The following is a 72,089-nucleotide window of genomic DNA, read 5'->3' on the forward strand; positions in this document are numbered from 1 at the left end:
TGATCCTTTGATCGTGACAAGAAAAGCAAGACTGACTTTTCACGATCACATCTGAACACAGGTGAAACAGGAATACCGCCCACGTCATAAAAAAGACACGACAGCCCCTGATCCTTGCTAATCGTAGCTGCTTCTCTACAATGCCCACAGCTTTAGCCTCCCTCCACTCTTCCTCCCATGTAGGTAAGAATGTTAAGATGCCTGCCCAAAGATTCATCCCTGCTTCCTCTCAGCACTTGGTTCCGGGCAAAGCCTCCAGACTTACTGTGACCAAGCACAAGCACATATCCTCTGACAACTTCACACCAAGACAGCCCAAAAGCTACCCACAGCAAGCTACCCTTCATGCAGTGGGAGAACTCACAAGCCCCTTTCCTGAGTTGTGCCTGCGGTGGCCATTGTGCCTACTTCATATAAAGAATTCAGAGGGGAGGCACACAGAAAAGCAGAGAAACAGTAGTTGTTAAGGGTCACTTCTGGGACAGACTAGACAAGGGACACTCCCACTAGATTACATGCAACGTTCTAGTCTTTCTTCCAAAGAAACCTCAACAACACAGAAACAGAATTAGCCGTGAGCACACAGGCGCACATACAAACAACCATTCACTAACTTCAGGCGTTTAACAAATTACTAGTAATGCATTGTAATAGATACAATCAAGGGACATGTTAGGCAAAACCCTACAACTGCCCAGAAGTAAAAGCAAGGTCAGGTACCAGAGAAGTCTGCTCTGCTTCCCAGAGCGTAACCTGAACAAGGGACATGAACTGAGCCTCACTTTCTCACTCTGAAAATTAAGGTACTCCAAACAGAGCTGTGGATGATGGAAAAGTCCCAGAACCTGCCTGACAACAGGACACGTTCAAACACAACACCCTGCTTTCCTTCCTTGCTGAGCTCTAGCTGAAGCCAAAACTGAGCCAATTCTACCCAAGTCCCCATGATTTTCCTTCCATGCCTCCCAGAAAAGTAGCAGCTTGCCTTGACTAAAAAGCCTGAAAAGCCTGAAGATGACTCAGGGTTTAAACAGTATGCGCTGTTCTTGCAGAGGACCCAAGTTCGGTTCCCAACACCTACATCAGGCAGCTCACAACTACCTGAAACTCCAGGGCACAGTTTCCAACACCCATTTCTTACCTCAGTGGGCACCTACATGTGTGTGCACATACTCATACACAGAAACACACATAAAAACACAAATTTTTGTTTTGTTTTGTTCTTTTTTTGACAAGGTCTTACTATGAAGCTCTGGTTGTCCTGAAACTCACTATACAGACCAGGGCTCAAACTCAGAGATCTGCCTGCCTCTGCCTCCCAAGTGCTGGGATTAAAGGTGTGTGCTACCATGCCTAGCTACAGAAATATAGCTTAAATATATATTAAAAATATTTCTAAGCCAAACTCCAACTTGTCCTAGATACTCAAGGTAGAGCACAAGATACTAACAGAAAGTGGCTCAGCTCATTAATCACTTATAAGATCATAGTTAATTAATTTAGTGGAAGATCTTTCAATTAAAATTGAATTTTTCATCAAAATTTATCTCTAGGTGTCTTATAGTGCCTACCAGGTGTTTTGATTTTCTCTAACAGAAGAAAAACCTCACATTAACATTCAAAAAACAAAACAAAAAACTCTAGTTTTGTCTCAAGTGCCAAAGCCTGTGAAACCAAAAGGAAATTTACATGTGGCGTGGAGCAAACAGGTGTTCCTGGAACCTAACTAATCTTGTTTATCTTTAGCTAAACTCCACACCAAACAGCATGGGTTGTTTTGAAAATTTACTCTATAAAATTTCTTGGCTCATTCTGCACAAAGGTTATCAACAAACCAGTTAAAATAAGTGCATTCCTAACACCAACAGCCTAACAGCAGCTGAGGCAACTATTTCTAGAGAGCACATTCAGAATGAAAAATAAAATTAAGCGAAAAAAGAAAATTAACCAAAAAAGAGAAAATGCCCTTTTGTGGTTTTGCTTGTTTGTTGAGACAGAGTTCCCCTGTGTAGTCCTGGCTATTCTGGAACTCACTCTGGAGACCAGGCTAACCCAGAACGAAGGACCCACATGCCTCTGCCTCTGCCTTTGCCGTGATTATAGGCATGCACCACCACTCTGGGCTGGAAATGTCCAGTTAAGGCTCAGTCCTGGTTAACTTTTATTCTGAGATTTGATTCAGCAAGAATTTGGACACCAACACCAACATAGCGTTGAAACTTCAGAGCAGAGGGTAAGAGATGCCTGCTAAGTATACCGAGCTAGCATGAGGGGAGCCAGGGCTCACTGCACAGGGCTGTCCAACAGAATGGACCTGTGAGGCCCTTCTACAGAGATCACTGAGCTGGCCAAGACCCACCTTTCTCTATGAAGCTTTTTCTAGGCAGTCTGCTGCTTACAAGGCAGTTTTTTTTTCTAAACACTAGACTAAGGGAAACGAGAAAATTCCAGTCTCTTTTACTGTTTATCCATGACAGCAGCTGGGAGTAAGCAAACACGTGCTCAGCTATGCTGCCCTCTGACAGAGAACCAACACTGTGCAGCAAAGGCCTCCGGAACACACAGATCCTTAATAAAGGAGATGATAATCTGTCAGAAACACTCTTATCTGATAGAACTAGGTAAACAAAATTGATTCCCAGTCATGGTGGCACACGCCTTTAATCCCAGCACTCAGGGAGGCAGAGGCAGGTGGATCTCCGTGAGTTCAAGGCCAGCCTGGTCTACAAAGTGAGAACAGGAAAGTGCTACACAAAGAAACCCTGTCTCGAAACACCCCCCTCAAAAAGAGAAAATTTGCTTCTGTAGTGAGGACAAAGGATTGAAATGGCATGACAATGTTTATTCCAACCTTCAAACAGCACAAAGAAGTGACAGCTTCTGATGCCAAATCATACAAGTGTTACTAGAGAAACAAAGCAATGATAACAGAGAAAAATCGCTCAAATAACAAGTGCTTCACATCTCACAGGCGCTTTCCCCCAGGTGCTTCCAACAGCAGGACCCAAGCAAAGACAGGGTCCTAGCGAGGGTGCATTCTCACCTGGGAGTTTTGACCCAAGTCACTACAGACCCCACTGCTCCCCCCAAGACCTCTGTAAACCTCATCTTAAAATGTAGAATTTGGGAGTAGTAACAATGAAAACAACCTCAAAACAGAACAGAGTGTGGCAAGAAAATAAACAGTAAACAAGGTTTCCCATAAGGCATCAGGAGACCTGCTGGTTGGCCCCTCACTGCACCAGCTTAGGGAAATGTCACATCATCATTTCTCAGCAAATCCAAAACTTCAGAAGATTATCCAACAGGTCAAGTCAAAGCTTTCGGAGACAGTCCTCATCTCCTATTTTTATTTATACATTTTTTTTTGTTTTTGGTAAATGTTTCATATAAAACATAAAATCAAGTTCTATTTTATAAAAAAAACTGAATATTTAATAGTAAAAATATATATTTAAATTTCTTTTTAAAAAGACACACAGCAATACTTCATAAGACTGGATTTGACTGCTACCCACCCACCCATGGCCAGCTGTCCACTCTGGCACTGTGGACAACTACATGAAGGTACATTAAGGCAAAGGCTCCCAAAGAGGCATGTCCACTGTGCCTGGGCTGGAGACTCAAGGTGAGCAATCGGCTCCTCACAGGATCAGAAGGGTCTCTCCCTCACATTCACCGAGCCATCCTGCATCCCGAAGTAGACTCTCTCTGCCATATTGATGAAGAGGCCTGTGTCCACCACGCCTGCAGAACAAAGAATAGGAGCATTAGGGTCCCTGGGAACAAACAGCACGAAACAAAACACAAACCTAAAGCCTTGCTCTCTCAAACAGAAACAAACTTGGTTATCTTTGTTCCCTCCTGGAACCTCTTCCTTCCACTACATCACAGCTTGCTCTGTATACCCAAACGTGTCAGCTCATCCGACTTCGGAGCCTCACGCTGTTCCCCTTGCCTGACTGGTCATGCTTACCAGCGTCACAGTTGGCTATTCCTCTTCATCCTCCCATGCACCTTCTACAGATAGACACCAAGGCTATGTTAGGTGGCTCCCTCTCCTCCCGGGTACTCTCAGTCACACTACCAGCCTTAAGAGTATTCCTCAGAGTAAGAGACATTCACAGAGCACACACCTGACAAGTCACATCAGAATACAATTCCTCAAGCCACTAAGTAAGAGACAATCCAACAGAAAAATGAGTAGAAGACCAAACAAGCACTTCTTAAAAGAAGCAATCCCACAAAGCCAGTGTTTTAAAAAGGCATTCAAGCTCACCAGTGCCAGGGCATGAACTACTCCGTCACCAGGATGAGCAACAGCAGTGGATCAGAATGCAAAGGCACAGAAAGGAGCATGATGGGGGCTTGCTGGCCACCATTCAGCTCCTGATTCAATGAGACCCTGACTCAAAGGGAGACAGGACATACAACATACCCCTCTAGCTTCTACATATATACATGGGTGTACAGACATGTGCTTACATGCACTCACACACAAACTCAACACACGCACACAGCAGCAGGACTATATCAGCATGCTTATCTGTGCACACATAATGAAAGTGAAATACTACTCAGCAATTAGAATTAACTAACTACACATTTTTGCCTTTAGCAAAAATGTTTATATGCAGACATATCAGTGAGATAACACCGGCCAACTATCAAAGAAAAGGGGAGTGAACCTAATGTGTAGGGAGACAGGGACCTGCACTGGTAAACTGGCACTCTTATACGGGGGCCAATTTAATGTCATCTTGTAAAATGAGGCTAATCTTTTGATCTAGTATTCCATGCTAACACAGGATTAGAAATGCAAATGATCACTAGCAAGGATCTGGTTAAGCAAATTATGTTACATAGCCACAAAATTGGAATAACACCATTACTTTTTTAAAAAGTAAGGTCAGATGAACTCGGCTGCCAGCTCTTTGCTCACTTCCCCCTGCTGAGGTGGCTTTGCCAGCCCACAGAGGAAGAGGATGCAGGCAGTCCTGATGAGACTTGATAAGCTAGGGTCAGATGGCAGGGGAGGAGGGTTCCCCCTTTTAGTGAACTAGAGGAGAGGGATACGGGTGAAAAAGGGGGAAGGGTGGGACTGAGAGGAGAGGAGGGAGGAGGCTACAATCGGGATATAAAGTGAATAAATTGTAAAAAATAAAACAGCCACTGTTTACTCATAATTCTGAACAAGTTAATTTCCAACAGACAAGTAAAATTAAATCATCTCTGGACAGCCCTTAATACACAAGAAAATGGAGTTGTGTCACTGACATATGAGGTCCCAGCACAAACCGCCTACGCAACCAGAGATTCCTGGTGATAAACAAAGCTCAACATTCACCCTGGTTAGAACTTTTGTAGCACAACCAAGAAGCTTTAATCTGGCCCCAAAATCAAACCTCCTCCAAAAGCTATAACGAAATGGCAATGCAGCAGTCTAAGGCATGATTCTGGAGCCTCAAGTCAATAAAGTGCTAGGGGTGACTGATCCCCTCACCCCAAATAAAACCCACAGGAAAAGACAGCGCATGCCGAATGTGGGCTGAGAACAGACCCAGTGAAACACACATAGGGACTTTTGCTGAGCGTCTCACTCGTGCAAATGAACCAGGGACAGAACCAGGAAAGCCGGCCCGGTTCCTGCTCCCTGGACATTTGTTTAATCTAATACACAAAAGGAGAGCCATGACACGGCATGGATGGAGTGGCAACATTCCACTTTCCGCATTCTAAATTGTAACTCAACTCTCCAGGATGTAGATTCTTCATTCTTAACAAAAAGCAAGATGGACAAAACTTACTCACATTCCCCGCATACATGTCAAAGTCACAGAGGCCAAAAAGGCCTCAGGAAGAGCAAGAGAGGCCCCCAGTGGGCACAGGAGGAACTGCCTTCCCATTCCACCCTAATCAGTCTGAACAAGTGGTGCGCTCTGCCCTCCTGCCTTCTTGGCCTTTTAGTTACAGAGTAATTCATCTGTTTCACTTAGTGAATGAAGAAGAGTGTCAGACGACTAAAGACTGTCAGAGACTGGACTTGGAAGAATTAGCTGCCTTATTATACAGCATATATTCACATTGGTTTCACTCCGGCTAGCACAAGTAATTTAGAACCTACCAACAATAACAACAAAAAAGCCAAGCAGTGGTGGTGCACGACTTTAATCCCAGCAGAGGCAGGCAACTGTGAGCAAGGCCAGCCTAGTCTACAGAGTGCATTCCTAGACAGCCAGGACTACAGGGAGAAGCCTAGTCTACAGAGTACAGTCCTAGACAGCCAGGACTACAGGGAGAAGCCTAGTCTACAGAGTGCATTCCTAGACAGCCAGGACTACAGGGAGAAACCTAGTCTCAAAAAACCAAAAAGAAAAAATAAAAGGGGATAGAGGGTCAGTTGGCACTGAGACAAGATCTCATGTAGCCCAAGCTGGCCTCAGATTCATTATGTTGCCAGGGAAGTCCTTGACCTCTGATCATCCTGCCTCGACCTCCCAAGTTTGAGGATTACAGCCCTGAGACCCTATAGGAACAATCTAATAGTTAATTAATGGTGACAATACTGTATCCTTTCTCCTGGGGACTTTATTCATTCAACATTGTTTCAGGAAAGAATCTCATTCATTTAATATTCACAATGACCCTATAGATTGAAGTAGATACTAACATTGGCCTTTTTTACAGAGGAGAAACAGACACATAGCTGTTAGCTAGGGGCTCCAAGTTCATATTGCATCTACTCAGCCACTACACTCTGATAAACCAATTTTACCTACCTCACTATCCAGATATAATTTAGATTATTCTCAGAATTGCAAGAATGATGCCTTTCAAATCACCTCCTCCTGTAAATCTCCTCCTATAAGCTCTGATCTGCCAGACTTAAGCCTGAACACCAATTCATCTCCCAATCTTCACCTGGGTAGTTCCTTGCCTGATTATCCCTTGGCATAAAGTTTATGCTTACATCATACAGCCTCACTTCAGCATGGCACTTGAGCAAGTGAGCACTCAAGTTCAGGGTCAAGGGGCTGGAGAGATGGTTCAGTGCTTAAGAGAACACACTGCCCTTGTAGAGACTCAAGTTCAGTTCTGAGCACCCATGTCAGAAGGCTCACAACCAGCTGTAAATACAGCTCAGGGGATCAGATGCCCTCTTCTGGTTTCTACGGGCACCTGCACTTAAAAGCACATACTCACACACAGACACATACTTAAAAATAACACAAATCTTAAAGTTCAAGGTCAACAGGCTCAAACCTTCATGCTGCAGTTGTTAGACAAACCACTTAGCTTAGCTCTAGACCTGAGCTGTTCTAAGTAACTACCTAATCCAAGTGGGAATCCAATGAAACTTTTAAGAATGCTAAGTATCTAGAAGATGCAATGGTAACACACAGATCAATGCCACTTCTATGAAACTGCCCCATACCTTACAAAGAAAGCAATCTCTGTGAACTAGACTTCTGCTATTTTTCCAGCAGAATCAGCACTTCCAGTATTTGTAAGCATGGGTCCACATACCATGGGTTCACCCCAGGTTTACATCAGCACATAGGACCAACTCCATGAATTATACAGGCACAGCATCTTGCCTATGATATGTAACCAATGAGTATGGGTAAACTGAGTCACTTTCCCCTACAAAAGTCAAAGACACTGCAGTCAAGCTCTTAGAAAAGGGGAAGGTTGGTCTCTCCCAGGGATGGTGACCTTATTCCAAAGCAAGCACCCTCTGACTTTTCATCAGCTCTGAGGCCACTCCAGTTCAAACAGACTATATAAAATACATACACATCAGCACTGTTACATAAGCCAAGGGGAGGGAGGTCACTCAAATTAAAAACCTCACACATGGCATAAGTGAGCTCTTCCCAAGCACGTCCTACAAAGCACATGTCCACCCTGCCTTCTGAGGAGCAGTTATGAAGGAATGGCGACCATGTCCAGTGAATACCACTCAGGTTACCTGGAGTCATTTTGATAGCTGTGTTCACCTCACTCCACTTGTGGACCCGGTCAAACTTCCAGTCCAGGATAAAGTTCCCATTATCTGTCACCACAGGCCCCTAGAAGAAAATTTTCCACAGTGAACAAGGATGAAAACACAGGTAGGCAAAAGGAAAGTAAAAATGACAACCAGACAGGTTTCCCCGCCCTGTTCTTCCAGAAGGTGGTGCCCTAAAGCAGTAGTGAGCAGGTACTTTGGAGTACTAGAGACTTGGATTAAGTCTTAATGCCATACAGGGATAGAATTAAAAAGAGCCATTGACGTCTCTGAAATTCATTGTTTCTCAAGTGGCAAAAGGGGGACAGAGATGCAAACAGAAAAGGCTCAATGTAGTTAAATTTTCAACTTTGCAGAGTGAAAACCTCCCAACAGAATTGACTGCCAACATCACTACATCTCAAGGCTTAGCATAAGCATCACCAGGAGAATAACTTCCCGCATCATACCTTCCCCATCAGCAAGTCTCATTAAAAGAACGAGGAGTAAACTGGTACAACCACTCTGGAAATCAATCTGGCGCTTTCTCAGACAACTAGGAATAGCGCTTCCTCAAGATCCAGCCATATCACTCCTAGGCATATACCCAAAAGAGGCGCAAGTACACAACAAGGACATTTGTTCAACCATGTTTGTAGCAGCTTTATTTGTAATAGCCAGAAGCTGGAAACAACCCAGATGCCCCTCAACTGAAGAATGGATGCAGAAACTGTGGTACATCTATACAATGGAGTATTACTCAGCAATGAAAAATAAGGAAATCATGAAATTTGCAGGTAAATGGTGGGACCTGGAAAGGATCATCCTGTGGCCAAGGCTGATAGGGTCACAGTTTAAAACCTACAGGACCATTTAAAATCTACAGGACCATTCCCAGGATAGTGAGTCAGATGATTCTATTCTCCATTCCACTAAAGCTGATGGAATTGTCTCAAAGAACTTTTGATCAGAAGAGAGCGGGAATATTTTTCATAACAAAAAGTGAGAAAGTGAAAGAAAGAGAGGAAAGAAAAAAGAGAAAAAGAAAGAAAGAAAGGAAAGAAAGAAAGAAAGAAAGAAAGAAAGAAAGAAAGAAAGAAAGAATTATTCCAGGGCTGGGCAGTGGTGTGGCACATGCTCCTAATCCCAGGAGAGGACGAGGCAGCAGGATGTCTGTTCCAGGCCAGCCTAGTCTACAGAGCTAGTTCCAGGACAGCCACAGCTACACAGAGAAACCCTGTCTTGGGGGGAGAGGGTAGGGGAATATGCTACCAGATAGCACTGAGGCCTAGAGCTCTAAGACCTGTCTACCCGGTGTTTCCAATATATTTGAAAAGTGTCATTTGTGACCTTTGTTTTGTCTCTGTACAAATTAAAATTGCTACCTAACTGGAATGCAGAATTTGGAATAACCTAAATCTGTGTTCCCAGGCCATAGTTATTCCTACTTGACTCTAAAGTAAATTATCTCTTAGTTGTACTCTTAGACTGACAGCCTCAAGAAGGATGAGAGAAAAAAGGAAAATATTACATCACAGAACCTGAGAAACTTTCTGCCCCACAGAGATTCCCAAAAGACAGTGTTTAGAGAACGCTCACTGGGCAGTCCAGACTTCCAAGTATCACTGGAAATGTCAGTGAAGAGCCACACCCTTCTATGGGGCTCTGGGGATGGCACAAGACACAGACACAGACACAGACAGACACACACACACACACACAAGGACAAGGGCAGCACACGGAGCCAGGGTGCTCAGAAATCTCCCTAGCCACTTACTGCCTTATTGACAGCCATTCGAAGTTCCACCTCACCCCCAAACTTTTGGGTTACAGCTCGGCTCACTGGGACATATGCCATTGGGATGACCTCAATAGGAATCCCTTTGTGCCACCGATCCCCAAGGTTCTTTGAATCTTTCCTGAAAAGAACGTCAATCAAATTAAATAAGTTCAATATACAAAACCAAATTCAAGCTAGAGGCTAAGTAGACAGCTGGAGGGGAAACATGGGCTGCTGAAAAGAAACTTGAATAAGTGGCCAAAATGTTAAAACCTGTTCCGATGTGCCACTAACCTAGGTGGTCCTTGCAGCTAGAGTATTTCCTGAGTAAATACAAATACAAGTACCTCTTCTAAGAATCTCAGCATAAGTGCCTCCTCTCTCAGGCTACTTGAAAGAAAATCAGCCCTGGTCAAAGACACAGTCACGTGTGGCAAAGCCTGACCCCAGAGGAAGCAGAACATGCTGAGTCACAGCCTTGGCCAGGGCTTGCCCTGCTCCCGCTCCCTGAGGTTCCCTGTGAAAACCTAATGAGTAATACCTGCAGATGATCACTGCCAACAGGTGACACTGTTTCCTCCCCACCCCAACATGAAGTCCCAGCTCCATGCAGGAGTCACTGCCTGGAATCCTTGAGAGCAGGCAGTCAGTCCTTCCTGTATTCCTCCACAGGCTTCCTCCTCTGACCAGGGACAAGACTTGGGAACCCATATACCTTCTCAACTGAAGCGCAGGCTCCTGGAACAATACCTGAAATCAGCAATCACAATGAAGCGATTTGCATAACCCGCTACAATCTTTTCCTGGGTCAGGCAGCCTCTGCCGAAAAATGAAAGAAGTCGCCTTTAGAATAAAATAATCTTAATTTGGGGACCAGCATCAGACATGGGAGTCCCAAAAGTGTTCAATCCTGATACATAAAAAGGGAAATTTGAGCCAGATGTGGAGACACATGCCTGTAATCCCAGCACGGGAGGCAGAGGCCAGCCTGGTCTACAAAGTGAGTCTAGGACAGCCAAGGCAACACAGAGAAACCCTTTCTCAAAAAAAAAAGGAAGGAAGAAAGAGAGAGAAAGAAAGAAAAGAAAAAAGAAAAAAGAAATTTGGCTCCATTTCTAAAGAGCCATCCTCAATCCTACCATGCTACTTTCTAGAAACATTAGTCTGTGTCTGTGGAAACCTCGAAAGTAGACCCGTTCTACTCAGGCCAAGCACATCCCCTCCAAGGGCCATCTAAGAAGGGCAGTGTTAGGCAGACATCTCTGGACATGTCCTGGAAAGACGACCAGTTTGGAACACCTGCCCTGTGGACTATGTGACATCACAGCCCAGAATATTGAATCATCTGTCCTATTACTACTGCTCCCTAGCTAAATTACTTCTCACCTGCAACGAGGATTACATAACACATTAAAAATAAAAATCATGATGAACACCATGTTACTCTAATAAATGTTCCCAAATAAAGGAAGAGCACCCCCAAGGGATTACAAAGTTCACAGCTTTAACACAAATGCCACAGACCTAACAGTCTAACCCAGGAATTGGCTGTGTGTGCACGGAGATAAGCCATCTCACTGAACAGGCCCAGGCTGCCTGATCAGAAATGCCAGGCTGTTACCAGGCCACAGCTGAAGACAATACAGCCAGTCCTGAGGAGACCTGATAGGAAAGAGTCAGACGGAAGGGGAGGAGGGACTCCCCTATCAGTGGACTGGGAGAAGGGCATGGGAGGAGATGAGAGAGGGAGGGGACTACATCTGGGATACAAAGTGAATAAACTGTAATTAAGAAATAAATAAATTAATTTTAAAAAAAAAAGGAAATGCCAGGTTGGCTCAAAGGCATATGCTATCAGTGTGCCGATACACAAGTTAAGAAGACAAACGCTTGCAAATCAGGATCCATTGTTTACCCTGTACTCCATTTTGCTTTGCTAAGGATTAGCTGACAACAAAGACCCACAACACTTACCCTCCACCCTTGATGAGATTGAGCTCAGCATCCACTTCATCAGCACCATCGATGGCAAGGTCAATCTGTGGAGGAGCAAAAAGCCTCATGAGCTGTGCCACAACTGATCAAGTTCTCAGCTGCTCAATTAACTAGGCCTAGTACTTCCACTCAACCACCCAAAAGGCTAAAAGAGTAACGTACTTTACTGAGGCTACAAAAGAAGGAAGCTGAGGGCCTGAGACATATACACTGCCCTGCTCTAAGCCAGGACATTTGCTTCCTTTACTCTCCATAGACAACATGGAACTGTTATCATGCATTCCCAAGATAGGCACTATAGTTCCCAAAGAAGTTACAATGCTGGCTCTGGGGTAGCAGCTAAAGGGGAAACATTTAAGAGATTGCAGTCTGGAGCACTCCAAAAGACCATAAGCAGTCATACAACAGCACTGGAGCATTAAATTCCAAGGGAAGAGAAAAGATCAATAAAAAGGCAGAGTAAAACTGATTTCAAAGTGGAACTAACATGGACAAATACAATCTATTTCAAATTAACAAGAAGATTAAATGATGACATCTCTAAAGATGACAAACATTGACCCTGGCATGGTGGCACACACCTGTAATCCCAGCACTCAGGAAGGCAAAGGCAGGAGGATCTCTGTGAGTTTAAAGGCAGCCTGGTCTACAAAGTCCAGGAGAGCCAAGGCTACACAGAGAAACCCTGTCTCAAAAATAAACAAAAACATGGCATTCAGTACAGTCTTGAATTGGAAACTATTTTGGCCCACAGAAATCCCCCAGAAGGTCCTTCCCAAGGTTTCACCAGGTACTCCATGGCATGAGTGCTAGATCCCATCAAACCCTCATACCATGCCCATTCTACTATGCCTAAATCACTCTATGCAACAGTCACATATGTCCACACATACATAGCTACTACCTCCCCTCCAAAAATCCTCTCTTGACCCTGCCATGGAGCTTGGGCAGCTAAGCACAAACTTAGCCTCTTACTGTTACACTGCTCTAGAACCTTAAGTGCACATGTTACAGTTCTGCTTCTGTCACTTAAGCAAATAACAGACCCTTTCCACATCTATCCACTGGGACAATTACAATACCTACTGCCAAGATTAAATTTAGCCCACACCTAATGACGGCTCAGGCGCCTGGGGTAACAAGTGATGCTGCCCATTCCACAGCTTCAGTCTCTTCTGGATGACTATCCTTAATTTTAACAGCCTTTGCAAAATATTAACTTTAGTTTTCAGGTGGCCACAGCTCCCTCAGATATAACTTTTTCCTCCACTTAAGTGTGAGCTCCACGGGCTGGCATGAGAAGAGAACTTCAGGAAATCGTGGACCAGCCCTCGGGTTGTCCACATCCCCTTTACTAAGCCTGTACTGCTCCCTGGAAGTTAAATCTCAGGGAAGCTAACATGTACTGACTACATTGTAATTAACCACCTAGCGCTTGAGCATTTGGTCAAAATTAACGCTCAAAGTCCCAGAACAAACGTGAATATAATTGACTAATGTTTCCTGATTTGCCGAGGAAGCTAGAGCCTATGAACAACTAGGAACCACAAAAAAAAAAAAAAAAAAAAAAAAAAAATGGAGAATGACATAGTCAATTAGTCTCTGTCTCTCTCTTACCTCTGGGTGTTGATCCAGGTCACTGAGGGTTAAGCCATACTGCAAGATAAGCTGCCTGGCCTGGGAAAGGCAGGAAAAAGAAACCATAATCATTTATTCTGAAAATGTGGCAAGGGAAAATTCTTTTGATGTGTCAAACCCTAAAGACTGACCTAGGTTGTCTCTCATATAAAAAACTCACCTACCAACAGGCGGGAGATCTAGCCCTATGAAGAGCAACGCTGACTGCCACTTCTTTCTAGGAGCTGGAAGCATGTTCCACACAGGGGAGGCAGTTCCCAAGCTCAGCTAAGAGCTGCCCTTCCCTGACTGGGAAGCAATGCCAGGGCGAGATGCACAGCCAACTCAAGTTAGCCTGAGCTGTACTGGTGATGCTCTGTCTCCAAAGACCAAGGACTAGGAATGAGCTCAGTGGTACAGCATTTTCCTAGCATGCCAAAAGCCGCTGGTTAGATACCCAGCAGGGGCAGGAGAGCTAAAATAAGACCCAAATCCACAAAATACAAGATCCGAGAGACTGAGGCAGGACCTTCAAGATTGGAAAAGTAGACTCCCAGGGAACTAAGCAGATCCTCTCCTACAACTTCCTTCTGAAACTCAGAAAGAATCACTTAAAAGTTAAAAGAATAATAATTTTTAAAAAGTCTACCAAGGGAGGGAAAGAAAAACAGCACCAGATTATTTTAGAGCAAAATTCTACAAGTCTTTCAAAGGACAATTAACATCAATACTCCACAAATCATTCCACAAAATAAGAAACAAAAGGGAAAATTGCCCAGTTCATTCTACAAGGCCATCCTGATGTCCAAACCATATAAAGATCCAAAGATAATTCAGATCAATTCCCCATATGATCATAGGTGTAAAAATTGTCAATGAAATACTTGCAAACCAAATCCAAAAACATTGCATATGGATCATCCACCTTGATCAACTAGGCTTGCGATGCAGGGATAGCCCAATATACACAAACAGTACCTGCAACCCATCAAAGAAAAAAACAACATGGTCCTCTTATTAGATACACAAAAAGCCTTTGAAAAACTCCAACACCCCTTCATGATAAGTCTTGTAGAGACTAGGGATACAAGGAACATACCTCAACATAACAAAGGCAATTATAAAACCCACACCAGCATCAACTCAAATGGATAGAAACTCAAAACAATTCTACTAAACAAGACAAGGTTGTCTTCAATTTCTTTACTCTGTGGCTTGAAGTTTTTATCACAGAAGTCTTTCACTTGGTTGGTTAAAGTTACAAGATTTTATATTATTTAAGACCACTGTGAAAGGTGTTGCTTCCCTGATTTCTTTCTCAGTCTGTTTTGTATATAGGATACTGATTTGTATATAAGGCTACTGATTTATGTATATTGATTTTTTATTCTGCTACTTTTCTGAAAGTGTTTATCAGAATTTTCAGGTCATTTATGTATTACTATGATCCTCTGCAAATAAAGATACTTCGACTTCTTTTCCAATTTGTATTCCTTTGAATCTCCTTCAGTTTGTCCTATTACTCTAAGACTTCAAGTACTATGTTGAATAAATATGAAGAGATATCAGAGATGGTATCACCACAGAGCTGTAGCAATAAAAACAGTATGGTTTGGGTATAAAAACAGACAAACATGTTCATCAATGGAATTTGACTGAATGCCCAGACATAAGTCCACATACCTATGGAGACCTGATTTTTAATGAAGCCAGAAATACACACTGGAAAAAAGACAGCATTTTCAACAAATGGTGCTGGTCAAACTAGATGGCTGCAAATAGATCCATACTTAACACCCCGTACAAAACTCAACTCCAAATGGATCAAAGACCTCAATATAAGGCCATGTTCTTATAGGAGAACATGGGGAATAGCCTTGAATGGCATCGGTAAAGGAGACAACTTTCTGAACAAAACACCAACAGCTCAGGCACTAAAATCAACAATAAGATGGACTTATGAAACTGAGAACTTCTGTATGACAAAGGACACCATCCAAACAAAGCAGCAACCTACAGAAAGGGATAAGATTTTTAGCAACTATACATCCAATAGAGGACTAATATCTAAAATATATTTTTAAAAAACTCAAAAAAATGGACATCAAGAGAACAAATTCAACAATGTTAAAATGGGGTATATATCTAAATAGAATATTCTCAAAAGAGGAAACACAAATGGCTAAGAAACACTTAAAGAATGAACGTTCAACATCCTAAGTCATCAGGGAAATGCAAATCAAACAACTGTGAGATTCCATCTTACAACTATCAAATTGGCTATAGTCAATAACACAAGTGAAAGCTCCTGCCAGCGAGGATGTGGAACAAGGAGAACACTCTTTCCTGGTAGGGATGCAAACTTGACAGCCACTATGGAAATCAGTGTGGGGTTCCTCAGAAAGATGGGAATTGATCTGCCTCAACATCTGGCTACAGCACTCATGGGCAAACACCCAAAGGATGGTTCATCCTACCACAAAACACTGTTCAACCATGTTCATTACTGTTCTATTCATAATAGCCAGAAAGTGGATGAAGGAACCAACAGATGAAGGGATAAAGAAAATGTGGTACATTTATACAAAGGAATATTACTCAGCTGTTAAAAAATGAAATTCACAGGTAAATGAATGAAGCTAGAAAAAAGATCCATCCTGTTAATATAGTTTCTGGAATAACGTATTTTATTCTTGATTTTTTTTTCCCCTATATAACAATTTTACTGATTCTCTGATTTTCACATCATGTACCCCAATCACGATCCTGTCCCAGTTCCTTCCATGTTCTTCCCCTCTTGTGACCTACCTTAAAAACATCAGGAAAAAATCATCCTGAATAAGGGAAACTCAGACCCAAAAAGACAAATATGTTTGTATTCACTTATATGTGGATGTTAATTGCTAAGTCTTTGTTAAGCAGATTATAATATATACAGCCAGAGTTTTAGGTATAGAGTAAGAGACTGGGGATAGACTGGATCACCCTTAAGAGAGGCAATAACACAGTTATGAATGGATGACAGGGTAACAGTCCTCGAGGCTGAAGACCACAGTCGTCTCTGCAATCACCACAGTGCCTAACTCATGAACAACTATCACTGAAGTAAATGGACACAAAATTACACTGCAAGCTGGGCATGCTTTTAATCTCAGCACTCAGGAAGCAGAGGCAAGGTCTCTGAGTTCATGGCTAAACTGCTCTATATAACAAGTTCCAGGTCAGCGAAGGCTACACAGTGAGATCCTGTCTCAAAAAAATTACACTACCAATGAGCAATGCGTGGTCAGCTCCTTTCCTGAGCCTGGCTCCTCAGGGAAAGCAATCCTGGTGACAACATTCTCAGGAACCCAGAAGAGCCAGCAGCAGCAGCTAAGACACAGAAGGGGACACAGGACAGGACGTACCTGGAAGGATGTGGGGATGCAGATGAGGTGCAGGTTCTCTTGCTTCACTCTTTCCGCTGTGGAGACAAGAGTCACACTGGTAGCGCTGCATTCCCCACACTTGATTCTTCTCAAATCCTACCAAAGGGAAAAGGCCAATCTCCCACTGACAGCTGCCTCTGCGTTCCCATCTTTGGTGAAAAAGCCAGTGACCTCACTTCACACCTCAGAAGGCAGGAACACTAGAGGGCCTGGGAAGCAAGTAATGACTATGGAAAAAGTCATTTCAGTGGTACTGCTGCTGCGCGTCTGCAATTTGCTGTGTATACATGAACCTTTTTAACCCTGACAGCTCAAGAGATAAGTTATGACTATCACACCTTTACAAGAGGAAACTAAGTCACTGAGAAGTAAATTACCTTGGTAGTCACACAGCTACCAGTGGCTAGAATTTGGTTTTTGATCGTCTCTCTTCCCTTTCCTTTTGTGGGGGCATAGAGGGAGAGAACAATGGGCTGGAGGCTCAAGACAAGGTTTCTCTGTGTCACTGTCTTGGAACTTAGACCAGGCTGGCTTTGAACTCAAGAGATCCACCTGCCTCTGCTAGGTGTGGACCACCACTGCCCCTCTGGCAGCCTATTTTCTTTTTTTATATTTTGTTTTTATTTTTGTTTTTCAAGACAGGGTTTCTCTGTTGCAGGCTTGACTGTCCCAGACTCGCTTTGGAGACCAGGCTGGCCTCAAACTCACAGAGCTCTGCCTGCCTCTGCCTCCCCAAGTGCTGGGATTACAGGTATGTGCCACCTCACAGCCTGGCACCTACTTTTAGTCTCAGCTACATTCCTACATTGCCTTTTCAGGAAAACATCAGAACTTCACTTTGCATTTGATAAGAAATAAAAGGATCTATAGGCTCCAGAGGATAAAGATTGAGAGAGATATCTATTAATTTTAAAATTGTTTATTGATTTTAAACTTTTAGGAAATCTTAATTTTAATGAGTCTTAAACTGTCAGCTGAGCATGGGGCGTACATCTTTGGTCCCAGAACTCAAGGAGGCAGAGGTAGGCAGAGCGCTGTGAGTTTGAGGCCAGCCTGGTCTACAAAGTGAGTCCAACACAGCCAGGACACTTATACAAAGAAACACTGGGGAGAGGGGAAAGGGGCTGTATTCTTAAAATATCAAGTCTTTTTAAGTTAGTCTCTTGGAAGGTTTAAATGTCACTCCTGTGAATCCACAGTAATTCCTGTACCCTAAAATTCTCCATACACAGGGTTAAGATAGATATGTACTTGACACTCCCATCAGCCATCACCCCTGTAATACAGCTACTTCCTGATCACAACAGGAACCTGAGTTTTGCCTCCTGGGCCCTGACCCTTGGCACCTGCCAAAGATAGACATTTGGGCAAGCCTTTCCCAGGCTTTGTTTTTACCAACAAAGAGCAGGGCAGTAGAACCTGTTGAGCAGCCGGGGGAGCTGATAAAGTTTGAGCCTTTCCTAAGCACAGACAGTGAACTCAGTACCTACAAAACCAGCCAGGGATTGCAGGAGCCTCATCCTTGCCAGGTTCATAGACAGGACACTGTAACCTCAATTTGTTTGTCTGAGAAACACACAGGCTTCAGAGGAAACCCTAGACCACACACAGCAAACCTGATGGGTGTGCATCATCAAATTCTGCTGAAGCCTCACCTAATCAGTTCCTCCCCTCTAGCTACACACAGTAAACAAAGGCATGGGCTCCTTAACCGCAGATAAAAGCACCAAGAATTCCTCTTTCCTAAGAAAAACAGAAACACTCTACTAACCTCAGATGAAGAGTCTTTTCTTCCCAGCTCTGCAAGGCTGAGTGGGAACTAAGACAAACACCAAACCTGTGCTCATTCCCTCTCCTCCCTCCACCTCCTACTCCCATGAACACACAGAAACATCCAGGACACAATCGGAGAACATACCTATTCGCTGCACAGCATGGACAATTGTAGAACCACTTCCAATTCCCAGCACTTGGTTATTCTGCCAAAAACAGGGATGGAAAACAAAAGTCATTACTACAGGAGTTTTACTCGCTGGGTCTAGACTTCTACAGCACTGAAATAATTATGAAGAGCAGTTCATTAGCACAAGTGCAAAACAGGTACTTATGCCTACTTTACAGACATGTAATCACTGACCCTCAAAGCTGTACTTTATCCTGTTATCCAGAAAACAGAGCCCTCCTCTTTCATTTCCAACACTAATACCATCCCCATTTCACCATTCCTCCTTACACACACCCCATATGAATAAGTGGCTCAAGTATTTACACCATACAGCAACTCCTCATTAAATGAAGCCAGCCTCACAATGGCCTGCAAACAACAGTGAACAATTTCTGGTCAATCTAGGGGAGGAAATGAGAAAGAAAGGAAAAAAAAAGAAGTGGGGCGGGGTAGGGGGAAAAGAGCCTGGGTAAGGGTAGAAAACTGGGCTTTCTGGCTACCTTTTCACACAGCTCAACTCCTAGAAGGCAGGGGACTACCATCTTCACATCAGAAACTCAAGAAAATTCAGGGGCATACATCATGGTTTCCATCCATAACTCTGCCATAACAGCAAAAGGAGAGGGGGTAAAAGTGAGTAAATCTTCAATCCAGCTAACACCAAGGGGCCCTACTTTGCATGCATGGGAAGAGAATGAAAGCTTAGGAAGTCTTCACATGCAGAGCATTTCTACAGCCAGAATCGGAGCTGGAGGTCTGACACTGTGAGGACTAGCATGTTAGGTCCAGCCTTGCCCCAAGGAATGCACACTTAATGGTGAAAAGGCAAGAAAGCGTTTATTCAACATAGCTACACTGAGAAGACCCAAAGCAGGCATTTCAGCCATCTTCAGGGCACTGATGGGAGCTTTGACTTTAACTAGAGAAGGGAGGGGGTAAGAGAGAGACATGACTAAGCAATGCTGGTCAAACTCTTGTCTGATCACTGTCACAGTTAAGACGCTACGAGTTACTTCAAAACCATCCTATTGCTGGAGGACACAACCATGAAATGACTGCTCCTACTTGGGTGACTTCACACAGCATTATGTCCCTAGCTTCCATCAGTCCTGAAATAGGCTTACAAAATGACTGGAGCCTTTGAGGGTCTGGAATAGCACATTGGAAGAGCTGATGACAGAAGTTGCTGTTACTTCCAACCTTGAAGCAGGATGAGACAGACAGCACTGGTTTTTAGACCAACACTCCTTAAATGATTAACATGCCCATGTACAGAATTAAGCAAGTATTTAACTCAAAGCAAAGCATACAGATTCAGATGGAAACAGAAGATGCCAGGCTTTTATCCTGCCTCTAGTCACCTTGTAGGTCCTTAGCAAGTAGTCTCTTAAGTATCTGCTCTGCCTCCCCAAACACAAAGGACAGGAAACGTGTCACAACACTAAGCCTGACATTGTAAAAAAAAAAAAAAAAAAAAGAGAGAGAGAAGATACCTATGACAAAATAGTAAGACCACAAAGAAAAAAAAATTGGAACACTAACTATCAAAACCAGTGCAGAGCTTGGTTTCCAAGCAATTTCCTGGGAACACCCTCCTTCAGGCTATGACAAAACCACCAATACCAGAGCCACTGCCAACACTGAACACTGCTTATGGATGGTGGTGCTCAACCTGTGGGTCTGGACCCCTTGGGGGTTACATGACCCTTTCGCAAGGGTCATATATTAGACAGCCTGCATATAAGATATTTACATTACAATTCATAAGAGTAGCAAAGTTAGTTATAAAATAGCAATAAAAATTATTTTATGGATGGGGTCCCCACAACATGAGGAACTGTATTAAAGAGTTACAGCAATAGGAAGGTTGAAGACCACTGCTGAGAATACCTACACTTGCTTTCCACCAAGGAGTGACACCAAGAAGACCTGCATATATAAAGCCAAATTTCACAAGCAAACCTCTGACCTAGTGACCTACCAGCCCACTTGACAGATTCATGAAACACTCCAAGAAAAAAACTTAAACACTTTGAAATAAGCCAAAGATTAATTGATTCCTTCAATAGAATTCTAGTGCCTGCCTGCATTATTCGGGCCTACAAGAATGTGTACAATTTGATAGTTCTGTACAGGCTGACTTCAACCTGCAGAAATCTGTTAGCAAATCCTATCCATAAAATCCACTTCACCGTGCTCCATAAGATGCAACTGCTTATTATCCTACATGTATTATACAATAAATTCTGGTCTTTAAAAATTCATTTCATTTCATTCATGTCCCATTAATTTAATGAGTTGAATAAAATATTGACATAAGAACAGTTAATGTCCTTATTACATTACCTTACAAAGAAAACCATCTTTTAACCCTATCAGCCACACACAAAACTTCACTGTAAGGAATTCAAGAAGGGGGCTGGAGAGATGGCCCAGTGGTTAAGAGCATTGACTGCTCTTCCAGAGGACCTGGGTTCAATTTCAGCACCTACATGGCAGCTCACAACCATCTGTAACTTCAAGATCTGACACGCTCACACAGATAAGACAGACAGACATTCAGGCAAAACACCAATGTAATAAAATAAAAATAAATTAAATTTTTAAAAAAATTCAGTTGGATTGCTGAAAGAGCATTCACTGTATATCAAATTTCTTGGAGTGGGACAACTATTAGCAATTCATTTGGCAAAAGAAAGGCCATTGTGAAACTTCCTCTTAGGAGGAAACGCAGCATGCCCACAGCACAAAAGCCACAGTAATGTTCTGGGGTAGGCCCACAGCTCTAGGGCTCCATGGTCCTTCTCAAAATTAGACTACATCTAAACGTAAAAGACAGAAAGAGTGATCAACAAGTACAAAGAATTTAGAAAAACAAATCAAATCCTATGGCAATCACACACTTAAGTAACACACTCAAAATGTTTCTAGTTGGACCTCTCCTACATTAGACTTTATCCATTATTTTCTGAGGGCTTCTTTGGGGAGGCAAGCGGCTCTCTTCAGATTATTGCATAAGGAAGTTCACAAGTCAAAGTTAAAAGCACCTCAAATATTAACACTGTAAAACTGTGGGGCTTCTAAACATGGGGACAGATAGAAATTCTATCTACTATGCAAGGAAATCCTCACTTAAACTTTAGAAAGTCCCAGGCACTTAAATCCAGGAACTTGAGGCAGTCATCCTTGGCGAACCCAGTCTGTCAAGAATGGGCCTGTGTTCTTACATGCTCCCCCTGTGGCTGAGTTGTCCTCAAATGCTAGATGCCTTACAGCGGCACTGTAGGCAGATTTCTTGCCTGCCTTCACTATTTTATAATGACCATCAGCAACCTCTGGGACAGCAGAGTAAGGGTGTTCCTGAAGCTCCCTGTTCAATTCTTGAAGACAGAAAATCCTCAATACTGACAGGAAGCGGGCCATCACCCTTACTTGCACCCACAAAGGGGTAGAAGATGGGGTTCTGGATACAGGACACACAGCAGGATTCCTTTCCTGAGTAGAAACAGCCTGCGAAAGGTAGTCGCAGGAGGAGGGGAGTGAGCATTAGAATTGAGGGGGAGACTTAATTTCTGTGCGTTGTTTGCTTGCTTGTTTTTTGAGACAGAGTCCCTTTAGGTAGCCCTGGCTGCCCTGGAACTATGCAGACCAGGCTGGCCTCAAACTCAGGGATCTGCCTGCCTCTGCTATCAAGTGCTAAGATTAAAGGTGTACACCATCATACCCAGCAATTTCTGTGTTTTTAATCAGACAGAAGTTGAGGTTGACATACTGTTCTAAACTTGTCCAATACACCAAGAGGCTCAGCCCACCACAGCCATTCTTAAAGATTCCACCTGCCAGGATGCCCTCAAGACAGCAGTGTACCTAATAAAGTCATCAGCTGCCCTCACAAACACAAAATGCAAGGGACTAGTACAAGTAAAGGAACCTAACAGAACATTTAAAATGGCTAAATATCTCAAGATGTAAAGTATGCAAATAATGGTGAACATATCCATTTCTTTAAAGCCTAGGTAAACTTGACCTGACCTTCACATTTAACCTGAGGCTGTGAATCTGATGGCCAGATTCCTCATTAGCTCATATCGCTCCCAGCACTCAAGTGGCACACAGACAACTTAGTTCATCAGACAGGCTCTATGAACTGCAGGAGCCTGCCAGATCCTGCCACCTTAAAATAAAATGACAAACCCAGGAGTCAGTGCCCTAGCCAAAGCCAACTAGAAGTGGCCAAAGGCTGCCTGCAAACTGGCCCATCAGCTGATAGCCCTTTTAATTGGGCAATGCTAAACAGTATATCATTTCCAATGGGGTAATCTTAAAAATCTATGAGATTGTCTTTGGTGTACTTGGTTGAGTTTGGAATAGTATGTTCATAAAACAAGCTTCTAACATTATTAAAAACTCAGAAATTACTGTGTGGGGGTACATGCCTTTAATTTCTATCACTAGAGAGGGAGAGGCAGGCAGATCTCTGTGAGTTTGAAGCCAGTCCAGTCTACATAGTGAGCTCCAGGGCAGCCAGGAATACCTAGTGAGACTCTGTCTCAAAAAACAAACAAAATACTAATATCAATAATAATAATAATAATAACAATAACAATAATAATATTAATACTACTGTCTGCCCACTAGTTTCCTCAGGCCAAGCCAATCTCAAAACAAAGCCCAGGCTCCACGGAGAGCAAAGGATGAAGCAACAGACTATTAGGATAGCATAGACAAGCACTGTAACCCATCCCAGGTAACTACACTTTTAGAATCAGGCAGCTCTGGACCTAGTGACAAAGATTCAACTGAGAATTCTGAGTTCTCCATCTACCCTGAAGTAATAGTGGGGGGGGGGGGGGGGGCTGGAAACCACAAACTCAGAGAGCCTAGGAAAAGGACCACCATACCCACAACCTCCATATCACACCCTATACAACTCCCTGAACATTGCCTAAGCAGGTCTCACTGTACCCAATGCTGAATGTGTAGATAACAGTAACTCTCCTCCCAGAGCTCATAAGGAGTTAGGCAAGAAAAGCCACAGCGACTAGAACATAGGTCACATAAAGTGTGGGAGTCATAATCAGGAAGCTGAGTATGGTGCCATACCTATAATGGGAGCAGAATCGGGAGGATCAAGCCTTATGGTGCACACCTTTAAACCCAGTGCTCAAGAGACAGAGGCAGGCAGATTTCAAGGCCAGCATGGTCCACAGATCAAGTTCCTGGCCAGCTGCATGGTAAGACAGGAGGGAAGGATTTCAAAGACAGCCTGAGTCTTGAAATAGAAAGATGAAATTGTCCTCTCCTGGTCTCCTTATGAAGCCAAGGAAACACTGAAAGTAGTGAAGTCCTTTAACTCAAACCCTACAGGGCAATGATTTTAGCAGATATCCTCCATAACCCAATAGAGATCTCCCCAGGGTTCCTTGGTAATTTCTTTGACTATGGCTAGAACATAAGATAAAGGCTTGCAGACTTGAATTTAATAAAATACATAACTATAAAGCAAAGGTCAAGGAGATGTGTACCACTAAACATTAACAGAATAACTTAGATAACAGGCTTTCCTGAGGTATAGATTTCATTTATCAATCTATTAAGTCATTTCATAAAGGTATTTTGAAATTTCACTTTACTGTCCCAGTTTTACAGCTGTTGCATTGAATTCAAAAGAGCCAATTTACACATTTTACATTCGTGCTCATACCCTGCAACCCTCTTAATTCAGTATAAAATCCTATGCTAACTAGGTGAATGAAAAGCTATAGCAGAACAGAGAGCATAGGAACCCTGCCTGAAACAAGAGTGGTGTGGCCACTCCTTCTATAGCACAGGCAAGCTAGTAGGTCCCACCTACTCGTGCCACCCTCACTATAGGCAGGAAGACAGAAAAAGCTCTAAAGACATCATCTTTGTAAAGCAACTGCAACACAGCACTAACAAAAGAACTCCCTTTTACGGAGAAATGGATTCCCATAACACTATCTAATTAGCAGAAAACAAGACCAGGAAACTCCACCACAAGGCAACACAAGTAATACAATTAAGATAACTAACCTGCTATACAGGAGAGCAAACCCACCTACACTAAACACCGCTGGCAGCAGCACCACACCTGCCACTTAACAAACGGGAGGATCAACCTTACTGAGTGACTGCTAAACATCGGGGCCCCACCTAAAGAGCAGCACCTCCAGATGTCTACCCGGCTGGTCAACACCAAGGCATCAAGTTCCCCAGCGGGAAACGCTGAAAATCCTGCTTGGAGTAAAATTTCAAAACACTTTGCAAAACAGCTCTCCACTGGCTCCACGGTAAGTGAGAAGTAAGGAACAGCCGCCTCAGGGCTCACCATTTTCAATGGGCTGATTAGAAGGCGCGCGTTAACAGCCTGACAGACTTCAAACAGGGTAATGCCAGGCTCCACTGTACACCCAGTTCTAGCTGGACAAAAATAAAAATATTTGAGGAAAAGGATCTATTGGGGAGAGGGTTGACACCCACCGATTCGACGTCTAAAAGGCCTTTCAGGGGTTGTGGATTCGTTACAACGCTCACCCTCTCCCCACTCTCGCAGCCCTCGCCCTATCGGAAGTCAGGCGCACCCGGGCAGTGCCCTGGGCGCGCAGCACGAAGCCATCACGCCACCACCAGCTGCCCACCTTCACGTGGTTCTCCACCGCTGTGTGGCTCGCCAACTTCTTAGCCTCCTCGGCCTTGGACATCCTGGAGGGGGCCGGGCCGCCGGAGCTCAAGCCTCCCTTGTCGCCGCGGGTCTCCGACTGTGCACGCCCCGGCAGCTGCACGTGGGAATCAGAAAGGCCCCAGCTGTTCCCGCCCCCGCCCGAGGCCGCGCCCCCGGCCCGCCCGGGCAGTGGGGCCAGGACCCGCCCGTAGAGGGTGCTGAAGGGCCCGGGGCGCTGCATCCCGCCGCCTCGCTCCAGCCTCTGCGGCCGCCCCACCTCCAGCTCTTCCGGAAGTCGGCTCGCTTGCGCAATCTGGCCGGGGCGTATTGCTTTGTGCGTGCTGCTGGGAAATGTAGTCCTATAGCCTCGGTGGCCAGGAGCTTTTTCACAATTTGGACTACAAGTCCCACAATGCCTTCGAATCAGTGTGCTAAATGCCCGCCTTGACTCCCGCCTTTTTGTCCGGAAAATTGCGGTAGCTGCTGTCTAAGAAGCTGACAACTCCCTACCAAGGGGTCAAGTATGTACATCTCTAGGTGAACCCCAAGAAACTTTCTGGCTGTACACGGTACTCTAAAAATCAGTGCCAAAAAGAGAGAGACTCTTTAAAACCTGAACTTGTTTTCCCAGGAAATGAGAACCTTAGGTGGTGATTATCTGCATGAGCGCGCGCTTGTGTAGGTCAGAGGACAACTTGCAGGAGTCCGTTATCTGACCACCTGAGTAGTGGGGATTGAACTTCACAGGCTAAGACATCTCATGTTACAGCCTTCTTACAGTGTTCTAGATTCACTCCTTGGTCATAAACACGACTCCCAGGTCTTCTGAAGCCTGTGCTAGACCTTGACAAACACAAGATCACAAATTCAATCAGTAGCTCCTGCCTTGAACATTGTTCCACCCTTGTATTTGGACGGCATGGTGTCTACGTGGAGCCTGGTTGTGTGGGCACGGGCCGTGCCTCTAGAGACCCTGTAATTCTTGATGACTAATAACAACTTTGAAACTAAAAGCTCTGAGCTTCCTTCTCTGCCTTTAGTTTGCTGCTATGTAAGGGTTGAGGAATTCTTATCGCCACCTTTTACAAGCAAGAGACGAGTGCTGACCAAGTCTTGGAAGTTCTGGATCTCATTCTGCAGCCCCGGCTGGCCTGGAATGTGAAGCATTCCTCCTGAGCTGGGATTACAAGAGTATGCCATCCAATAGGGCTGGAAGTTCTTTCTTTTGTTTTGTTTTGTTTTGTTTTGTTTTGTTGGGAGGGTATTGAGCCAGGGTCTGTGTAGCCCTGGCTGGCCTGGAACTCTGTAGACTAGGTTGGCCTTGAACTCACAGAGATCAGTTAGCCTTTACTTTCCCACTGCAGGGATTAAAGGTGTGTGCCACCACACCCGCAAGAACCAGATTCTTCCTAGAACCCCTAGGAACGGTAAAAGTCTTAATGCCTTTTTGGAATTTTTATAGCCTGAATTTTATCTTTATCAGACTGGTCCTGCCCAAGACACTCAGGAAAGACTTGGTAGTCTCCTTTACCAAAAAAAGGAGGGGAAAGTTAATCAGCCACCAGTACAAATATAACTTCAGAAGCCACCAAAATCAGGTATACAACTACTGTTCAGACACTGAAATGAGACCCCCTCTTGAGAAGCCAACGACATACACACTTGTGTAGTATCTTAGTTAGAATTATTATTGCTGTAATGAAACACCATAACCAAAAGCAACTTAGGGAGAAAAGGGTTTATTTGAATTACATGTCCTAAGTTACAGTCCATTGAGGGACACCATGGCAGGAACCTGGAGGCAGGTGATCCTAGCTTTCTCTTATGGCTTACCCAGCCTGCTTTCTTTCCAGAACTACCAAGCCCTGATGGCGAGGGCATGAGAGTGGGAGAGCTGACCCGGCCCTGGCTGACTGCAGCACTCAGTGAGCTAACCAGGACAGTGCTAGAGAGCTCTCCCTTGTTGTGGAAGGGATATTAGACTCTAGAGGGCTTCTCTACCCCAGCTAGTTCCCAAATAATCGAGACAGAGAACTTTTAGATTAATAAAAGTTTTAAGGCACCATAACTGGGCAGACATCAACCTCTAAACTATTTTGCTATTTTCTAGCTACACACCCCAAGTTGCTTGCTATAATTGTTCCTTCCTGGGCTGCTTCTGTCCAGTCAGGCCAGCACTCAGGGCAAACTTCCCTTGGCCACATACTCATAGTCCATACTACCCCATGGTGACTTCCTTCTTCCCGATTTTCCTCCTGCTACATCTTTTGCTTCCTCCTCCTCCTCCTGGCCTCATCTTTCTTCTCTGACCCCAAGTCTGGGAACCTAAGCCACCCCTCTTCTGCCCAGCTATAGGCTTGTTAGCACCTTTATTTAAGCAGTCAGAATATTGGCAAGCAAAGTTTACACAACTTGTCTGGGCTGCAATCAGATCCTGGGTCAAGTAATTTAGCATTTGAATGCATAGCACCAGACCAACCCACAACATTCCGTGGTGGTGCTGATTCTGATTCGGGAGAGCTAGTGGGCTGCCCACCTGGGCCCCTATCGAAGACTTTGAGTTGGCCCACTCTCAAAATCTACCTCCTCTATTAACTGTTGAGGTGTGTGAAGGGGCTGGTCCTGCAGATCAAAGCTGCAGGATCTCCATGACACAGGGCAACAACAGGATAACCAAGAGTTCTGGGGAGGATTCAGTACTGATGGTGTAGCAGGAGCCAGAAGCCTCCAACCAGACGAAAGACTCATTGCAATGAACATTTGCAAGTGAAGATGTTTGGACAAAATGGTATACTATGTGACACACTGGGACACACTGCAACTTCCACAATGAGGTGTTTTCTATGCTTTGTTTTGTTTCGTTTATTTTTTATTTTTGTTTTTATTTTCTTTTAGCAGGGAGATTACAATCAAGGACAAAAGGCAAATATAAAGGGATGTGGAGAAGAGTGGGATTTGGGTGCATGGTGTAAAACTCAAAGGATCAATAAAAAAAGTTTAAAAAAAAACCCCACATAAGTAGCACTTTTTAAGTTCTCCTTGCTGCTTGAGAGGTAGCCTGGCCCTTCTGTACCAGAACTATAGCGGCCCCTGTGAGCCTCAGAGGCTGAACTTCTCTAGGTGGCTGCTTTCAAGCAGAAAACACTTTCTGTTGCATTCTTGACTCATTCTCTTTTTAAATGAATTTGCATTTTTACAATGTGAAGCTTTCCAAGGATAAGGCCACGCCCTCTGCACAGCCTCCCTATTACTCCAGTACAAAGCATAAGCTTTCTCTTTAATCTTTTTGATAATTGCAGTTGATTTCCCCAGCTTGCCTTTTCTGTTATTTTCATCTCATACTCCTCTTTTTTTTATGTGTTTCTTTTTCCATATATTTCTACCGGGGTCACTATAGATCTGACAAAAAGCAGTTGCCATGGCACATCCTGGATATTACACTGTAAACGTTTCTTCTGCAAAACAACTTATTCCATTTCTTTTTTAATTCAGCCTCACTCATTTTCTCAGGAAATGGACAGGATGCAGAGATTCTTTGCCAGAATGCAATGTGAATGGCCTATATCCCAATTCCCAGTAGAGTTCTTAAGATTCCCTTGAAAATCTATGAGCTGGGCCTCCTCCATGCAAATTTCTCTCAGCATTCCAGTCTTAGAGTTTCCTACCAGAATGACTCACTAAGCTCTGATTTCTGCACTCTAGGCCTTCAGCAGTTCACAGCTTCAAACTCTTCCATGTCCCTGTGCAAACTAGTTCCAGAAGCCCAGGAACCACACAGTCAGGTTGTCAAAGCAATGACCCCATCATTACTGATTTTTTATAGCAGTTACTTTCCTTGTTATTTTGACAAAGCAGCCTCAGGAAGAAAGCATTCATGTTAGCTCACAGTCTGGGAGGATGAGGTCTCTCATGATAAGGAAGCCACGGCAGCAGCAGACCAGGAAGCAGAGAAAGGGGAATACCAGAGCCCAGCTGGCTTCCTCTTTTTCCTCTTCTTCTTTGTTCTTGGACACCAACACATGGATGGTACCACCCACATTCAGAGTGGGTCTCCAGTTAAACTTATCTGGAACATGTATAGTCCACCACAGTCAGGGTGGGTCTTCCATTAAACTCTGGAAAAATCCTCATAGGTACAATGAGTCATCACTCCCACCAAGTTGACAATGAAAAGCAACCATTACAGTCACCAATCACCCGGCTACAGTCCTCTCACTCACATTTAGAAATTGTGGGTGGAAAAGGAACCCTGAGTTGGTCTTCGGTAATGTTTTGTGTTTGGCATTTGACAGCCACAAGTGGTGGTGCCATCTGGTGGTGGTGCCCTCTAGTGTTCAGCTCTGCACAAGCCTGGGGCGTGTAGACTCCTGGCTCTCACTGCACTAAACACTGGCACTCTACTTATGCCCTGCCATGGCTGCCAAAGCATCTCTATTTCTTCACTACCAGCTCAGCCTGAACTATCAAGTGTGGCGAGAAGAGATCACCCAGGCCTAATTCTGCAATATCAGGAGATAAGAGAGGAGAGCGTCTCCCAGATGACTTACTGAAATCCATAGTCTAGGGATCTTGAACTATTTCCAGATTCTAACAAAGTAAAATCCGCCACCACCACCGTTTGTTTGTTTGTTTGTTTGTTTGTTTGTTTGTTTGTTGAGACAGGGTTTGTTTTTCTGTGTATCAAGCCCTGGTTGTCCTGGATTTGCTTTGTAGGCAAGGCTGTCCTCCAACTCGGCCTCTTCCTTCCAACTGCATGGGAATTAAAGGTGTGTGTCACTATGCCAGGGTGTAAAATCCCTTTTTTTGAGATAGGTTCTCACTATGTAGTTTAGATCCATCTCCAGCTTGGCATTCTCCTGCCTCTGCTTCCTAAGTGTTGTGACTAAAGGCTGTGCCACCAGCCCCCGCCACAATGTGAAGTAGTTTTGTGGTTGTTGCATGCTGATTTCCTTGTTTTCCCCAGTGCTAGGAATCAACCCAGGGCTTTGTCTACACCGGGCAGGCAAGGACTTTACCACTGTGTCACATCTTTAGGCTTAGCCTACATCATAATCCTGATGGCCACTAAACCCTCCCTCCACCAGACCAGGTATTTTTCCTTCTTCATGAATCTAGTGGACTTGGATTAGTCAAGCTTCCAAGGAATTCTTGGGAAAGAATCTGCAGAATAAGAATAAAAGACCCCAAGATGCTATGGTGAACCGTTGCTTTTGGCGAGACAGAGGGGTGCTCACGTCTGTAGTGACTACTTTGGGTGCTGCTCTCCTGAGGGCTCCCACGAGAACGGGTTTAAGATGGTCTACACGTGGCTCACTGCTGAGAAGAAGGCATGCCTGGCGAGACACAGCCACCACTGTCAGCCTGTCTGGGCTTCCATGAAAAACAAAAACAGTATCCCTTTGTATTTTCCCACATCCATCTTCTCTTCTTTGCACACTTGTTTTCTTCAAAGCATGAAAATCTGTAAGGTGAGCTCCAGGGAATATTGTACATACGTACAAACCAGACTTGAGAATCCTGACCGAGACTGCAGTGATCTTGGCTCAAATATATCTCTGGAACTTGAGGTGGCTCAGAAAATAAAGCAACTGCCACAACCCAGACAGATCCCAGGTCACACATAGTAAAAGCAGAGAACTAATAAGTTGTCCTCTGACTTCCACACTCCTGTAACAAGCTCTTGTGTGTGTGTGTTTGTGTGTTTATTGGCACATTAAAATGGATAGATGCTAGACAGACAGACAGACAGATAGATAGATAGATAGATAGATAGATAGATAGATAGATAGATAGATTTAATTTGAAAAAAAAAAACAAAAACAAAACAGAAAGAAACACTCTAGGCTCCTGTGGTTTCTCTACTCTCACACCCTCAAAGCAATCCTTGGAGATTCAAATTGCGGCTTGCATTGCTTCATCCTTTTTTCACAAAGGATGTTTCCCATCTACTAACAATGTTGATGATTCTGTAGAAATGTATGGGCCTTACTCAGTGTGCAGTGACTAAAATGATTCACTGCTGTGTCAACATCACTGCTTTGTGTACTTAACAATGGCATGCATTGTGCATAGTGCAATTTGTTTATCTTCCTATAGTTTGACCAAAGCCAAAAGGTTTTGTAGGGTTAGGGACAAGGAGATGTGTATAGAACAATTTCTGACCAGGTACGGAGTTAGATCCATTACTTGTTTGTTTTGTTTAAGGATCAGGCTGCCTTCCGAAATCTTTGTATCACTGGCTATCAACTTAGAATATTTTGGGTTTATTTTGATTTGGTTTTGCTCTACCCATGGTGGGGTATCTAGAAATATGTAAAGAAACTTTTTTATCATCACAATTGGATAGTGCTACTGGCGTCTGGGAGGCAGAAGGATGGAATGTCGCTAAGGGATGCTGTTCAGATGTGTTCAGATCTTTGCGATGCCAGACAGAAGATAGCCAGGCACAATCTCTCCCCATCTCAAGTGTCCATAGCACTAACTTTGTCTTAAAGTATACTCAGTAGGGATGTGTGGGTGGCCCTCCTAGCCCACGCAGCTTGTTTGCCCTATTTCATTCCCAGCCAGAATCTTGTGTGGTGATCAGTCTTCTCCAGACATATCCTGCCAAGGGACTACCCGCCCCACCCAACCAACACCTGCATTAACTATTTCCTGGTGACCACAACACCCACGGAGTCTCGCCCCTATGAACAGTATCATCCCTCTCCACTGATACCTTCATACTGAAGGGAACTGGAAGAAGCATAGAGTGGAAAAGGAGTAGATAAACCAAACTACGTTCTGCTATGACAGTAAAAATGGGGACAGTCATCTACAATCCTCTCCAAGCAGTCAAGGGGAGCAGGTGTGAGCCTAGCACCTTCACTGTTACCTAAAAAGACTCTTTCTCGGTTCAAACTTAAGCAGCTTCAGCCTAACTTGCCAAAGTCTGAACCCCAAAAAGGGAGAGGGGTTCTGTCCCTACCCTGAAGAAAGAGAGAAGAGGAAACCCTCTGCTCTGACTTTTTGGTCTGACTGTTTGAGAAATAAAGATCTAAATTCCATTCTTCCATAGTAAACAAGCAGTTTTCCCAGAACCATTTCTTGAAAATTCCACCACAAGGGAGGCAGAGGCAGGCAGATCTCTGAGTTCAAGGTCAGCCTGGTTTACACAGTGAGTTCTAGGACAGCCAGGGCTACACAGAAAAAAACTCTGTCTTTAAAAAGGAAACAAAACAAACCAAAAACCTTTCCTTTTTTGGTATTTTTCTCCTAACTAGAGCAGCTGTGGTTGTGTGGCCTTGTGTCTGTAACAGGATGGGCTGGTGCTTTGTATTTGACTGTTGACCGGGTTTCTCCCCGACGTCTGCTTGCTGTCTTTTACAAGCAGACACCCGCGTACCCCAAGTGTTGCTGTGTAACCTTGCCTCCCTGACTGGCTGCATAAAAGGCCTACACCTCTACACCTCGGAAGGGCAGACGTGAGGGGTTCACCGCCTTTGGGTACAGAAGGATCATGGGAGGAGACAGTTACCAGAGGAGAAAGGAGCAGAGTCTCCTTTCTGTGTGGTAGGTAAAGAACCGTGTGGCCTGGAGGAATTGACTCTAAGGATCCCCATAGAGAGTAGCGGCACAGAGGGAGAGTGTAAGTATTTATGGAATTACGGATGGGAAGTAGTCCAGATAAGAATGATTAAAGCAGTTGGCATGCAATGAGGGCTGGAAGGTAATTAGGTAGCCTAGGGGTTAATATCTGCCCAGCCCCAGGTAAAATAAGGTTATTCAAAAATCTATCAGGTGTCTGTGTATTTTATTGATTATGATAGTGGGTCAGATAATATCACTGTAATAAGTAAAGGATTTTAATAATAAACATTATTAGGCTTTTTTATATTTTCTGCAACATGTACCGATTGTGGCCTCTATCTTGTTCCAATGATCTCTGTGTTTTCTGCTGGACCTTGCTGTTATTTTGCTCTTGAAATCAATTACATTAATACTTCTAGGAGTATTCCTTCTGCTCAAGACTGCTTTAGCTATATGGTGTCTTTTGATCTTCCGTGAGTTGTGAAGAAATTCACAGTCATTTTGACAGGGATTGAACCGAATCTTTAGATTGCTTTTGGTTAGATGGCCCTTTCTACAATATTTATCCTACAATCCATAAGTGTGGGAGATTTTCTAGTGCATTCCTTAGTTTTTTTGTTGTTTTTGTTTTTTTTTTGTTGTTTGTTTGTTTGTTTTAGTTTTAAGGTTTTGTCACAGAGGTCTTTCCCATCCTTGGTTAGGTTTATTTCAAGGTATTTTTGAGATTAATATGGATGTTTTCCTGGTTTCTTCTTCAGTATGCTAGTCGTTGGCACATAAGACTGCTGGGTTTTGTACATAAATTTCATATCCTGACACTTTTCTAAATTTGTTTATCAGTTCTAAGAGTTTTCAGGTGAAGCTTTTGGGTCTCTGACAGATACACTCCTGTGCAAATAAGGACACTTGGACTCTTCCTTTCCTGACAGCACCCCTTCCGTTTGCTTCTCTCATGCTACTGCTCTACCTTGTCCAGTACTATATTAAACAAGGGCGAGAGTGGACACCCTTCTTGTCTTCCTGATTTTAATGAATATTCTTCTAATTTTCTCCCACTTAATACAGCATTAGCTATAGGTTTGTCAAATATAGCCTACATTGTCTTGATATATGTTCCTTCTGTTCTCAGTTCCTTAGGACTTTTAACACGAAAGGATGTCGGATCCTGTTAAAAGTTCTTTCTGTATCTACTGAGATGATGATGCACTTCTTGCCTCATGACCATTTATGTACTTTATAACATTCATTGATTTATTCATGTCAAATAATCTCCGAATTTCTGGAATAAATCAACTTGATCATGGTGAGTGATTTGTTTGATGTACTCTTCAATTCAGTTGGCAAATATTTTGTTGAGGACTTTTGTATATATTCATCTGGAAGACTGACTTGATTTTATATGTGTTTGTTGCATCTTTGTTTGGTTTTAGAATGAGGGTAATACTAGCTTCATAAAAAGTTTAATGTTGGAGGTTGGAGAGATGGCTCAGAGGTTAAGGGCAATTCTACTGGCCGCTCTTTCAGAGGTCCTGAGTTCAATTTCCAGCAACTACACAGTGGCTCATAACCACCCATAATGAAATCTGGTACCCTCTTCTGGCCTGCAGGAGAATGCTTTCTACATAACAAACAAATAAATAAATAAATAAATAAATAAATAAATAAATAAATAAATAAATAAAGGTTTTTAGAAGTTTAATGTTTTTGCATTTTATAATTTGTAGAATGGTTCGAGAGGTATTGCTGAGAGTTCTTTGAAGATCTTTGTTCAGTTGGAAATTTTTTATTATTTCTTTTCTCATTGTTATAGTTCTGAATAAATTATTTATCTTATCTTAGTTTAATTTTCATAGGTCCTCTATGTCTAAAAATTCAACCATTTCTTTTACATTTTCCAGTTTAGCAGAATATATGCTTTTTTAGAAAAGACCTAATAATTTTCTGAATTTCATTGGTATCTATAGTAACAGATCCTTTCTTATGTCTAATTTTATTACATTTTATCTTCTGTTTCTTTTTATTGCTTAATTTAGCTAAGGGTTTATCCATCTTGTTTTAACTTTTCAAAGAAACAACTCTTATTGATTCTACCATTTTAGTTTTGTTGTTGTTTCTATTTTATTAATTTCTGTGATCTTAATAGTTTCCCTGTGTCTGCTTATGTGGGATTTGGCTTACCCCTTTTTATCCAGTGCTTTAATATGTATCATTAAGTTATTTGGCATCTCTCCAGCTTCTTAATGTCCTTCTTAGGACTACTTTGCTCTATCCCATTGGTTGTGGTATGTTGGGCTTTCATTTGATTCTAGGAATTTTTGTAAATTTCTGTCTTGATCTCTTGAAATGTCTAGTCATCCTTCAATAGTGTGTTGTTTAATCTCCATGTGTTTTCGTTTGCTCAAGAGTCACTCTTGCTGCTGGTGTCAGTCGTATTCTGTTATGATTTGATAGAACAAAATGATTGTATCAATTCTTTAAAGATTTGCTTTGTACTTTAATATATGACCATTTTATAGAAAGTTTCATGGGCTGTTGAGGAAAAAAGTATATTCTGCAGTGTTTGGGTAGAATATTCTATATATGTTTGTTAACTGTACTTGGTCTATGTCATTTAATTCAAATATTTCTCTGGTTTTGTTTTGGTCAAAATGGCCTCTCAATTGATGAGACTGAAGTATTGAAGTCACTACTATTGTACTGGAATTAATCTGTGTCTTTACATCCAGCAGCACTTGTTTTATGAAATTTAATGTCCTGTGTTTAGGGCATATGCGTTTAAAAATGTGATGCTCTCTTGACACATCATTCCCTTGGTCAGTATGAAACAATCTTCTTTATATTGTTGTAGCCTGTTTAAATTCTATAGGCCCGCCCTCTGTTGAGACCTACTTTATTTCTTAGCATAACTATGGCTCCTCTGTTAACACCTGCTGTAGCCTTTAGCATATTAGAAGCCATTTGCCTCCAAGTATCCATTTTGATTGTCTCTATGGTTTCATTTCCCAAACTTTGTATACTTTGTTACCTGAACATTGTATAAAGTTCCCCAACTGTAGAACCAATCAAACTAAAGGTCAGTTAAAAACGGTTTGTCTAGCTAGTCAAAATGATGTACTGTTGTTTCCTATCCCTGGATACTTGGTTGCATTTTTGTTACTTAGTTGTTACCTAGTTGCAATTTGTTTCATACACCTGGTTACAGTTTTGTTACCTGATTATGGTTTTTTGTATAAAAACCTACTTTTGGAGCAGACCAGCGTCATAGTCTGGCCCCCCAGTCCACATTATGGCCCTGAGCTGTCAGTTTCTGTTTAGGGTTCAATAAAACTCTATTGAGTTGAATCTGGTGTCTGAGTGGTCAAAGATTGGCTATTCCTGAACCTGTAACAATGTTATCTCACCTTTTTTTTTTTTTTTTTTTGAAAGCTGCTATCTACCTTTAGAGCAGTGACATCTGCTTGTTTCCTAGGTTCATTTGCTTGGAACACCTTTTTACATCATTTCACCCTGAGGGAGTGTCTGTCTTCTGTGCTAAAAAGGACGTTCCTTGGAAGCAACAAATAAATGGTTTTTGCACTTTTTGTACAGGGTCACTCTGTTGTATGGGCCTGCTACCTTGGAACTGACTAAGTGGACTAGGCTAGCCTCAACATACAGAGATCTGCCTGCCCCACTTTCCAAGTGCTAGCATTAGAGGCAACCATCACCACACAGGGAGATTGCAGCTTTTCTACCCAATCTGCTAGTCTGTGCTTTTTGATAATATTCAGTCACTGGTTGAAAGATACATATTGATTCCTGTCATTTTGCTGGGGTTTTTTTTGGGTTTGGGCTTGATTTTTGTTTTGCTTTGTTTTGGTTTGCTTTCTCTTTCATGCTTAACTATTATTCTAGTATTGCTGATCATTTCCTGTGTCCTCTGTTAAAAGCCAGCTGAGTCCATTTTTTATTCCTTTTCCTAACTAAACATAATGTTAGAATTTGATTTATTTCTATATTGTTCTCTATGGTCTTTCTCTTTACTCATGTCTCAAGCTAAAGGTCAACTTGTTTTTTACTTGTTCCTCCTCTGTAACCTTATGATTTATACATTGTAAATTGTTTCCACTGTTGCATGATATGGCCCAAGAATTGGCTGACCTTAAAATGTTTCCTGGTATGTTTCAGGAACTCGCTGACTATAAGCTCACACCATAAACTTTTCCCATGATCATACAATAACTGCAAAAATCTGATTTTGCAATCACCTAGTCCCCTGTTTTTACTCTTGGCTGCTTCTCTTTTCTATTTGTACGAGTCTACAAGTTTGGCCCAGCTGTGAAATAAAATTTTACCTTGCAACATTGTAGTGGGTGCTCCTAGTTTTTGACGTGATAACATTCTCACATATGTATTTGAGTTTCTCCTCAGTCTGAAAGACCATTCAAGTATTTTCTGTACAGGTGGCTTTATGTTCTTAAGTTCCTTTAATTTATATTTATCCTGGAAAGTTTCTTTTCTTGCAGTTAAAACATATCTTTGTTGGGTATAGTTCTTTGAATTTGCAGTTGTGATCTTTTTTTTTTTGGATTATTATTTTTATTTTTTATATTAATCACAGGTTATTTACTTTGTATCCCAGCCGTAGCCCCCTTCCTCATTCCCTCCCAATCTCACCCTCCCTCCCTCATCTCCTCCCTGCCCCTTTCCAAGTCCACTGATAGGGGAGGACCTCCTTCCCTTCCATCTGACCCTAGCTTCTCTGGTCTCTTCAGGACTGGCTGCAATGTCCTCTTCTGTGGCCTAGCAAGGCTGCTCCTCCCTCGGGGGGGGTGGGGGGAGTGTCAAAGAGCTCGCCATTGAGTTCATGTCAGAAATAGTCCCTGTTCCCCTTAATAGAGAACCCACTTGGATACTGAGCTACCATGGGCTATATCCAAGCAGGGGTTCTACATTATATCCATCCATGGTCCTTGGTTGGAGAAACAGTCTCATGAAAGACCCTTGTGCCCTGATATATTTGGTCCTTGTGGAGCTCCTGTCCTCTTCAGGTCTTACTAACCCTCCCTTCTTTCATATGATCCCCTGTACTCTGCCGAAGGTTTGATTATGAGTCTTAATATCTGCTTTGATACACTGCTAGGTAGAGTCTTTCAGAGGCCCTCTGTGGTAGGCTCCTGTCCTGTTACTTGTTTTCTCCTACATCCAATAGTTGTGATCTTTCAAGATCTCCTTGCTTTTAAAATTCCAGATGAATAATTTACTGTTGAGAAGTGGGACCATCCCAGACTAGAAAGAAAAATAACTGAACCTTGAATGAGGGCCAGCTTAGAAAGAAAAACAGCTAGGGCTACTAAACCTTGAAGAGAGGCCAGACCAGATGGCCCTCCCTAGAGGTCAGGATGAGCTTATTTTTAGATAAGAAACCTGGGGCAGGGAGGACTGCCCTTGGAAGAAGCTACAAGCTGCCAGATGCAAAACTGTTAGTCTGATAGGCCTGCCTAAATGTATGATATGGTATTTCTCTCTTGCAACCTAAACTATATTCTCTTTGTTATGTATCTTTAGGGTTTTGATTAAAATATGACAGAGGGAGGTTCTTCCCTGGTCTTGTCTGTTGGTGTCCTAAATGCCTCCTGTATCTGGATTGGCATCTCTCTTCTTGATTGAAGGGCTCTAGCAGGCCGAGTATGGCAATCATGGCAAAGGTTTTACCCTTTCCCCTTCTCTCTCCCTTGCTAAACCATTAGATTACATTTCTTGCAGAGGGATTTTAATCCAGCGACATGGCTGCTCTTACTCTAATACAGACATGCTCTTAGCACTCATCTTTAATCCTTCTGGCTGGAATATATGCATACCCTTAGTACATAATTTTAATCCCAAACAATGAAAGTAAAGTTAGATTGCAGAAGGAAATGAAAGGGTTAGACTAACTTTGTAACCTGTGTGTCTTCTAAAGCCTATAGCTTTGAGTTTTAGGTTCAGGTTAAGCTAAAGCCTCTTAGTACCTTTCCAGAGAATGGAGGAATGTGACCCTATCTGTGAGGACAGATATAAAAAAAGGCAAGCAAGCAATGACCTTCAGTCAGCAAAAAAAAACGACCAGACCCTTGTCTTTGAGATAGCATTTCTTAGCAATGAACCTAGACTTGTTCTGAGTAGCTTTTGACCTGCAGCCAAAAGTCCACAGCCCCTAATCTTCAACGATGAGCTAACCACCCCCACCTTAAATTGCAGCTGCATCCACACTTGGCAGGACTGGCCAAGCTTGAGCACCTAAGACTAACCAATTCTCTTACTTTATAGCTTCCTCATCCAATCCTAAATTGCCAAGACTGCAACTTCAAATCTCCCGCAATTTTTCTTTTAAAAACCTAAAGGCCTTTGTCTCCGGGTGCCACTCTTTGCTGACCGGGAGGGGTGACCCCATTGCGCAATGGTTAATAAACCTCTTGCTTTTGCAATGAGTCTTGGTCTGGGAGAGTTTCTGGGAAGGGCGCAATCTTAAACTCCTGAGCTGTGAGACCCCAGGTCTTACAGAAACACTCATGTTTGAAAGTGATGTCTAATTGAGAGGCAGACAAAGTGATGAATCAGAGCAAGATTTGACAGAATAGGATATGTTCAACTCCCATGAAAACAGAGAGGGAAGACAGGTGACTTAAAACAGAGTAGGAGAGAGAGAAAGAGAGAGAGAGAGAGAGAGAGAGAGAGCAGTTTTAATGTGAGTTTTGCAGGAAAAGGTTGAAGAGAGAACAAGCTAGCTACAGGTGAAAATAGAATGAACCAAAGAATGAGAAGAAGCCACAAGATTAAAATAGATTGCTAGAGTTAGTTTGAAGCCAGGTAGAACAATTTGGCCAGAAGCTGAGAGAAGCCAGTTTGAATCAGTTGGCATGGAGAGGAGTTTGAGCCAGAACAGCTAAGCTGGACCAGGCAGCCAGAGTTAAGAAAGAACTGGAAAGGGTGAGCTTATTCAGCAGTTAAGTCTCAGAGGCTGAAAACATTCTAGGCCTAGATTAGATTGTATGGAGACTAGAAGCTTCCAAGACTAGGTGTAGGTTAGCAGATAGACGTAATAATCCTCCAAGACAACAATTACATCAGGAGAATAAAAGTAGCAATTACAATTTCTAAAGCTAGCCACCAAGATCTATTTCTTTATCTGATCACTTTGTTATGTCTGACTCATTTCTGAAACGAATCACCAAGGTCCAACTATCAAAACATCAAGGTCCAGCAACCAAAATTTATTGTTTTGATTCACCCAGTTAAAATACCCAATCAGAACGTACCAACACATCCTAGACCATTCTAACACAGACCTCCCATTTTTGGTTTTTTTTCCAAGACATGGTTTCTCTGTGTCTCCTTGGCTGTCCTGGAACTCACTTTGTAGACCAGGATGGCTTGGAACTCACAGAGATCTGCCTGCCTCTGCCTCCTGAGTCTGGGATTAAAGGTGTGCGCCACCATTAATTAAGGGGCTTCCCCCTCCCCCTTAAAATTAACTTTGCTAACTCTGGGACATTTCCTATTGATTCTTTTGGAATTTTTTTCTGTACCTTTAGAACTAGACTCTTCACCCTTTCTATACCTATTATCCACATATTTGCTCTTTTCAGCATGCCACATATGTCTTGAAACTATCACCAGTGCTTTCTTATTATTTTATTTTCTTTTGTCCTTGTTGGATTGTTTCATTTTTTCCACCTTGTCTTAAAGCTCAGACACTGTACTACCCATAATTAATTGCTGACTTCCCACAGAGGTTTTTATTTGACTTACTATGTTTTGTTTTGTTTAATCTCCATCTTTTTGAATTGGGTTTTATTTTATATTCCTGTCTCTTTGGCGAATGCCTCTTTCATATCAGTCATCATCTTTCTTATTCAGCAGTTCATTTGTGTCTTTGAACAAATATGTAACCATTATTTTGAGTTATCTCTCTGGGATTTTATCTAACTCACGCTCACTAGACACTGTTACTCTTAGGTTAATAAACTTTTTTTTTTTTTTTTTTTTAGCTTTTTCAAGACAGGGTTTCTCTGTATAGCCTTGGCTATCCTGGACTCACTTTGTAGACCAGGCTGGCCTCAAACTCACAGTGATCCACCTGCCTTTGCCTCCCAGAGTGCTGGGATTACAGGTATGTGGCACCATGCCTGGCACCAGGTTAATAATCTTTAGCAACGTTATACTGCCTTTGTGTGTGTGTGTTTCTTACAATACAGCATTGCAAATTATGTATATCCTGATGTTTTATTTGATTTATATTTTAAATAAGCTTTATCATTTCATTTGAAATTTTTGTGATGTTCAAGTAGGACTTGGATATTATAGAGTTGAATGTGTAGTTCTGAAAATAACTCCTCAGTCCAGGAGCTCAAAGTGCCTCATAGAAGTGCCATCTTATGCCTTGAGTGGATTATTAACTGGGAGAACAACCACAGCTGCAGAATATTAACACTGTGCAAAAGTCATACTGGCCCATTAACCACAGTGGCTCCTTTACCTTCATTGATAAACAACCAAGAATAATGTAAAGTATACTTTGATTTTAGTTATTAATGTTAGAGTGGGAGTAAGAATGACAGTGGGTATGGATGAGAATTAATATTTGGTCAGTTTTGAAAATAAAAATCCAAGGTGGGTTTAAGTAGCTGAGAGAAAAAAAATTGGGATATTACTACAGTCATGGTTTTTATAGAGTGTTAAATCTATCGGGGATTATAATTAAGAAATAAAAAGAGGGAAGGATAGGGATGAAGAAATGAAGAAACAGCACAGGAATATCAGGGGATGTGTATGAGATGAGGCTAAAAAGATTATAGAGTCTATACTACTATGGTATAGTATAGAACTCTATACTATAGTACAGTATAGAGTTCTGAAGAATACTACTGCAAACTAACTCATAAGGGTGGAAAGTTGGTTCAGTGGTTCGGAGGAACACTGGCTGCTCTTCCAGAGGAGCTGGTTTAATTCTCAGCACCCACATGGTAGCTCATTTCAGTCGGTAATTACAGTTACAGGTGATCTGATAAACTCCCCTCTCTGGCCTCCACAAGGAACAAGCCATGCACGTGTTGCACAGAGATACATGTAGGCAAAACACCCACACACTTATGTTGGAGTGATGCTTTGTGCACTGCGTAAAAGATTCTCCTTGTACATTCAAATGCTGATTTCTGTGCTGGCGCAGGACAGATCTGATTACAAGCTGGACTTTGGTATTCTCATTTTTATGAAGCATCCCCTCTCTCAATGTTTTGTAAACATTGTTCCTCCATCAGCTTCTGACTGGACGAATAAAGAGCTGAATGGCCAATAGTTGGGCAGGAGAGTTAAGGCCAGACTTCCTATCCCAGAGAAGGGTCCAGGTGGTGATGAGAGACAGAGACAGAGACAGAGAGAGTCCGAGTCGCCATCAGAAACACAGATGAAGAAGGAACACCCAGTGTGAGACTAAAATGGCAGGTAACGAGCCATGTGGATGGGAAGTAGGCCAGGCCAGAATTGTTGGGTTAGAATGTCTGAGTATCAACCCAGCTATAATACCTGAAGCTTTTAATAAATATAAAGGTCTCCATGTCATTATTCAGAACTAGGGTGGGCATAGAAAAAAAAAATCTTGCATTTTACACACCTAAAATAAAATACTTTTATTTCATAATGAACTAGGATGGAGAAAAATGAACAACAGCCCTAAAACCTAACCGAGCAATAAACAAACAAAAGCAAAACCGTGTAAGACATAGATGCAAGAATATAAATTAGGCAATAAAAATAAAAAGAATAACTTATGGAGTAAATTGCAGGCACAGATGCGCTGAGTTGGAAGGTGAAATTTGCAGATCCCTCTGGCTCTAGCAGGTTCCATGTGATACTGCTGGGGAGGGAGGGTGGGCATCCTTGTTCTCTGCAATCTGCGCTCATGGATTTCTGACCTGTGCGGGAGGGAAGACTGTCAATTCTTTACTGGCATTCCCTTGGACACTGCACTCTGCTATGGCCTCTTCTGGTGCTGCAGATCTTGTGTATTTCTTGGTATATACTTTGTTTTGGAGGGTGTTGGCTAAGAAGATGGCACCCACTTTCAACCTTGGGTGTCAAGTAGCCTGAAATTCCATACTGAAATGAACACGCAGTTTGGAGGCAAGACAAGCTTGCTCCACACCAGACAAGGAAGCCCACTGAACCTTTGCTAGATGGAGCAGATTTTACATGCTTATAGATTAAGAAAATATTTTTTGCATTGTTGTTGCTTTTCTATACTTTATAAAGTTACAGAATAACTTCCTTAGAATCAAATAACCTGGAAGGACGCCCTGAATAGTCTAGGCAATAGTTGCTTGCAGGCACACAAAATATTCCGTGCAATGCCAGCTCTAGGGTTCCCAGGCATCCTGTCTCTCTGAAGCTAGTGGCAGCTTTTGTTTTGTGTTGTGTTGTGTGTGGGGTTTTTGTTCTGTTATGATTTGTTTGTTTTTGTTTTGCTTTTGTTTTTTTTCTTTTTGAGACTAGATCTTACCGTGTAATTCTGGCTGTCCTGCAATGCACTATATAGACCAGGCTGGCCTTGAACTCACAGAGATCCATGGTATCTGCTTTCATATAGTTTTAAAACTGGACTGAGCTGGAGAATTCTGTATTGTAGGGGATAGCAAGAGTTCTAACCTTATACCACTAGGTGATAGTAACAGCCACTAGCTCGCTCCTATAACCAACAAAACCAAATAAAAAAGTAGTTGCAGTCTTCATCCTACATGTCTGCATCCCTGAACCCAAGTCCTCTGACAAGAATCTCAGCCAAACTGGTGCACCTCTTCACCTAGAACCCATATCAAGAACCACATTCTACACAACTCTGAAAGTAGTATTCATGAAAACCGCACTCGCCTTCCTTTTGCTAGACCTACTGCTATTGTTTGAATATTTGTCCCCTCCAAAACTCATGAAGAAATTTAAATGTCCCATCACTGCCAATATCGAGCTCTCTGTTTAGCTATTCTGGCTAAAATTACAGAAACTGAGTTCACTAACACATTTGTGTTTTGAACTCTGGAATTCTTTACAGTTGGGGACGGCAGCTTCGCCATTCACCACTAGGTGGCAGCAGCACCCTAGCTGTGAAAACCATAAACCTCTCCCCTTGCTGTGTCAGTCCCTACCCCCAAGTGTACAGGGGTTGGTGCTTGCTAGGTCCCTTTAGCCCGGATCAAGCAGGTGTCAGCAGACACTTTCAAATTTCTTTCTCTTCAGTCTTCACTAGTTTTCACCTTTCAAGAGGAAGAATCCACTTCCAGGTAGGTCTTCAAGTACAGATGTCTTTCCCTTCGAATACTGTAATAATTCATATTAAAAGGTGATAGTTTCAGTAGGTGGCAGGCTATAAGGGCATAATCCTCATCACACTTAGAAGAGTAGAGAGAGCGGTTGTCTGTCTGTGGGAAGGTCCAGGTGTAAGAACACCAAGTTTCCTGCTCTGACAGAGTCGTTGATGGAACCTGGCTAGGCTTGTAGCAGGCAAGTCCGAACAATTCTCTCTGTTCCACACAGCCCTAGGGCTATAGAGAGACACACATGGTTTCTTACGCAGATTCTGGATTTCAATTCAGATCCTCATGTTTGCACTGCAAGCTCTCTTTTTCCCACCTCAAAAGGAGAGATTTTGGGGTGCAACAACTGAACTGAGTGTGAGTGTTGCCGCCACCTAGTGGCTAAAGGCCAGGGTTGCAGCAATCGTCTACAATAAAAGGAGTTTTCACCGTGAAGCCTAAGTTAGGCAGTGAGGGACTCTTCCTTGATGAAAATTACAAGCTGATCACATGAAGTGACAGCAGAAAGAACATAGTTTAATTAACAGCCAGCAAGACAACAGCCAAAGTTCAGAGCAGCAACTAACAAAGCGGGTCAGGGCCAGCAGCAGCCAGGCAGCCAGGGTCAGTGGCTAACGTTAAGTGGGGGCTTCAAGACATGACTGCCCCTAATTATGCAAGAGCACATGAGCACCGTGTGGTTGTCTCCACGGCCGGGCCAGAGACAGATGCAGAATGTATCCCCACTCCCGCCCTGCACTGGCTTGACATGCTATGCCAGAGAAGTAACCTGTCTCAATAGAAATTCCCTTCACGTCCCTGCTTCTCCCCTACATCCTACAAAAAGCCCCTCACCCCACAGGATTCCCCCCTCGGGCCTCCTCTGCCTCTCAGAAGTGCCTCTCATTCTCCCTCAGGTCTTCTTTTTCTTTGGGTTTCCTGACTAAAACCTGCTTCTGTTCTGCCTATTTCTCTCTGGCGCACATCTTTATCCTGGTTGACATGAGACAATGAACTTGACGACCACTATCTCAGGCTGACTTGTGGTCACTAGTGACTTGGACCAGGAGCCATGCAACCATTGGAAACAGCCCAGAGCAAAAGTGAGGTGGAGGTGTGTCCAAACCCCACACATCTTTTTGTTGTTGTTGTTTTGTTGTTTGTTTTTCGAGACAGGGTTTCTCTGTGGAGCCTTAACTGTCCCGGACCTGGCTGGCCTTGAACTCACAGCAATCTGCCTCTGCCTCCCTGAGTGCTGGGACTACAGTCGTGCGCCACAGCACCCAGCTACACTCTGGAAGTCTTGAGAACAGCAGGAGTAGAACTGCCCTGTCCTTGCCCTGGGCCTGCATGTCCCCGCACATGTAGCCTTACAACCCCACCTCTGCCATCTTTGAGGTGGTCACTTAGCCCGGCGACCAGGTTACAGGTCAAACACCTCTCTCCTTATAATCTGTGTCCAGCAAACACCTGGAATTCCTCTTCAGTACCCAGCCAATGATGTCCACTCACCCTGAAAGCCCCCACCCATTCCTCAAAGGTTTAAGTTGTGTTTGTGTCTCTGAATTAAACAAGCTGTCTCTGCAGGAAGGCTGTTGTCTTTCATTCACTGAGAACCTGCACCCACCAGCCTGGGCTAAGCCTGGTCACTCTCTCCAGTCCAACCTGGTACGCAAGGACCCTGGAGGGGGAAGCAGACACTGGGCAGCAGTGACTATCTGGCACCTTAGTTCTAGGCACTAAGAAAAGCCCCATTGTTCTCAAAGACCTGAATCTGTGGGTGATTGCTCGGGTATAAAGAGCGAGCCTGCTCCCACTCCACACCCCACTCCCTTGCCCTTCTGCTTTCCATCATGTGGCAATGAGCCAGAGCCCTTGCCAAATACCAGACCCTTGACCACTGACTTCCCAACCTCCAGAACTATGATAAATAAATGTACGTTCTCCAGGTAAGTTGCTCATTCTCTAGTATTCCATTAGAGCAGCACAGGGCAGGTTAGGGGATCTACAGGCCTGCTTTCACAAGCCCTTGCAGAGAATGACCAGTGGTTTGAAACGCACAACTTTAAAGGCTTTAGAGTACAAAACCAGAGTAGGATGGCAGTCCCCAAGGAAAAAATGTATTCACATTCTTCGTGTGGTAAGGAGCAGAGAGTGGAGGTGGAAGGAAGGAAAGCCCTTAAGCTTCCATTGGAAGCAAGTCTGGAGGAGGCTTCATCCAGAGGCTTCCCTGTGTCAGTGCTTTCCAAGCACCCAGGATCTCTCTGGAAACCTTGGAACAAGATGCACTCCATCAGAGGCTTCCTGATGTGGAAGCTGGAGCTTCTGAACTTGTTCTGGAAAGAAAAAAACGTCAGCTCTGCACCCCCAAGACTTAGTTCTCAGCACAAAGAAGATTATCTGCCCAGGGGGACAGAGGACAGGGATAAGACAAAGATGGGAGATAAAGGAAGGAGGAGAAGGAAAAGGGAGCAAAGGAGAGGAGAGACAAGGAGCACGGAAGAGGGGTAAGGGGTATTTGTCCTGGGAGGGGGTTGGGGGATGACAAAGGACTGCCCCTGGATAGAGAGGAGACAGATGTGTCACATAGAAAAGTGGCAGTTTATAAAGGTGTTTAATTTTAATTGAGTGTGTTAATTAGGTGAGCCAAAGGGGGCTTTGATTGCTGAACTTCAGTACTTTGGTAGCTGGGCCTTGGTAGCCTCAGGAGAAAGTGGCCAAGTAAGGGAATAGACCTAGGTGGCTAGCTTTAGGAATGTGATCTAACAGTTTAGCAAGGCAGAGAGAATGGGAGAAAAGAACAAGGCCTTCCAGAGCCATGCAGGCCTTTCATTCTGTAGGCCTCATGCCCATCTACCTCAGAGTTAAAGGGGGATGTGCCTAGGTCAATGGCCCAGGGGTACCAGATCAGAAGCTCATGTCCCTTCATTCTCATTGTCTCTGGCTCTCCCAGGGTAAGGTGCCCCTTCTAGGAAAGTCTTCAAGTATGGAAATCCTTCACTTCTAGGTGACAAAACCTGGCCCAAAATAGCCAGAGGAATAGCTTGAGTCCCCAAACCAAATCACTTTCATCTCAGCTTGATCTAGATCCTGAGCTATATGGTTATGTTCAGCATCAGCTCTGCCTCAGACTCTAGGCTGGCTGCAGTAGTGGATGTACTTTCCCTTCATGCCCAAGATGTCTGCCAGATCTGCAACGCCACTCACTCACCAAGCAAAGGCCTCTGCTTCCTTCTGTTGGCCTGCAGCTCCCAGCCCTCAGGTTGCCATAGTTTACATTTGTTTTGTGTCATTGCAACACAACACTCTCATCAACAAGGCTCCTGGTGGGGAATCACACAATAGGGAAACAAACGCTACCTCACATTTCAGCTAAGTTTACAGCTCTGTGTTTGGCCCCAGCCATTGCTGTCCTGGGCTGTGTACAGCTCACGGGTCACAGACTGGACACTTCTGTTTCCAATTAGACCCACTTAGAAACTACAGTGGATCAGAGTAATTGACATTGGTAGGTTTTCTTTAGCTTGAGGCCCAAATCCTTTAGCTAGAGTTTTACACTACTTTGCTTTCCTTGTGACAAAACGCCTGACATAAGCAACTGGATTGAGGGACTTTCTTTTGGCTCACAGTTCCATTCTATCAGGGCAGGGCCCGCATGGTGAGGAGAGGAAGAGCTGTGGGGCTGCCTGCACCACAGGCAGATAGAACCTCCAGAGGCCAGATCCCCATGATGCACTCCATCAGGGGTCCCCACACCCAAGAGACATGCATCTTCTCCAAGCCACACTGTCAGGTTGGGACCAAGTGTCCAGCATGTGAGCCTCTGGGTGACACTTCACAGTCCAGTCAGAACAGTTCTCATCCTTCATCCTTGGGAGCCTGTGGACTGTGGAAAGGAGGCATGGGAGTAAAATTAAGGTGTGTTTTCTGGGAGGCAGAGGCAGATGCTTGGAAGCCAAAAATAGTGTATGGCCACTCTTGCATGGGAGTGTCGAGATTAAGAATCTTTTGTTTTGTGTCTATTATGTTTAGCTTTTATTATTTTGTGCTTGAATAGTAGGCAACTCCAAGTTCATGTTAAAAACAGGTAATATTACAAATGTATCAAGTGATACAGTATTAAAGTGTTGCTGTCTGCTAGTGTCAGGAACCATGAGTGAGCAGTGTAGCCAAGAAAAATAAATCACCAGAATTATCCAAGCATTTGGGTAAGTAATTCTGTTTTAATTTCTAAAGACTTGTTTGTTTTTACTTTATGTGCATACGTGTCTTACCTACATGTATGTATGTACACACAGCTTATATGTGCACCATGTGCATGAAGCCCATGGAGGCCAAAGAGTTTCAGGACCATTCTTTGTTATATCCCATTGGTCACATGCTGCCCACAGCATCTGCCACCTTTACAGCCTCAGACTCAATCCAACAACAGCTCCCTAGAGCAGTCTCATCAGTCCTGGATTACAGGAGAAGCTTTGATGTCATCCCATTGCCTGATTTTAGTTCTCTTCTACAGATGTAGGACCACATTTCTAAAGGCCCTTCTGGCCAGTTGTGGTGGTGGGTAGGATATGCTGAAGAGGCTTCTCTCTCTCCCTCTCTCTTTCTCTTTCTTTCTATCTTTCTTTCTTTCATCCTTTTTTCGAGACAGGGTTTCTCTGTATAGCCCTGGCTGCCCTGGACTCGATGTATAGACCAGGCTGGCCTCGAACTCATTTGATCTGCTTGCATCTGCCTCCCTGAGTGCAGCACCATTCCCAGCAGGCTACACTTTATTGTTGTTGTTGTTGCTGCTGCTGCTGCTGCTGCTGCTGCTGCTGCTGTTGTTGCTGTTTGTCTAGAGAAGTAGCTCAGCAGTTAAGAGCACTTGTTTCTCTTCCACAGGACCAGAGGCCAATTCTCAGTACCCACAACTGTCTAACTCCAGTTCCAGAGAAACCAGTACCCATTTCTGGTCTCTGCAGGTACTAAGTATGCAAGACATGCAGGCAGAAAATATATATGCATGCATTTTAAATCAGATTGTGTTACTCTTGTTTAAATCTTATAATATAGCTCATTGTTTGAGAGTTAAACTAAGAGAGGTTTTTTAAAATTATTATTTGTTTTATCTTTCTTTTTTTGTTTTTTCAAGATTGGATTTCTCCTTGTAACCCTAGCCATCCTGGACCAGGCTGGCCTTGAACTCAGATTTGCCTGCCTCTGCCTCTGCCTCTGCTTGGATTAAAGGCATATGCTGCCACACCTGGCTAAGAGTTTCTTATCAAAGCAAGCAAAGCCTTAATATAAACAGACCTCTGTCTTATTCTTCAAGGGCCATTTTCCCATCTAATGACCTAACCCTGAGTCAGCCAGGGGTCCCTGGTTCACAGCGCTCTTGTACCTTTATGCCTGTGCAAGGACTAGTGTCTCCACCTAGATGCCTTTCCTACCACACCTGATTCCTTAGCTTCCGTCATCCTCATCCTCACCAGGCCAACTCCTCCTGGTAAGGGCCTCTCTGCCAAATAACTGTGTAACAATATGATAAATTGTTATAGATAAAGGGTATATGATACATATCTGTAGCTATATACATATATTCTATGTATTGTCTCTCTCATATATGTCTCATCCGCATCTTGCCTGTGTACCATCATGCACCCTCTAAAGAGCAAGGGCCTTGAGTCTAAGCTGCAGCTTAGGTCTGTAGCCATAGCGCTGGTTTGTGCAAATGCCCAGTGTGTGTCTATATGAGGGGTGAATGCATGGCTCAGTTATCATAGTGAAAGTCCAGTATGAAACTGTGTGATCACTTCTAGCATTTTAAACACATGGAGAGGCTGTATGGTGCAATGGAAGAAAATGAAGAAAATGTAGAGGACTGAATTAGAAGAAGCGGGTTTTAGACTCATCTTTATCACGAACTGATGGAGGCTGCGTGCAATTCTTGGTTTAGGGCTCCTCCCTTGTGTCATTCCAACATCTTGCTGCTGCATTCACATCTCCTACCACTCATTCTGGCTTCATGTTTCCCTTCTACATAGACCCTTGAGATTCACTAGCCAATGTGGGTAATCCAGGACAATCACTCAGCCTCAGGAAGCCTAATTTCTTAAATTCTTTTTCTAGCATTTATTTCTTTACTTGTTTAATGTGCATGCATGCACGCACTTGTACGGACGCCAGGAAAGTCAGAGAATGTCTGGTATTAGTTCTTTCTTCTACCGTGAGGGGTCTGGGGATGGAATGCTGTCCTTGGGCTTGGCAGCAGATGCCTTTCCTCGCTGAGCATCCTGCTGGCATAGGAAGCTAATTTAACCCCGTTGGCCACACTAGAGGCAACATTCAGAGGTTACAGATATCCAGACACGAACGTCTTCGGTGGGATGTGGGGATGTGTCTTTACCTACCACAGATAACTGTAGGCAAACAAAACAAAACAAAAAGGGGAACTTCACACTTTATGTAAGCATTAACTCAAAGTAAGTCAAAGATTTCAATTAAAATTATATATCTAAAAATGTAGATTACATACGAGAAAAAAGTTTTTTGGTTTTGTTTTCATTAATTTCTTTAAAGTTGCTGGAGGTATGGCTCAGAGGTTAAGAACACTGCTTGCTCTTCCAGAGGTTCTGAATTCAATTCCCAGCAACCACACGGTGGCTCATAACCATCTATAATGAGATCTGGTGCCCTCTTCTGGCGTTCAGGCATACATGAAGGCAGACCATTGTATACATAATAAAATAAATAAATCTTTTTTTAAAAAACTCACTTAATTAAAAAAAAAAGAGCTGGAGAGATTGCTCAGAGGTTAAGAGCACTGGTGTTCTTCCAAAGGTGGTGGGTTCAATTCCTAGCAACCACATGGTGGCTCACAACCATCTATAATGAGATCTGGCGCCCTCTCCTGGCCTGCAGGCACACATGCATACATAATGCTATATAAATAATAAATAAATAATTTCTTTAAAGTTAACATACTTTGTAATTACTCATCAGCAGTGGCATGCCATCCCCCTAAAGAGTCTATAAGGTTATTTTGCTGCCTTTTACAGAGACAGACTATGCCATTGACCTTCCCTTTCCCCCATCTTTGCTTTTATGTCACATGAATTTCTTTTCCCTCTCTTAATCCCTTTCCTGCTCCCTAAGATCTTTTTCATGGTTTCCTTTCTGGTTAGGAGAGGATTCTTCTCTTTCTTTCTTTCTTTCTTTCTTTCTTTCTTTCTTTCTTTCTCTCTCTCTCTCTTTCTCTCTTTGGATTTTTGAAAGACATGGTTTCTTTGTGTAGCTCTGGCTGACTGTCCTGGACTCACTTTGTAGACCAGGCTGGTCTCAGACTTACAGAGGTCTAGCTGCTTGTGCCTCCCAAGTGGTGGAATTAAAGGCGTGTGCCGCTGCCACCACTATCCAAGGGGAAGGATTCTTAAGTGGGCACTAAACATAATCTATAAAAGACTGATAAACTGGACTTCACCAAAATTAAAACTTTTGCTCCATGAAAGACTTTGTGCCTTTTTTGTGTGAAAAAGATAAAAGGACAAACTACAGGTGAATATATATATATATATATATATATATATATATATATATATGTAACAATACAGCTGGAATATAGATCTAAAGGATATATGATCATTCAAAGCTCAATATTAAAATCAACATAAAAGCCAATTATAAAATGGGGGAAACACATGTCCTCATTTCATGTTGCTGTGACAAATACCTTGACAGAAAACAATACAGAGGAGGAAAGAGTTTATTTAACTTACAATTGCAGGTTTATTATAATTACATGAAATATATATATATATATATATATATATATATATATATATATATATATCCCATATCCCCTACCTAGGGAATAGGAATAATGCTGCTTACTGTAGGCTGGACTTCTCATGTCAATTAATAATCAAGATAGTTTATTAAAGAAACATCCACCCATCTAGGTCAACCTGATCTAGATAATTTCTCATTGAGACTCCCTTCCTGGCCTGTCTAGGTAGTTCACACCGTTAGTCCAGAACTTGGGAAGCAGAAGCAGGCAGATCCCTGAGTTTGAGGCCAGCTTGATCTATGTAGAGAGTTCCAGGACAGCCAGGACTACTTAGAGAAACCCTGCCTAAGAAAAAAAGAAACACTTTCCAATAGAGAGCTCTCTCAGCATTTTAAGGGCATGTCTTGCTCTTACAGAGGACCCAAGTTCAGTTCCAAGAACCCACATTACACAGCTCACAATCATCTATTGTTATGCCTAGTTTGCAAGACCTCAAAAGATCACCAGGAATCGACTCCACTCTAAACGCACGAGGGTTTATTTGATACAATAAACCCTTGAGCTCGGGTTGCAACCTTCCTGTTGAAGCAGAAAAGGAGTAAGGCCCCGACCGAGGTCTAGAGAAACAGGGTTTTTAAAGGGCAGGGAGTTTCCAAGCCTAGAGGTTACATGACTGGGTAAGGGAGGTTGACTTTTACAATGGTTGGTCTACCATTGTAGACCAGTTAGGTGCCAAGACCATAACTGATTCTGGCCCTGCTATCTGGAAGATATCTGATCATGAGCAATGCCTGGAATGTCTTGTTACATGCTGATTTGGCTGTTGCTAGGGACGGGGAAAGATTAGCACATCTTGCGGTTTTTCTTAGAAGCAGGGCTATGTGACTTTGGTCACAAGCTAGGGGCTATCTGGGTGGGGAACTAGGGACCATCTTGGCGGGTTGCCAGGCAATAGTATCTCTCAAGAGCAAGCCTCTGCCACTTTCTGCAGCAGAGCAGGTCTGTCTCAGCTTGCCTGCTCCTTTGTCTAAACTTGTACCCAGGACCTCAGTCATGTTGCCCCAAGATTCAAATTTTAAATTTTGGACTTCTCACTATAACTCCAGCTCCGGGTGATCTGATGCCCTCTTCTAGTCTCTGCGGATGAGTGTGCATACATGCCACCGCTGCCCATCAATGGGAACTTATTAAAACAATTTTATTTGGGCTTCCAGGTCCAGATAGTCAGAGTCCATGGGTGAAGGCATGGTGGCAAGAGCAGGAAGTTGAAGGCTCACTTCCTGTGCTGCCGGCACAAAGTAGAGCGAGATATAGAAATGGAATGAACATGTGAGGGAGGCCATGTGTGTAGAATGTAGCATCACCAGATTTTAGTGCAAGGTCTCTTTCTGTACCTCATTACAATTTCACATGCAAACATTCATAAATAACCTAAAAATATTCTCTGCCAGATTTTTCTATTGAAGTTGTTATAAATTAAGGCAGAGAGTGATGAGTTTTTCCTGATCTTACATTCTGCAATTCAACACAAAAATCAAGGTTTACCAGGAAGCAATGCTTATCATGGCCACCAGGTGGTAGCCACCCTCTGTTGACTGGCGGATATGATCACCACAGGAAATGGTGACTAGCTTATTTTAGATTGTGAGCTTCTGTTTCCTGCTGCGAAGAATTTCTGGAACAATTCAGTTTCTTTACATTTTCTGGCCCAAAGGTTTTGAAAATGACCCAACAGTATATTGAATTAACTTGGTTCAGGAGTTACCAAGTTCCAGCACAGAGCTGTACAAGGACCTGAGGCCAGTTACAGAAAATATCAGCCGTCCAACACCTTTGCATATAAGATGTGTGTATCCTATAGAGAGTGTTCCTACTACCCTGCCTATAGGAAGGTTCTACAAAAGTCCATGGCTTGGTCCTTAGCTTCTCCAGCTGGAAAAAGGCCTAGAAGAAGGATTTTGTGAATATCTGTAATTCAGTTAGATTCCAAATCAACTGTTCAACTTCCTTCAGAAATCTCTGCACAGAGTAACCAGCCTGTTGACCTTTTCTTGGAACTTTGTCAGCTTTAAATCTAAAACACTCACATCTCACAAAACTAGATAATAAGAAAAGCTGGTTGACCGCTCTATCTAGGGATGGCTTCTCTTCCAGTCTAAGGGTATGTCTGTATAAACCATAGGGACTTATTTTGGGATGACTTTCTCTTCACTTTCCACTAAGCCTGTCCTGTCATGAAAACATCCAAGCACAGGGCACTGTGTACAGCGGTCAGGTGAGCCTAAAGATGATGTTTGAATGCTGGGACAACATCCATAGGCAAGCCTGAGTCACCAGAGCCTGGAAAACCCCCATTGATGAGATGGAAAACTTTGTCAGTGGGGAGGGGCTGCAGTTAGAGAAAAGGAGAGAAATGTTGCCAGCAAAGGGAGCAGCAAGCACCAAGGAAACAAGTAAAATTTAAAGTTTGTCAGAAGCAAAAATGCTAGTGTGACAAGTGAAGAATGAAAGTAGAGGTAGGGGCCAAGTGGAGGTGAGCTTGACCAGGAGATAAGACTAACAGGTGGCAGGAGAAAGGGGGTCTGATAGGTGGGAGCCTGGCTTGTAAGAGGTGAGACAAGACAGTGTACTGATACAATCCCAGCACTCCAGAGGTAAAGGCTGGCAAATCCCTGAGTTCAAGGCCAGCCTGGTCTGCAGAGTGAGTTCCTGGACTCGCAGAGCTATATAGTGAGGCCCTGTCTAAAATACAAAAAAAAGCACAGCATCAGTCTGCAGCCCTCCATCCTTCAATGACACGACACAGCTTCTTTGTGTTCTGAGAGGCACACAGTTAACATGTTAAGAGTAGCCAGTAAAGCCTTGAGGATTCAGCACAGGCAGAGCACCTGAGCCTCAGTGACTGTCCCCTGCAAGTTTCTTCCCAGAAAACTGGGACATGGGAACATAGGGAGGCAGTGAAGAGAGAAGGGAGCGGGACCCAGCAAGGTGTGTCCATAGACAACCTGTAAATCGATAATGGCACACTGCAGAAACTAAGCAAGTCTCAAGGTAAACAAGGCTCTGGGACCTGAAGCCAGCTGTCTCTGTATCAGTATGTTTAATCTGGCAAGGACCAAAGTGGGAACAGACACAGACAACCCGTGACAATGACTCATGGTTCTGCTATTGACATCACCTGAGAAGAGGCGCAGCTGGGAACAGAGGTGAGCTGCCACCCAATCAACCTAGCCCCAGCCTGAGCTAACCACAGCCTCAGACTCACTTCCTCCATCAACAGGATGTAGTCATGTTTCAAAAAATACTTGGGCCCTAGGGGACAGATTTAGAAGTCTATAACAATACACTGGACTTTGTTGATTCTGTTCAATCTGAGATAAAGTTGATAAGGGAAACAACTCGGCTGGGAAAGTGCCTGCTGTGCAAGCTTGAAGACCTGAGTTTGGATTTCCAGCACTCACGTCAAACAACAACAAAACAAAAAACAAAACAAGCAAAACTAGCTGTAGTGACATACATCTATAATCCTAGCCCTAGGCACACAGGGACAAAAGGATCACCACAGTTCAGTAACCCACCAGTCTAGCCAGTCAGTGAGCACCAGGTTCAGTGACTGACTCAAAATTTCACTGGAGAACAATAGAGGAGGTCACACGATGTCAACCTCTGGCCCATACGTGCAGACAACTCCGGGGTCCCAGCTTTCTTGAGTTATTCATCGGTTCGCTAAGTTGGACTTTGGTGTTACTCCTTCGGTCTGTCACTGATTGGCTGTGTAGGGTGATTAGACATTTGTTCCCATCTCAGAAAGAGTCTCACAAACCTACTAATGTGGCGTGTGAGGGAAGGGACAGCAAGATAAACATATCTTTTGAAGTCAGTTGACAAAGACAACTGAAAACCCGTCTCTACCTGGGCTCCATGTAACACAGAGAGCAGCTCCGGAAAATGCCGCAGTGTACGAACGCAAAATGGTCAAGTGCCATGTAAATGACATATAAAGAACCAGGAGGGCGCTGACCAAGCACTGTTGAGCTTATGCCTCCCTCAGTTCACTAGCCCGCTCCCACTCGGGGAGTGTATTAGAACACATTCATTCTTAACAAATTGCCTCTGTGTTTACCATGAATGATGCATCCCTAGTGTAAATGTTTGTCCTGGGACACAAGAACCTGGAAGTTTTAGCAGGTGCCCCAGGAATATGGCCTCTGCCCAAAGCAATTTGTTATCTGCTGTATTGGTTGAAGGCCTAGTCTAAGAAAGAAGAATTCACTTCTTTAGCTCACAAAGAAAGTACTTGATTCAAAGTAATTAAAGTGTACAGTAATGTTGGCACACTATAAAGACACAGCCTAGATTTAACATTCAGGAGCAACACTTGATCCGTCCACCAAAGAAGCTGGCTCCCAGAAACACTACTGTGTGCAGACACTGCTACTTCCTGCCCCCAGCTCTAGTGCTTTTACTAAAATCCAGAGTACGATGGGCGCCTTTTACCTTGTCATCTAAGTCAGTCACAGATTCCAATACCACTTGTGTGCTTACGGTTGGCAGAGTGGCAGTCAAATTCAGAGCCCAAGATACAACGTTGAGTTTCTTATATACTAATCAGGGCTGGAGGATATGTGGGCAAAGCCTATCCGCAGCCTCCACTGAACCTGCTCACACCTTGACTGTATGACCCACTGGAGGTCCTGCTGCGCTAACCTGATACTCGGGGCCTGTGCTGATCCAGTGTTAGCTGTGGGCAGACAGCATCAGCTCCCCCCTGGGAGCTCTCAGGTTCTTGGAGCCCACTCCTACTTCTACAGAACCTGTATGGAGCATGTTCCCTGGGTGGCTTGTCTAATTACTCACCTGGAAAAGATTATGATAATTATTCGCCTGGTCAGACTGACTTTATGGGTCTGGAGTATTCACTTTTAATGATCTAATATGCAACAAAGGAGGAGAACAACCATTCCAGGAAACAAGCAACCCTTACTTTGGGCTTTGTACTCTAGTCTCAGGACTCGGATCATCATGTTCTCACTCACCATCTCACTGAGGTAGGTTTCTAGTTCCTCCTTTAGACTGATTATGGCAGTCACAGCTATAGCACTAGTCCAAGGATTTGCTATTGGGGGAGGGGAGCAGAGCATGAATATTAGAATGGAACAATTCCCAAATTACCATAAGAAAGAAATAACAAAGCAAGGGGATTAAAATGGACTTTCTCTAAATTTTATGCATGGACATTTGGCACAATATCTAGTACATTATGTATGTGCATTATTAGCATGCCACAGAAGTGAGTCGGATATTGACAATGTATAATGTTTCTTAATTGGTACAAATGCTTTCAGGCTAGTCATATTCATAAGAATATATTGCACAATTATGGCTTGATACTTCTGGGTCAAATGGTGGGGCCCAGCGGATAGGGGGTGAGTTGTATTCTAAAACAGGTGAACTCTTGCTTACTTCCAAGAAAGACAGATAACATTTATTTTTAGACATAATGGCACCCAAGAAATATTCAGTGAATCAAATATGTGCTCTTATGCATAAGATAGACACATTTATATGGCACCTTTTTTTCTGGGGTAGGCTCCTAAAAATACTGTCTGCCTTTAGGTTCAACTGGCCTTCCATTCAAAGCTGACCAGATCCCATCTAGAAAGGTCGAAAGGTGCAGCCACATAGGTGGGTGGCATTGTCCATGTCCTCAAATGTATGTGCATGTCTTCCCCTCTCTCTGCCCCTTCTGCAGTCTATAGTGAGGCCATTTTTCACAGGATGATATGAGATTTAAGTGCCTGTGTTCTTTTCTATAAACACCATCTATAATCTGAAATTAAAAAGCTAACATTTCACACTGGACTGAGACGCCTAAGCTGCTTATTGTGTAAGATGTCTGAGTAATAGTAAACCAGTTTCATTGACTTATCACCAGGCACTATTAGAGTACATCTAAATAATATGCAGGGCCAGACTCCCCAAAAGATTTTAGAATTGGTATCTTTTAAGTGAAAACACTGAAGGGAAAAAAAGGGTAGAACTCAGAGTGGCAAAAATAAGAAAAAAGTGAAATTTAAAAAACCAGTAGATGGAATAGGGAGAGAAATGGTCTTTATGAATCTGTGATTGAGAGCTTATATAGGTCTAATCAAATCGCTATGGCCAAGAAAAATCTGTGTGGGGCTGGAGAGTTGGCTCAGTGTATAAGGACACTGGCTGCTTTTTCTGAGGTCTAGGTTCAATTCCCAACACTCACATGGTAGCTCACAACTATGTATAATAGGATCCAATGCCCTCTTCTGGTGTGCAGACAAAGTACTCATACAGATAAAATACATGAATAAAAAAATCTTTTTAAAAAGAAAAATCTTTGCCTCTTTACATGTAATGAAATGTCAATCCTGGAAAAGAATGAAACTTATGATCTGCAGCAACATGGAAAACCTTGTAAGTGAAATAGATCAGGCTCAGAAAGACGGACACTGTAAATTCTCCCTTAAATTGAAAATGTCAACCCCATGAGGAACAGAATAAAACAATGGATAGCAGAGGAATGGCAGAGTCAGGGAGGCTTGGAAGGATGGTTAATAGGTACAGGAGGACAATAACTTCATTTCTCATTTACTTTTTAACTTTTGTGATTTTTTAAAATTTTTTATTAGTGTCTTTATTGTTGACAATTTCATATATATATATAATATATCTTGACCATATCTATGCCCCCAACTGTTTTGATTTTTTTTTTAGGTCAAGGTCTCATAAATGCCAGCTGGCTATGATCTTGCATATAGCTGAGGGACCTTGAACTTCTGACCTACTAAGTGCTATAGTTACAGGCATAGGCCACCATATCTAATTTATATGATGCTAGGGATCAAACTTGAGGGACTTGGGGGTAGATAAGCATCTTACCGACTAAGCTATATCCCCAGCCCTATGAAGACATTTAAAATTCTACAGATATATTTCCTGACCCATCTGGAGAGAGGTCCAGGCACCTCTCCTACCCTCCTTGTCCACTACACAATGATGCCCTAACAATTTCCATTCAGTCTTCCAAACATTGAATGCATGCTGTTAGGCTACTGACTACTGACTACTAACTAGCTAGTTCTTGCTGCTGACTACTAACTAGCTAGTTCCTGATCATCCATTTCTCTGATGGCTTTCTATGAGTTTTAAATAGTTAAAGTTAAAACTTTTGATGTTTGACTAATGAAGCAGCTCTTTGGGAATGGAACTCTTGAGAGAAAAATTACAAAGTTTTGTGCAAACTGAGGCTGCTTTGATGGGTTTATGAGAGTGACTCTGTTCACACATCACCTTGGCTGTATCAGAGGTAAGTGTTTAGTTAGGGTTTGGCCTTCATGGAAGTCAAGCTTTCAAGAAGGACAGTGACCCGAGAAGAAAGTCACTCCACAAGGAATCTGATGGGATGGGCCCAACTCCACAGACACCTAAGGAGACAGTTAAGTTGGCTAAGGCCATTGTAGCCACTTGGTGTCAGACACTAATCTAAGTGACACTGTGGAAAGACGTTTTCAGTGAGGTTACTATTTAAGGCAAATGTTAAGCAAACCAGATTAACTGCAATGTGTACAGGCTTCATGCAGTGGACAGACCTGAACAACTGAGGCTCCTGGAGAACAAGAAGAATACGTCTCCAAACTTTGACTTTGACACCGGCATCAACTCTTTCCCAGTTTCTGTCTCGTTCTGCAGATTGCAGACTTGCTAACTTTAATCATGGGGAGATTGACACAGGGATGGATCACCAGGTGAAAGGCTAGCCACAAAAGCCTGACAACCCGAATTCAATACCCAGAAAATATGTAAAAAAACAGATGTGGTGGGACACATCTGTAACTTCAGCACTCATGAGGAGATATGGGAGGCAGAAACAAGAGAATCTCCCAGAAGTTGTGGGCCACTTCATGGGCCAGCTCTTCTGTGATATGAAGTGCACCAAAACTCAAAGCACAGACAGGCACTGGCTCCCTGTGAGGTTCCAGAAACATGTGTGGAGGGAAACCTCAAGAAGCACAACACTGTTGAATGTTCTACATATTAAGGTATATGACATTTCTATTAGTGGGACTTTTTTTTTTTTTCACTTGTGTGAAGACTCTTACATGTGTATCTTGGTCATTCATTCACTCACTCCCTTCTTCAGCTCCTCCTGCCTCCTCTATCGTATCTCCTATCTCCCTCTCAGCTTCCTCTCTTTCTCTCCTTTTTATAATCCACTAGGCCCTAACAGTACTGTCCGTATGCGCATGTGCGTGATCCTCACCAGAACATGGATGCCTACCAATGGCCACAGGCCCAAAGAAGAGTTAGTCTTCCTCAACCTCCATCAACTGCCCTTAGCTCCCCAGGGAGGGAAGGGGTGGGGCCTCGGCGGTCTTTCCCCACTCCATGCCTGAAAGTTTAACTGGGTTGGTCTTGCACAGATGGTCATTGTTTGTGAGTTCATGTATGTAATGACCATGTCATGGAATTTTTGAAATACTTTCTAGTGCTACTTGGACATGCTGGTGAGACTTGCCTGCTCTTCAACTGATGGGCTGACACACTGCTGCAGAAAAGCAAGCTACCCACAAGAGTTTTTTTTACAGCTGCCTGTACTGTTGAAAAAGAGGAGTTATTTCACAGTGAAGTTGGCTAGAAATCTAGAATCAAGTTCTCTCTGTGTGTCTCTATCTTTCTGAAGCAAACTGAGGTTTTTTCTTGTGACTTCTCAAAGACTTGAAAGCAAATGTGTTTTATGGATCGCCAGCAGACTCTAAGATTAGAATAGATAGGGTTTCTCAAGCCTATTAGTCCATGGGAAGTATATAAAAGAGTGGTTTTGTGGACTCACATTTCATGTAATACATGAACTAATGGCAAAGCAATTGTCTTCAGGTATAGTTTTCCTGGGCTGGCAAGATAGCTGTTGGTAAGGATGCTTGCTACTGAGCCTATGGCCTAAGTGTGGTCCCTGAGACCCACCTGGCAGAAGAGCTGCTTCCTGAAAGCTGTCCTCTGACTTCCACATGCATGCTGTGGCATGCACACACGCTCACAAAGAAACCAATAATTCATGCTTTAAAAAGCGATTCTTTTCCTATTATCCTTCCTCGCCAATTCTTCCTGCTCCTTTTGCTTAAAAAACAAGTCCTCAGTCTGCGGGTCCCTTTTGTGACCTGTCTGTCTCTCCAGCTGCATCTCCCACTATCTCTGTTTAGTTGTTCTGCCTGTGCAGCAAATTTGCCACACCTGGAGCCCAGGTCTGTCTTTCAGTAACAGAAAGCATTAGTGGCTTTGCTGTGTCACTGAACACTTCACGTCCCAACATTCTGTTTTGGTGTGTATGACAAAGGGCTGTTTGAATGTTGAAAAGAACTATGTAGTGATGTTTGGTTCTCTGAGAGCCTTACAGCCATTGCTAAAAGCTGATTCTACAATAAGCCGCAGGTGGGGTTTTACATGTAAAGGGCTTTTCCTGAAGTTTCCTCCTTCTGGTTTCAGTTAATTATATGCCTTGGTTATACAGAAGACCAGTTATAGATTCCTTCTTCAACCACCAAAGAAAAACATAAAACAACCAAAACATGAGGCTAAGAATGTAGCTCAGTTGACAGAGTGCTTGCCTAGCAGGGCTAAAACCTTAGGTTCAAGGCCCCACACCGCATTAACCAGGCATGGTGGCATATACCTGTAATTGTAGATCTGTAGAGATGGAGTTGGGAAAGAACCAACGCAGAAAAAAAGGACTCCCACACCCTCAACACACACAGAAACACCCAAATGCCTGTGTAGAGCGGTGTGGTGTGATGGGGCCGCTGAGGAGTGTCAGTTGGCTGTGACTATCAGCAGACACTCCTCCTTTGCCACAAGTTAAGCACTTCACAATTTCCTCCCACCAAGGAACCCTTAACCACCTTTGACGTCTAACCTTCCTCCCCGAGGAGTTCCTTTGTACCAGGACAGCTTCTGCAGCTGTCAGGAACGTGGGAGGCCAGTGTTGTGTACTAAAAAACTTGTGCCTTCTCAGTTCTTTCCCAACCTCCAAACTAGCAAAGAGGGGGGACTCTCAGGAAAGCGGCGAAGGGGAAGGGGAGCACTCCGCCTTCAACATCCCTCCCACCTCACTGTCCTAGCTCTGCTGGTCCTTCCAGGATATAACGCAGAGGTTCTCCAGCCCCACCCAGGAACAGCAGGGCCGCCGCTCCACCCCTCAGGCATTCCAGAAAAACAAGTCCCAGGCTTTCAGGCGACTGGAGCCGAAGCGGTGCGGCAGGATCAGGTGACTGTCACGCGGAAAACACAGCTCCTCAGCCAATCGGGAGCGAGGATGAGCCGCGCACTTTTCCTGCTTCTGAACGGAGGAAAGCCGCCCTCCGAGAGACAGGGAGTGTTGGAGCTGCAGGCTGCTAAGGGCAGGAAGGTGTGGGGGATATGTGTGCAAGACCAGTGCAAAGGACAGTCTGTGTTTCTCTACACAGACCAGAAGCGCCAGCTCAGCCTTCCGTTGGCCACTTCCCTCTGGTCGTGGTTGGCACCACTGAGGTGCTGAGTGTGGGGCTGGGACTGACCTTTACTGAACTTTTTCTTTTCCTGCAGACGCTCTATCCTCAGTACTCGAGAAGGGTGGAGGCCCCGGATTCTCACTCCAGAACAAGTCAAGGCAAATACTGTTCATGTTCGTCACACATTTCTTTAACTGTCATTTATTGCACCAAATATTTAATGAGCATATACCAAGTGCAGACCAGGAACCACCATGTCATCTACTCCTTCACCTTCCTGAAACAGGATGTGGACTATACCACAAGGCAACTCTGACGCAAAGGGAGGTTTGATCCCCAGTGGCACATAAGCCGGGTGTGACAGGTGCAGGCTGCAACCCCAGCTCTCAAGAGGTGGAAGCAGAAAGATCAGAAGTCCATGACAACCAAGAACTGTAGTGAACTCAAGGTCAGCAAGGATATATGAGTGTGTGTGTGTTGCCTGCTTGTATGTCTGTGTGCCTGCCTGGTGCCTGGTATCTCCAGAGACCAGAAGAGAGTATCTGGTTCCTTGGAACTAGAGTTAAAGATGGTTTCCAGCTGCCATGTGGATGCTGAGAATTGAGCCCGGATCCCTGGAAGAGCAGCCAGCACTCTTAACAACTGAGCCATCTCTCCAGCCCCAGCATCTGTCAGAGTCACCATCCCATTGTTTCCTTATAGGAAGACGCCCCTTTTCTACCCTCTGTATGTGGTGTTGAGAGGACGGTGATTAAGGGGTCTGCCCCTCCCCCTCTTTCAAAATACACCCATAACCCAAGCTAGGTCCATTCCCCTCTCTGGAGAATTTCTGAGGAGACTGTCCACTAGTTCCTGCTTCCTGAAGGTCCTCAAAGCAGACCTGATTACTGAACTTCCTGTTTAGCATTGATATCTTCTTTCTGTTGTCTATGACTAAATAATTTATAAGCTTACAATTCTGAAGGGTGTGGCACCAGTGTCTGGTCATTATGTCAGTAGGAGAGTTTGTAAGAGGATGATGTTACCATGCCAGATAAAAGCCAAACAGGACCTCAGGGGTCAGGCTGAGACTTTTATAACAATTCCCTCTTGTGCGAAATAATTCCTTGTTTCTTGTCTGGGAGCAGTGCCAATGACAACTCTTACTGGGCTGGCGACATGGCTCTGCAATTAAGAGCCCTGACTGTTCATCGAGAGAGAAGACCTGGTCTGGATTTCCAGAGCCCACAAGGAGGCTCACAACCACCTGGAACTCCATTCCTAGGGGATCTCTTGTCTTCTTCTGGCCTCCTCAGGCACTGGATGCAGACAGTATACAGACCCGTACTCAGGCCTGCACACACAAATACAGAAAGTAAAAATTAAAAATAAGTATTTTTAGAGCACCTTCTGCTAGTCCCGCCTTTAAAAGGACCATTCAATAGCATCACATTGAGAGTCAAGCTCACCACTCAGCAATTATTTTTTTTAATTTAAAGTTATTTTTTATAATTTATACACTTCATATCCTGATTGTAGCCCCCTCCCTCATCTCCTCCTGATCTCACCCTCCCTCCATCTTCCCCCCATCCCCATCTGATATTTCTCAGAAAGGGGAAGCTCTCCTCCCCTACCATCTGAGCTTGTCATATATTAGAACTGCCTGCATCCTCTTCCTCTGTGACATACAACCCAGAAATTCTTAAGAAAGCATGTTACATGTTAAGAAAGCATGTTCCCTTTAATTCTGTAAGGTATCTATATCCTTAAATTTTTTCTTTCTCTAAAAAATTGTAAGAGTTGGTTTATGTGGCTCACCACAGAAGCGTCTGACTAACATTCCCCAAAGCCTTACAGAAAATTATCCCAGAATTAATATAACTACCACCAGCTACAGAACTAGGATCCCCTGAGAAAAAAAATTCTGGGCTGGAGAGATGGCTCAGTAGTTAAGAGCGTTGTCTATTTTTCCAGACATCCTTAGTTCAATTCCCAGCAACTCCATGATGACTCCCAACCATCTATTCTGGATCTGATGCCCTCTCCTGGCATGCAGGTGTACATTCAGACAGAGCACTCGTGTATGAAATAAGTATATCTTTTTTAAGAAAAGAAAAGAAAATCCTATAGTCCCTGATTTTAGTCACCTCCTCCAGTTTGTAAAAGATACGGGCAACCCTGACAGGATAATGTTATGTCAGCTTGAAAGGGTAAGGGAGCACTTAGATTGGTGAGTACACTTCCTGGTATGTCTGGGAGGATATTTTCAGTAATAATTAACAAGAGGGGAAATTTCTCTGTGAATGTGGGTGGTGCTATCTTTTAATCTGGAGTCCCAAACTGGGAAAAAAAAAATGGAGGAAAAGAGAAAAGCCAGTGGTGTGGGCATTCTTTGGCTGCTTCCTGACAACAGGAAGCAGTCTGCTCTGTTCTCCCCGCCATAGTAGACCACACCTTTCCTTAGACTTCTCTTGGGCATTTGGTCACAGAAATGTGAACAAGACCGACAAGCTTTTGTCTGTTTATGTTCAGTCAGTTCCAGGATGAAGCAGTGCTCATCTTCAGGTTTCCTGTGGCAACAGGGTCTCTGCTTCATGGTTTGCCTCTGCTCAGTTTGCTCAAGTAGGGTGTCCTCTGGGAATCACTGCATTTACACCCAGCTTGCACTGACCCAGAATACAGCTAGGTAGGTTAGTATTTGTTTTAGCATTTTGGGACATGCCTCTGGGAGCTCAACTGGGAAGTGATTCTAATTGGAGTTACATGTGACATAGGGCAAAGTTCTAAAGGAGTCCAAGGGAGGCAAATTCACACAGGAACAAAACCACACCACACAGTGAGAGACAAGAAAAATCAGGGACTGGAGAGATGACTCAGTGGGTAAGAACACTTACTGGGCAAGGGAAGAACCGGAGTCTGGGTCCTAGAACCCACATGAGAAAGCTCATATAACTGCATGCATGCCTGTAATCCCAGCACTGTGGAGGACAGAGACAGGAGAAACACTGGGGATTCCTGAATGCCATGCCAGCACCAGGTCTAGTGAGAGACTCAAGGGGATAATATGGAGTATGACAGAGCTAAACACCAGATGTCCTGTGGCCTCCGCATATACACAGGTTTAACAGAAGAAAAAGATGTGACTTCATTACTGTCCTATGCTGTGATAAAACACAACTTACAGAAGAAAGTTTTGGGCTTATAGTTTCTGAGGGTCAGAGTGCTTTCCCAGGGCAGGGAGCAAGGCATCAGACAAGCAGCAATGGCACTGGGAGCAGTAGCTGAGAGCTTGACCGACAAGCAGGAGGCAGAGAGAGACCCTGGGAATGGCCCAGGCTTTTGAAACCTCAGTGCTGGTCCCCAGTAACATACATCCCCCAGCAAGGTCACACCTCCTAATTCTTTCCAAACAGTTCCATCAACTAAGAGTCAAGCATTCACCTATATGGCCCTGCGAGGGTCACTTTCATTCAAACCACCACAAGATGAAAAAAGAGAAAAGAAAGAAAAATAAAAAAAGATAAAAGTCAGCAAAGGGAAATAAGAATGTGGGGGTAACGTCCGGAGTAAGTCAGGTGCAAGTTTCAAGAGCTCTCTCCCAATACTACACAGAGCACACTAATTCCTCCAGCGTCAGACTTTGACAAAGTGTAGAGTGTTCTCATGCAGGGAAGCTCATTAGAAACTCGGTGTCCAAAGTATCTATCAGATTACTGGTCCTATGGGTACCTCTTACCTGCACATACCATAATTTAAGGTCTACAGGATGAAAATAGGTGTCGCCATAAACCACATTATACAGCTGATAAAGCACCAGGGGTCATCCTCATCAGTTAGGAGATGAAGAGAATGTCCCTAAAATCAACCAAGGACCAACTTTGTAGGAAAGCCTTTGCAAGGAGGCAGCATCAGGCCTGGTATGGCAACACTTTTTTTTACAAATGCACTGTCTCTCCTTTACCCTCACAATTATTTGTGGGTCTCGCTTACTCATCCCTGAAGAGTATTTGTTAGTGTTTCTCATTGTAACACAAACTAGAATCACCTGGGAAGAGGAATCCTCAATTGAAGAACTGCTTCCATCAGAGTTGCCTGTGGACCTGTCTGTGGGGATTGTCTTGGTTGATGATTGATGTGGAGGGCCATGTCCACTATGGACAGTACCATCCTGGTAAGGTGGCCTTATAAGAAGGCAGGCTGAGCAAGCCACGGAAAGCAAGGCAGTAAGTAGTGTTCCTCCCTCCTCTACGGCTCCTGCTTCAGTTCCTGCCTCCAGGTTTCTGTGTTGAGTTCCTGCCTTGGCTTCCCTCAGTGGTGGCCTATAAACTATAAAATGAAATAAACCCTTTCCTCCCCCAGCTGATTTTTTGTCAGTGTTTTATCTCAGCAACAGACAGTAAACTAGAACAAATGGTAGAATATACTTACATTCCCTGTATTTCCCATGACCCATCTACACGCAGCTTGGGTGAGGACTATATTTTCTGTCATTGTTCTTCTTTCTGGTTTTAAAAAAAAATGACTTCCTAATTATTGCTGTGAACCTTGAGACTTGTCACACTGGGCTGTTTCTGTCCTATGATTTCACTGCTGAGCTTTAGGTTCTCATCTTCTCATGCTTGAGGGGGACATGTCAATGTCCTTTCATTCCTTATCTGTTGCTAGAATAGTTTATTCTAAGAGGCATTTCCCACATTTTATTTGATCGTTCAGTGATATTTTGTGCAGAAACGCTTTATTGGCACCCCTCCCCGCTCCAGTTTTAAAGCCAATGAGGTCCTCTAGATGCCAAAGGTACATATTTTTGGACTATCATTATACAGTTACAGGTTTAAGCACAGGCGATGGTTTTCCATCTTCCAACACTAGCCTGTTCCCATTGTCACCCACAGTAAGTCTCTGCACTTTATTTTTAGGAGTATGTGTGTGCCCTTCCATTTCTGTATTTCTGCTTCTCCCCCTGGGGTTTCCAGGCTCGTTGCACACAGAGCTGGGTTAGAGGGAGGGAAGCTTAGACCAGGTGAGTAGATCTTGGTCGTTATTGAGTACTCGAGAAACAGCCTTCCAGTGAGACAGTTCATTTAATTGGGGTTGGGGGAAGGGGGTATTCTGCACCTGGGGAGGTGATCAGGGTCTCTGGGGCAAGGTTTGTGAGGCTGTGTACAACTGTCCGGGACAGGGGTGTTGGAAGACATTTCATCTTCCATATTCAGGGGCTATAAGGTTGGAGGGGGGCCATGACACACCCTTTGTAAGGTCAAATCTGGGCCATTATGTACGCACGCTCGTGTGTGTGTGTGTGTGTGTGTGTGTGTGTGTGTGTGTGTGTGTGTAGTGGCCATAGAGGCCATAAGAGGGCATTAGATATCAGAATCACAGGCAGCTACAAGCTGCTTGAAGTGTGTTGGGGAGTGAAGCTTGGGTTTTTTGCAAGAACAGAAACCACTCTTAACTGCTGAGCCTTCTCTCCAGTCCCAGAGCCTGAGTTCTCTGTGCGTGGTTCTACTGTTCTTTGCAAGCCAACTCATTTTCTTATTCATTTTTCTGTCTTTCTTTTTCTTCTCAGGCAGGCTATCCCAAGACTCCCTTTTGTATTTCTTGTTCAAATCTAGAACAAGTAGTCTCTTTAAGAAATATTTCTTACTTTAAGAGAAAATTAGTATTTAGCATTTATAACATATATGTTAAAGCACTTAATCTAGCCAGGCAGTGATGGCACATGCCTTTAACCCCAGCACTTGGGAGGCAGAGGTAGGCAGATCTCTGTGACTCTAAGGCTATTCTGGTTTACTGAGAGAGTTCCATCACAGCCAGGGCTAAACAAAGAACCCTTGTGTTGAAAAAAAAAATGCATTTAATCTTAATTTTTGAAAGGTGAAAAATGGTGTTTTAACATTGTGAAAAAGTATGGGAAAAATCATAAATGTTTGCCTTAGCTGAATTTTTGTAAGGAGGCTCAGGAAGAATTATAAGAATTAATTAAATCAAACTCCCTAGGAGTGAAGTCCAGGCATCTGCATTTTGTAATGCCGCCTTGGAAACCCAAGTACAGCCCAGACTGAACATCACCCATAAAGGTTGAAGAGGATGTCATTTCTCCCTCCTCAAGTTCATCCAGACCGACACTTAGTGGGACATTGGATAGACTCATCTGTACATTAAAAAAAAAAAAAAAAAAGTTTGGGTTATTTTTAAAATATACTTTCTTTAACCCAATTTCGTATTCCCCTTCCCCCTTTCTTCCTTTCTGTACATATATCCAGTTGTATTTGTGAGTTCTATGCTATGTAATGCTTTGCCTCCATTCCATCAAACTGTAACCCATAGCTTAGATTCCTGCCTCCCTTGATTTTCATCTCCCAGTTGTTGCTTTACTGTCAAAGCATAAACTGTTCAGTTCTGATTGCTCCCCACTTTCTTTTCTCACTCTTCCAGAAGACTACAGCTCTCACCTGAATAAAATACTCCAACAACTACCTTGACCATCAGCGTTCCTGAGAGATGGTTGTGCCAGTCATGTCCTGTGGGAGCCCTAATTTTCTCATGTTGTTGCCCTGTGCCAGTTGATTGCAGGAAGGAAGTTCTCTTTGGGTTCCCTGAGAATAGATGAGATGTTATGGGGTTAGCTGCTGACTGAGTGGAAGAGTAGAGGAAGAAAGTAATTAAGCTGCTGAGTCAAATGCCTCATGGTAAGTTCTTGCTAGAAATGAGCAGACTTGTATAGAAGCCAAGAAAAGAGCTACCACTGGTAGGTAGTGCTGGAGGAAAGGAAGTCTTCTTCTAGGAAGATGCCGTAAAGGTGCCATGAGGGCTCTGTTTTATTTTTAACCTAAAAATACAGGTTGGTGTGGGTTCCATGTAGAAAGTCGGAATAAATTAAGCAAGGATGCTGAAGGCAAATAAAAACATCTACAGAAAGTGTCCTGTCTTTTGCCAAGTTGGAGGGAGTAAAGAAAGAGATCAAACATGCAATAACTCCCTTGTACCCAGTGGTGCTACCCTGGACTTGCCTGAAAATACTGAGAAAGTGACATGCTGAAGTCAGCGCTTGGCACAGGAAGAATCCAAGGCCCCAGTCTTTAGAGGAGCTGGCCTCGATGCCCCAGGTTACTGACAAAAGTTACTTGACCATTGAAATATCCTTCTGTTGGGGGTGCCTTTGTGCCCTATTTTCTTCTTCACCATATCTATTTACAAAGATTGTATGAGCGGAACAGAATCCTAAAGGAAACACAGGTGAGGCATTCCTTCAGGCACCAGTGTTTCTATTATATGTCCCCAAGGACGAGCAACTTTTCTGAGTTCAAATCCCAGTTCCTAACCTGTCAGCTGCACTTTAAGCATGTAAATATTTGTTTAAAAAAATGAATGTGTAAAACAAGGGCTAAGGGTGCCGGTAAGTGGTAGAGAACATGTTGGCCTAGCAAGCTCAAGGTTCTGACTTTGATCTCTACCAACACACACACATACACACACACACATACACACACACACACACACACACACACACACACAGGTGTTCATGTCATGTGCAGGAAAGGGAGATCTGAGGTTGGCAGATGACACTAGTGTTAGAAGCAAAGAAAGAAAGGAACTTTAGAAAGAAGACAGAAACAGTCCTGAGTTCTTCAGAGAGGGCTCAGCTTCCTCTGAGTGCAAGCTTAAGATAGAAAGCCTGAACATTTGCACACTACTTTCAGGACCAGATTTGCAGAGAAGAGCAAAGTAGAATGATGGGAAGGGAGGACAGAAGGAGGGAGGGAACAAGAGAGGGAGGGAGGGAGCTACTCAGACAGACCCAGAGAGCCCCTGGCAGCTGCAAATGCTGGCAGAGACCAAAGGCAAAACAACAACAAAACTAAAACAGATCTAAAATGTACACCCCACATTGAACATATCACTGAGTAGATTTGCAGTCCATCCAGATAGTAATTCTTTGGGTCCGTACACCATTCATGTATCAGGAAATCATCTCCCCAAGCCTTTGACCAGAGAAACTTCCAGAAGCTATTTTTAAAAGACCATTGCTAAGTAGTTGGCTAGGTGGCTCTAAAGGCAAAGGTGCCTCCTTCACTACATTGTGAACACAGGGTGTGTGTCGAGGGACTGTTTGCTGAGTGCTGGCATACAAAATACTGTCTGAGCTATAAACTGGATTTAGACTTACCCATTTCCTGAAAGAGGAAAGAGCACCAGCAGTTGCTGGTGTCCAGGACAGGTCAGCGGAGAGCTTCCTGGCACCCCTTCCTAGTACCCAAAGACTTAAAAAGACACCTCTGGTTACAATACCTAGGGCCCAACACACAAATGATACAGTATGGTTGCTGAGCAAGCTACACAAAAGTCAACACAGGAAATTAAGTATCACAAAGGTTTTGCTCTGGTCAGAAACCACCAACATAAACAGCAAGAGAAGGAAAAGCAAAATGGTGCAGAGAGAGGATTTGCATCTGTGCTCAGGTGAGTGCCAGTGAAGAGATGAAGAGATACTATTCAATACTTAATTTTAATATTGTAGACCACTTTGTCCTACAGTTGTTCTCTCTCCCTCTCTTCCTTTCTTCCTTTCTCTCTCTTTCTCTCTACTTCTCGTGCCTCTTCCAAAGGTTGGACCTTGGGCTGGGACTCTTATGGCCTCTTGAGTGTTAGGCTTGTCTTAGCTTGTGTGATTACATGTCTTTACTCTTTTCTCTTTCGCTGGAGCTGCCTTGTCTCCTCTGGCCTTTATTGTGTTTTGTGTTTTTTTTCTTGTCTATGTTTTCCTTTTTTATTTTTTCTCTGCTGATCTAATTCAAATTAATGGCTAGTCATACTCAGATTTTTTTTTTCTGGTTTCTACACTTAGTAACAAATATCTTTTGTTTGGTTGGTTGGTTTGTTTTGTTTGTGACAGGGTCTCTGTGCATAGCACTGGAATTCACTAAGTAGACCAGGCTGGCATCTAACTCACAGAGGTCAGGTTAAGAGCGCTGTCTGTGGCCCACAACTGTTTGTGACTCCAGTTCTCGGGGATCAGATGCCCTTTTCTGGCTTCCACAGGCACCTAGCACACATGTGGTATGTATATGCATCTACACACACAGGTAAAGTATCCATACATGTAAAATAGGATAATAAAAATAAAGTTATTGGAGTTGAAGAGATAATTGATTTCAAGTAACTGCTGTGTTTTCTTTCTTTTTTTTAAATTTATTTTTATTTTTATTTTTTGATACAGAGTCTTTATAATTCTGGCTGTCCTGGAACTGACTATGTAGAACTCATAGAAATCTGCCTTCCTCTGCCTCCTGAGTGTTGAGGATTAAAGGTGTGGAGTCTCCCATGCCAGACTCTATAACTGTAGTTCCATAGTAGGCCTATTGCTATGGTTGCTTTTGAAGTTAGTTTTTTTGTTTGTTTGTTTTTTGTTTTTTGTTTTTGTTTTTGTTTTTGTTTTTTATTCTTGAAGTGCTGTAGGATGCCAGAGCTCACAGTTTGTCCACTGAGCTACATCCTCAACCCAGTAAGGAAGATTTATAC

The 72,089-nt window shown here is 43.4% G+C and overlaps 1 protein-coding gene across 1 annotated transcript; it reads right to left on the reverse strand.

Moving 5' to 3' along the window:
- Positions 1 to 2,821: 2,821 nt before the first annotated feature.
- Positions 2,822 to 25,713, reverse strand: Rpia (ribose 5-phosphate isomerase A). The gene is made up of 9 exons (XM_055596484.1): positions 25,415 to 25,713; positions 18,729 to 18,789; positions 16,790 to 16,845; positions 13,383 to 13,442; positions 11,745 to 11,809; positions 10,521 to 10,589; positions 9,768 to 9,909; positions 7,973 to 8,072; positions 2,822 to 3,747 (listed from the first exon to the last, which is right to left on the reverse strand). Exons 1-9 carry the CDS (start codon positions 25,676 to 25,678, stop codon positions 3,653 to 3,655), a joined length of 912 nt encoding a protein of 303 aa, XP_055452459.1. The 5' UTR covers positions 25,679 to 25,713; the 3' UTR covers positions 2,822 to 3,652.
- Positions 25,714 to 72,089: the final 46,376 nt, after the last annotated feature.

This window comes from Psammomys obesus, unplaced genomic scaffold, assembly GCF_907164565.1.
Source record: "Psammomys obesus unplaced genomic scaffold, mPsaObe1.curated_primary_1811, whole genome shotgun sequence".
NCBI classification, from domain to species: Eukaryota; Metazoa; Chordata; class Mammalia; order Rodentia; family Muridae; genus Psammomys; species Psammomys obesus.

Coding starts and splice junctions, on each gene's coding strand:
- Rpia (XM_055596484.1), bottom strand. CDS start 25,678: ATGCAGCGCCCCGGGCCCTTCAGCACCCTCTACGGGCGGGTCCTGGCC. Junction 18,790..25,414: donor CGGTGGAGAACCACGTGAAG/GTGGGCAGCTGG, acceptor TGTTTTTGGCAG/AATAACCAAGTGCTGGGAAT. Junction 8,073..9,767: donor GAATGGCTGTCAATAAGGCA/GTAAGTGGCTAG, acceptor ATTTTCTTCTAG/GGGCCTGTGGTGACAGATAA.